This window comes from Centropristis striata, chromosome 24, assembly GCF_030273125.1.
Source record: "Centropristis striata isolate RG_2023a ecotype Rhode Island chromosome 24, C.striata_1.0, whole genome shotgun sequence".
NCBI classification, from domain to species: domain Eukaryota; kingdom Metazoa; phylum Chordata; class Actinopteri; order Perciformes; family Serranidae; genus Centropristis; species Centropristis striata.
Genome location: NC_081540.1, coordinates 16,479,853 through 16,551,941, shown reverse-complemented (window position 1 = coordinate 16,551,941; position 72,089 = coordinate 16,479,853). Strand labels below are relative to the sequence as shown.

The following is a 72,089-nucleotide window of genomic DNA, read 5'->3' as shown; positions in this document are numbered from 1 at the left end:
TTTCTCTTCTTTTCTTCTTTAACATATAGCACTCCTGTAGCGATGACAGTTGGCTCTTAAAGTTATGTACTTACTTGGTTCCTGTGGTCTAAGGCTAGTACCTTCAGGTTGAATGCACTTATTGTAAGTCGCTTTGGACAAAAGTGTCAGCTAAATTACATGTAATGTAATATAATGTGTTGGGATTCTACCACAAGTGAATTTTGGGTTCATTTGTGGACTTTAACATTTGTGGACTAAATGGAACATTTTCTTGAGTCAACTCAACAAAATGGCAGAACCTCCATTTTGTCCCCTCTCAAGAACTTCAGTTCCCAGAATGCACTGCATTTACGACACCTACCAGGTGTCGTGTCATTGGTCAAGGCACCCTTGACACCACAGGAGGTCCACTGGCCTGCTATAAAGCAGACAGTTCTCCCTTCCTCCTCTCTCTCTCTCTCTCTCTCTCTCTCTCTCCACCGCTCCTGCTTGGGGAAGCAGATCCAGAGGCCTGGATCCACCAGCCCTACCCCCTCAGCCCCCACAGAGTCCTGCTGAGGTGAGACCTCTTCTCTTCTGAGACTTCAAGCTTCAAGAATCTCCTTTCCATAAGGAATTCTGAACAACTGCAACTCTGACCTTCTCTGCACACCAAAGTTGCATTAATGAACACAAAGTTCATTGCAATTGTCAGAGAAAGCTCCAACTCAACAACAAGGACAACCAGCAACTTAATTTACAAGACGGCAAATTATTGAACTCAACTTCCTCCTTCCACTCCTCTACTAAAAGGGATCTCCCCCCCTTTTTCAACTGGACTCGTGAGTAATGTAACTGGGCTTAGTTAAGCAATCAGCAAGGACTTTAGCAGAAAGGATTTGACCTGTGATTAATGATTTGGTTTATATGTGTGTTTTAAGTATATTTATGTGATATTCATGTTACAATCAAAGTTGTATGTTAATCTTGCTTTATACAGACAGTCAGTCTTATGTGCAACTAACTATACTAACCTTTGACCTGCTCACACACTGATTAAATTAACTGGAGCTAAGCACAGCTCACCCTGCCACATGACCAGGGCCTGACCGTCACCTGGCTCACAGCTGGAGTTTTACGACTCATTGTTTGAGGAGTGGCAACCCCCCTCACACACACACACACACACACGTTTCCCCCTCTTTTGTAATGTAGTTCTCTATTTTATGCAATGTGTGCTTTTATTTGCTTTACTTAGCAACTTAATAAATACCTTTTGATTATGAATGCTGTCTATTTAATGTTGTACATTATGAACGATATGCTGACCTCTGCTGTGACAAGAATTCACAATTCCTTCAACCACTATTAAATATTAATATGGTAATTTGATTATAATTATATTCATAATTAATAATCAGTGTTCCAAATTGATAGTTTAATAACTTTATGAGACTGATTTAGGTGAATTGGCTATATTTTTCTGTTTTACAGATGGTGCCCCTACGAGCTGACTTAGAGTAAATCAAGTCATATCATTTCTTATAATTAATAATTATTTATGATAATTATTAATAATTCTTATAGCCATCTAACCACACTTTTGAACTGTGAGATCCACACCAGTGTTGCTCAGGTTCATCCCTGCATATTTGGTATCCTTATGGAAGGGATAGCATTTATGATAACGCCCTTTTTGTAATATATTTGACGCCCTGTGCAAGGTCATCATTTATTCATAAAAGAGCCATCCTTAATTTCCAACATTTTTGGTGATCCTTGATGAAGGCAATTGGTGTCTGTAACTAGATGCCCCAACATAGTTGACGCCCCGTTGCGTAATTACAACAAATGAGTCTGGATATGTGACTAAGTGACAAAGTGCACAGCCTACGTAAGTTAACGTTAAATATATTGAGTCGGTACATGTCTGTATCTGCTTTTGTCCTTTTAAAAACATTTCTTTTAGGTTTGACCAGCCAGCAGGCCGATTTTTTTTTTTTTCTGTAGTGACTCAATTTTAAGGATATCATAGAAAACTAGAAGATCTGATGAATCCATTGGTACTGTTCTAAACCCTTATACACCTTAATATGTTTAATTAACTAATTGAGTAATTTCTATCAGAGATTTAGAACCAAAACTTGACATAGTGGTGAGCTGCATCTCATGAGCTCATCCCCAGCTTTCAGATGGTGTATACCACTTCTATGTGGAATCTATTATTGAACTGCTATCTCCACTTCCTAGGACCCCTAATTCTCAATAAAAAGGTACAAAATGATAAGGGGTTAAGTTTGATTAACTCTATGGAGTCTAGGGCTATTTTGTCCATTTGAATTCCTTTTCATCCTGCCTGTATACACCACTTAAAAAATGTTTAAATGTCATGTTGTTGTTGTTTTTTCAGCACAACCTCACCTATATGATCTAATAATAATTGATTTTTTATTCCGACTGGATCAACATTTTAAACCAAAAAGAAACAAAGAAAAACCAACATAAATATGATCTTGTGATTGTGTGTGATCCTGTCATCCAACTCTGGTTTTTATTCTAGTGGGACTTGTTTAGCGTTACAATTTTGGTCATTTTGTGTCCTTTTTTATTCATTTTGTGTCTTTTTTTTATTCATTTTGTGTCTTTTTTAGTCCTTTAGTCCAAAATAAAATGTGATTTTGAATCTTTTTTTTTTACTTTCAAAACACTATCATGCTCAATAAAGAATTTTAAATGTTGCAAATATCACATAAGAGGTTTACATTCAGTTCTATAATTTTATACAAAATATATTTGAGCTTGTCTCCAGTTACAAACTGAAACTGGCCTCATGGAGTTTACAGCCAGAACTTTAGAGGTAAATTTACAGTAGGGCTCCACGGTGCTTTGTTTTTTAGTCTGGGTGTAATGAAGAAGACATGCTTTGGTGCTTTTCGTGACTCCCGAGGGTTAAGAAAGACATTTTTGTGTGAAAGCTACAGAAAATAAAAATTGTACATTTGTAGCGAAACAGGTGATAATTGTGTCAGAAATCTTGCAGAGTCACCTGCAGATAAATACAATAAGTGTACTTCTCAACCTCCTGTGGAGATGACACATGTCACAGTGAGATAATACGAACCTGGTCTCACAGGAATCTGTGAAATAGCCACGGATTCGCTTAACTCAAAATCTGTGGAATAGCCACGGAAAAACTAAAATTTCTGTGAATCTGACACGGATTTCGCTACAATGCAAGTTAATGACAGTCATATCCCGTGGCTATTCCATGGATATTTTTTCCTATTGGTTTGTTTCAAGTCACGTGACTTTTAAGGTCCTGGCAGTCAGAACAAAAAACATGGCGGACAGTTCTCCCATTTTTAGTGAAAAAATCAATATTTTGACTTAGTTTCTGCATAAAAATGGATTTTGATCACATTTCTAGCGAGAAATATGTTTTATTTTCTAAATATTCACTCAGTGAATGTACATAATCACTTTCTATGTTGGAATAGCCACGGGATATGACTGTCATTAACTTGCATTGTAGCGAAATCCGTGACAGTTTCACAGAAATTTGAGTGATTCCGTGGATATTCCACGGATTTTGAGTTAGGCAAATCCGTGGCTATTTCACGGATTCCTGTGAGACCATGTTGGATAATACCTTGTAGATGTCGTGTACGTTGGTGAGTCGGTCGAACTTGGAGTACATGGAGTTGAGCATGTGAACAATATCGATGGGCTCACATGCCGCACAGATGTTTGTGAAGGTTACCACATCACTGAACAAAATAGTGCACTCCTCGAACTCCCCTGCAACAGACAAGGCACAGTGAGAGAGCAGCAGGCAGACAGGTGTAGACAGACAGGAGGACAGACACACTGACCTGCCTTTACGCTCTTCCCGTCTTTAAGCTGATTGGCTATGTGGCGTGGCAGCATGGCATACAGCAGCGTCTCAGTCTTCTCTTTTTCAGCCTCAAGGTGCCGTGACAGGATTCTTAATTCCTCCTACCGACAGACACACACGGTAACTTATATTTACCTTCTTTTGAAAAGCGTAACTGCTGTAGCAATCTCAGATTTTTATATCGTCACTGTGCAGAATCTTTTTTTTCTTTCAAAATACAACTCTATTTAAGTGCAGTGGAAAAAAAAGGGTTTCCATACCGTGCAAGAGAAACAATTGCATGTGGTAACCTACTTTTTACTTCTCAAAACATTGAAAAAAAAACCCTTCAAGTGAAATCCTGTCCCACTTACTCAGCACACATTGCAGTGAACTAGTTTATACCAAAGAAGTAGTCCCAGTCCTAGTGTTGTGTTCTGTGTCAGTCAATATAACCAAAGAGGAAAATTAGTCTAACTAGACGAAAGAAAGAAGGCAGAGGCAGATGGTCTGAGCTTTTTTGTTAAAAGGTTAAATTGTAAAGTCGTAATTCGTGTCATCAAATGTGATTTTTTTCATATAAATAATGGAAAACTTCTAACATCCATTTTCCATCAAAAGATCTGAACGAATCCAGGAAGTTTTCTGTGAATCATGTATCAATTAGTCATTATAAATTAATGACACCATCTGTTTCATTTTCATTTTAGACATCCTAGACAAGAATCAAGGTTGTACATAGTTACATTATTACCGATGTATTACGTTCGGCAACTAAAAAATGTTCGTGCTTGGAATTGGAGGTGGCTCATTCAAAATATTCTAACAATATACAGTTACAATTTTACCACAGTATTTAAGTACATAAAGTAAAGAAGTATGTAAACACTACAGTATTTAAATACTTGAAGTATACAAGAATGTAAATACTACAGTATTTAAGTATACAAATATGTAAGTAATGTAGTATTTTAGTACATAAAGTATTGTAAAATGTAAGAACTACAGTATTTAAGTACATACATTATACAAGTATGTATGCATAATAAGTACATAAAAGTATAGTAGTATGTAAGTACAACACTATTTAAAGATGCAACATATAGAAATATGTAATTATTACAGTATTTAAACACATAGAGTATAGTAGTATGTAAGTACTGCAATATTTAAGTGCATACAGTATACACGTTTGTAAGTACTGCAGTATTTAAGTACATAAAGTATAGTAGACTGTAAGTACTACAGCATTTAATTACATATGGTATAGCAGTATGTATAAGTATAGTATGTAAGTACACACAGCCATTCTGTATTATGGCAGTTGTAGGATTAAGGGACTTCATTATTATTCAAAATATACCATACCTGTGTTCTAACAGGCAGGTAGATGTGTACATGTGCATGGAACAAACAAAAGAATGTTTTCATTTTGCATTTGACACTTTAGTCCTTTTTCTTGCCTTTAGGTTATAAAGGCTATTGTTTATTGTGATTGTGCAGTAAACCTATCCTCTGACATGAAACCTGCCACTTTATGGACAACCATACCTGTCAGAATTAGATTACTGAAATTCCCCGAGGCGCACACTATTGAAGATTCAACAAGTGTGAAGTCTCCTTCATAGAGGAATAAGTAATAAGGTTCCATGTCTGGTAATTAATGGCTCTGCTAATATAAGTGGTGGCGTACCGAGGCTCCATCACACAATCTGCATTGAACATCATCGGATCAATATGAAGCCAGATATAAGGGCATTTGTGGGGGCATTCAGAATTGGCCTGTTGCAGCGTTGGAGGTCAATGGTCAAACTCTATTGTCCCCAGTATCATGAAACATGACTGTTAGATAGATTAAAGTCTAAGCTTTACAATAATATATGACTTTAAGATATTGGGTGTAAGTTAGGGTTAGGAAAGGGTTAGTGGTAAAAAAAACAAAAACTTTTTGGTATAGGATGCATAGGTGCAATTGAGAATGTGGAGGCCCAAACTTAAACAAGCAGTGTTGCCAACTTAGCTACTTTGTTGCTAGATTTAGTGAATTTTCAGATCCCCTATCGATTATTTTTCAAAAAAGCAACTAAAAACAAATCTAGCGACTTTTTCTGGTGTTGTTGGAGACTTTTGGAGACTTGTTGTTACTCTTCTTAACGAGCCGCGGGGACTACCGGTGGCCCCTCCCTCGTCCCAAAGCACTCACGATGCAGTCTTCCTGCAGGAGTCTCTCCCAGCTGCAGTCACAGAGCTGGAGGGGATGTTAACCCCTTAGCGTCCAGTCTGCAAATCGCGCATGCACTAATTCGCCGCTGGCTGGTTTACAGTCAGTGTCTCTTTTGGGTCACTTTTGCTGGTCCCGAGGCTGGATTAAGGAGGAGGGTTGGAATTGTGACACAGTGCACTTTTAGTTCTAAACATGTTTAGGGTGCTTTTACTCACTTTTGGTCTTCCCCACAACGTTATTCCTCTCTCCTAGAGTTTCTATTACAAGGCAATTATGCAAATTAGGTGATGACGTCATTTAGCGACTTCTAGCAACTTCTAGAACAGCCAATAGCTACTTTCCTTAGTGAGGAGTTGGCAACACTGTAAACAAGCTTCAAGAAGTAGAGAGCTGCTGGAACAGTAGCTACCACATGCTGCCCCTTCCGATAGAGGTCAGAGAGTCTATACACTGACATTTGATGAATACACCAGCGTGAGTGGAGGTGCTTTTCTCTTTTCTTTAATGATGCCACCATGGAGCTCTCAGAAGAGAAATTGATTTCCAGCTCAAAGGTAATGCCACTGCTGAAATAAATGCTGCAGGAAATGGCAAACATGGCAGCTGCAGTGGCAAGGGAAATGGGAAGACATCTCGTAAGGCATCTGAGGGAGAGGCTGCACACCCTGCAGTCACTGAGCATCAAGCCATAGGATTTTTTCGTCCTTAAAAAAAGCAGAGGAAGCAATAAAAAGGCAAGTGTGCTGCCATAATTAGGTCTGCTCACACCCTGCAGTCACCACAAGAACAACCCTTAACATCACAGGGTGCAGAACTTGCAACTTAGGGTTTATTTCTGGTTTTGAGGTAAATTTGCGTTAATTACTACACTCATTAGCAAGGATTTTACTGTCTCTGGCTTTTGCCCTATTCCTTAACTTAACTAAGATTATGTATCATATTATATGATTCTGTGATTTGTCCTATTCATCCACTGCCCTAAAAATTCCTCACGGAGGCATTCAGAATTTGCCACCACTATGGCTCCTCAGCAATCAGTTCTTAAGTTAGCATTTTAGCTCCCTGGGGTCTCTAAATGAGACTACAGTGGTTGTCAAGGACATTAAACGTCATCAGGCCAGACACGGACGGGAACTCTCTAAAACACGACTAGATGCTGTAAGGCGGACGCCTTACAGCATCTAGTCGTGTTTTTTTAGAGCTCTTGTAGATTGTAGATAAGGATAATCAACAATTCATTAGACTACGGTTTTGCTAGCTTCTCGGCTGACATTGTAGAATTCTCAAAACTGCTGGTTAGCTTGTCAGGGAGCGTCTGAAGCTAACATAGTGATGTTCAAGTCATGCAACCATGGTGTAGTTTCCTATAGGGGTCATCCCTATGTTCCCCTGGTCCTATGTTCCCTGGGTTAGGGTTAGGGTTAGGCCTATTTGCCATGGAATTTGGCAGTAAAAGTAACAGACCGGGGAACATAGGGCCCTTTTTGGGAAAAGAGTGGAAAAAGGGTCCTATGTTCCCCAGTCTCATACAAAGAGGGAAACATAGGACCCGGGGAACATAGACATGCTCCCTTCCTATAGCATAACGTTAGCTTATCAAAAATGTGCACTTATGACTGGTATTTATGAAGTAACGGTTACTTGCATGGTGAAAAACTCAAAATACTTAGAGTTTATAGTGAAGATTACTTTATTTAGAGTTAATCTCACTCACAACAATAAGAAGCCAACACGCCTCACTCCCACTGCGCATTCAAAGAAGAAGAAGAAGAAGAAGAAGAAGTGTGCATGCGCAGTAGCAATATTCAGTCTAACGCTCAGCAAACAATGCACCAGTCTAGCACGGGGCACTGAGGGCAGCGTGCTGACTGTGCTGACTCGACTTTTGCGCTGCCTTGTTTTTTCTTTTGAAGAAAATTAATATGGTAAGTTAAAGTAAGTTTGTCTGTTAATGTTTTAATTACTGCTACAACTGTTAGCCTTCGCTAGCTAACGCATTAATTAGCTAGCTAACGAAGGAAACAAGCATAACGTTAGCCTGTTCAGGCCATGGCAGAGATGTGGTATTTGAGTGAAGTGACTTGACTCGAGTCAGACAGAGTCTGCAGAGTGAGGAATTGTAATTTGGTTGTTTAACAGTTATAAAACATTAGACTTGACTTTGACTTCTACATGTCATTGCTGATATTTTTTCCGTGGCTGGATAATTTCATTCGTCTATTATTAATTTAACGCCGGTAAATTGCACTCCCACCACTCATACTACATATCCCGCAATGCACTGCAACCGCCGAACCGCGCTGCTCCTTTCTTTATTGACACACTAATCAGTGGTGCAGTGTTGACAACTAATCGTCTTTGTCGCTATATTTAGCGACTTTTCAGACCCTCTAGCAATTTTTTTTTCCCCAAAAAAAGCGACAAATCTAGTGACTTTTTCTGGAGTTATTGAGACTCCGACGTGACTAGCAATTAAATTGAAAGGACAAAAAAAAATGCAATACATACAATAAAACAGCTGTTTAAAAATCCTCCTCCTGTAAAACAGTTTTGGTTGAGCATTTAAATGTGATGGCTGCATTTGGCGCTGAATTCTTATGCATTAGTATTTCTTAAGCAGCATGTCATTTTTTTTTACTTTAATCTTTGTAAATGTGTGTTAATAAGAATTCAAGTTGCAATTAAAACATAGCTAGGTGTATCAATATTTGTCTGTGGTTTGATTTAGAGGCACCTCCGTTCATTTTTTGGTCTTAAATTCATTGAAAAGTTAGAGGAAAAGTAAAAGCGAACCGGCAGCTCAAGGGGAGAAATGTATCGTCATTTTTATTCTTTTTCTCCATTTTTTAGATATTGATATAGTTTGAAATATTGATATATCGCGCAGCACTAATACAATGTACAGTATCAACGTAGCCTACCCTTCCAAGAGGTCCTTGGAAGCTCCCTGCAACTCTAGTTTTCTGTTTGACAGACAGTGACATTATTCATGTGCTTATTTAGCCTGTCTATGGTTTTGGACAACAGTTTCAAATGTTAACATCTTTAATTGATTTTGATTAAAAACAATTTTAATTGAAATGTTACCTATGTATTTAATACATAGGTACTGCTATGCAATGAAAACATAAGCCATAGACATGGACATATAGGTCATACTTGTTACAATTTTCTTTCTTTGATGCAATGTTTTTTGCAACATATTGAAATATTTGTTGCAAAAAAGGTCCAGCACTTTAAAATGGTTGTCATCCAACTTATTATATTTCTATGACTTGACTTGTGACTTGCTTGACCTAAGCTATGACTTGACTTGACTTGACTCTCACAAAAATGACTTGAGACTTGCACATGTGTGGCTTACTACGACCTCTGGCTTTTCTCTTGATCTGAAGATGTCCTGAGTTGAAGGGGACTCAAATATAAACAGATTATTTGACACACATGGAGTTTAAATTTAAGAGTTTCATGTGTTCATTGTCAGAGCTCCATAATCCTTGATAGGTAACTGTTAATATACATTTTTGGAGTTTCCTCAAGTACATAAAATACAGTTTTTTCAAGGTGCAATTTTACTGCCAAAATTATTTCTAAATCATGACCTCCACCTCTGATATTAAAAATAGAAATCTTAAGACATCCTTTTAGCCTGAATTTAAATGAAGGTGCCTCCATTATTTGTTGATTTATATGCCATAATGCTATGTTAATTTTTGTGCCCTTGCTCACCTTTGCTTTTTGTCTTTGTTGCAGTGTCTTTCTATCATGTGCAGCTCATTGGTTGTAGAAATGTGCTATAAATTACATGACCACCTCTAAGGTCTAATGAAATTAAAATGTTACATTTCACATTTTCATATTTTCCATCCGCTCCCATTCTAAGCTACTGTGCCAGTGTGAGGACAGAGAGAAATACTGCATAATAGGAGCAATAAAAAAAAGATAATTCTTTTGACCAAAATTATACTTGTACTTTATTATTAAAAACATGTTCCTATAATTCCTATATAAAGCATGCACATATTAAGGAATGTGTCGGTAATCTACAAACCATGATAACAGTGGAACTTGTTGTAACTACAATATTCTTTGTCCTTTTTTAGAACAAGTGCTCGGAGCTACTCAAGCTGTTTTGTCAACGTGGGCCCAGTCCACTGGAGGTGAGATGCCAGTAGCTTATATTCTAGGACATTTAATCTTTTGGGGTGTACTTTTATTTGGTTTTGCCGGTGGTTACTGCAGGTATCCATTGTTTGGAAAACGCAGGAAGCTTTTTCCCTGTGGAGCTCCAGCAGTGCCAAGAGGGCTAAAAACCTATACTATTACTTTAATGAGTTATAACCACCAGCAGGAGAACAGTTTTTGACAAAGTGCTTCACCTTAATTAGATTAAATTGAGAGACTATCAATATCTCCTTTGAAAATATTTCTTGCAGATGCATTGGAAGTGTAAGCAGTGCCTCTTTTCTGCAGACAAAAGAGGACAGTTGTTAAAACACTGTCGCCTAAAACATGGATGTTTTACCCGACAACAACCAATACCATGTCTTCATATGGATTGCTTGTGCGTTTTTAAACCTTTTAATGCACTCAAAGTTCATTTATCTGTTTGGCATTCTCAGTCAGAAATTGGACAAGCAAGTAAACCCACAGTTGCGTTTCATTGCCAGTTATGTGAATTTATGGAGCCTTGCACTGAAGATGAGTTTTTCAAACATTTACGCAGCCATTTAAAACTTAAACAAAGAGTTCTATGTCCATATGAAGGCTGCAATTTTCAGAGCAGTGTATATGCAACATTTAATGCACATAAAAGTAGAGTACACAGTGGGAGCGCTACATCACAGTTTAAAACTGGAATAATGTCAAGCATTGAAGGTCCAGATCAGCTGACTGAAGTAGAGGAAGAAAACCCTTTACAGGATGACAATGAGGATGAGTTTGTTGATAATGTACAGGACTTGGAAATCCAACTGGAACGTAACCTGGCTGCACTTTTTTTGAAAATGCAAGCAATCTTGCACATATCTGAAAGTACTGCACAAGAAGTAATTCAGCAGATCAACCAAATTAATTTACTTTCACAGCCATTACTACAAAGTGCAGTCCAGAGGATTATTGGTCAACATTGTGCTGATGTGGATAATTTCATGGTGAGTGAGATTTTAGGTGTAGTTTCACAAAGTAATGTACTGCTGAAGCACACCAATAAAGGAGGATCCCTTTCAACAGCTGCCAAGAGAGCATCTACTGCGAGAATTTCCAGTTGTAATACCAGTTGAGTTTCTTCTTGACAGAGATAGTCAGTCTGTTGCATATATACCCATACTGAAAATGCTACAGGCTTTGTTAAGTAATAAGGATATTTTGGACAAGGTGCTGTGTGGAGAGATTAATTCATCAGAGGGATACCACTCATTCAAAGATGGCTCTCATTTCAAAGAAAATGTTCTTTTGAATGTGGAAGAATTCAGGATTGCTCTTGGGCTATATATTGACAATTTTGAAGTGGCTAATCCGTTGGGAACATCCAAGAAAAAACACAAACTATGTGCTGTATATTGGGTACTTGCAAATCTTGACTCAAAATATCGATCAGCTCTTCACTGCATTCAACTAGCACTTTTGTGTAAGGTCAACACTGTGACAGAACATGGCTACGCAGAGGTTCTTCGTCCACTCCTTAAGGATCTTGCAACTCTTGAGGAACATGGTGTTTATATTGAACAACTAGCCGAAAGTGTCAGAGGCATTGTATTATATGTAGCAGCAGACAACTTGGGGGCTCACTCTCTGGCAGGATTCCAGGAGAGTTTTGCAGCAGATCAGTTTTGCCGGTTTTGTACAGTACAGGCCAAAAGTTTGGACACACACCTTCTCATTCAATGCGTTTTTCTTTATTTTCATGACTATTTACATTGTAGATTCTCACTGAAGGCATCAAAACTATGAATGAACACATATGGAATTATGTAATTAACAAAAAAAGTGTGAAATAACTGAAAACATGTCTTGTATTTTAGATTCCTCAAAGTAGCCACCCTTTGCTTACTAGAATATAAGACATGTTTTCAGTTATTTCACACTTTTTTGTTAAGTACATAATTCCACATGTGTTCATTAATAGTTTTGATGAATTTACAATGTCAATAGTCATGAAAATAAAGGAAACGCATTGAATAAGAAGGTGTGTCCAAACGTTTGGCCTGTACTGTATGTGTAAGAGAGATGGCATACAGGATAAGGAGGTCCGATCAGGTCTACACCAGCCAAGGACAAGAGAGAAGCATGATTCACATGTGCAAGAGGTTATACGTGACCCTACTACAGCCAGACAACATGGTGTTAAAAGAGTGTGTCCATTAAATGAAAACCTGACACACTTCCATGTGGTGGATGGTTTCCCACCTGACATTCTGCACAACTTTTTGGAGGGTATAATACCAGCAGAACTGTCACTATGTCTAAAAGATTTGATTACCAAGAGGTATGTTTCTTTAGACTCTTTGAATAAGGCTATTCGGCAGTTTCCTTATATGTTTTCTGATAAAGCTGACCAACCACAGATCATTCCAAAGACCTTCATTTCTAAGGGAACTATTGGGGGAAATGGCCATGAAAATTGGTCTCTCTTGAGGCTGCTTCCATTGATGATAGGCCACGATATCCCTGAGGGGGACCAAGCATGGGAGATTCTCATGCTTCTTAAAGATATCCTAGAGTTGGTTATGTCATCAAACTTCACACTTCCACTTCTTGGATTGCAAAATCTCAGAACATAGAGGGTTGCTGTAGGAAACCTTTCCAAACTACAAACTTCGTCCAAAACATCATTTCATTGAACACTACCCTCAAATGATAAAAATATTTGGCCCTCTAGTAGATGTGTGGACAATGCGTTTTGGGGAAGCATACATTTTTCAAAAAAGTGGTGCATGACACTCGCAATTTCAAGAATGTGGCACATACCTTGGCTGTAAGACACCAGAAGATGATGGCCTTTCATTTGGACTCCTCAACATTCTTCAAGCCTCCTCTAGAAATTGATAAAGTGAGGTCAGTTTTGGTCGCATCTTTCCCTGATAATGTTCGGAGTTTGCTACATCAGCGAAATGCCAAGCAAAGTACAGTGCTAGTTGCATCTTCTGCGCATGTTCATGGTGTCAAATACAGCACAGATATGATCATTTCAGTTGGCAGTTGTTCAGGTCTCCCAAAGTTCAGGAAAATAACACACATTGTTGTTATTGTAAGGTAGTTGCTTCAGGTGGTCAGGGGATGGCGCTCTGGCGTCATGTATGGCCTGGAGTAGTTTAGCTTTTTGTCCCTTACGGGAAACCGTGTTTCATTTTCTGTATTTGCCGCGGTCGGCATTCTTATTCAGTGTTTATATGTACTGTTAAAGGTAAGCACTGTAAACGGGGCGCGGCAAATTAATGTCTATTCTGTTAGATTAACGGTTGTTTCTGTATGTTGTTAGACTGTTGTTGTTGTTGTTAGTGTCTGTTGTTTAGCATGAGAATCTGCCTTTAGACTTTCTGTTGTCTGATTCAGTGTTTATATGTACTGTTAAAGGTTGAGCTGCCAGCCGTTGCGAGCAATAAACCAGACGCGGTCCGAGCCGCAAATATAAACACCCGAGTCTGACTGGTCCCTCTTCCGCCCTACACCATCACCCTAAAACACAACGCAGAGTCCCAGAGTGTGGAGAGGCTCATCTCACGCGGGCCGGGTTACATTATCAACACAGAAATCCTGTTTGTCTGCAGGCTTTTGACAGCGTGGTACGTTGAACATTTACGTGCTTATGAATTGTGCCCCAGTGGGGCAGGTTCTCACACGGTCACCCAGTTGTCTGAGCTAAATGATGTTTTCCCCTTATCCTCCTACCAAGTGAAAGGCAACGTGTATGTGACACTTAAGCGTTATATATCATGCTGAATGACATTATGTGGACTATGCACTCAAGTTGTTTTCATTTTTTCCAGGACCATGGAACGCTACAAACTGAGAGTCATCATAACGGAACAGGACATACAGTACTGGGTGTCACTGGATGGAAAACCAGAAACGGTTGAAGAACTGAAGACCAAAATCAAGGAAAAATGCAAGCTGCAGTATGACTTCAGTGTTATGTATGAAGATCCTGACTTTAATAATGCCCTCTGCAACCTTGATGACATGGGAGACTTGCCAGCTACAAGAGCTACTGTAAAGGTCATTCCACTGATGGTGACTGCCGCCACCACCAGCACATCTGATGCCTCGAGTGCCTCTGATGATACAGAGATTCTGTCCCCACGCAGCTCAACTTCATCAATGAGACAAGAGGCATGGCCAGAGTTTTTTGACATTCCAAACTTCTCAGTTGATGTGGAATTTAGACTGAGAAAAGGCTGATCTTGCATGTCTACGAGACAAAACACCCTGGAATCCGCCAAAAGACGTGAAGCATAGTATTCTGGAAAAGCTTGCTGAAACAATTTACAAATTTGATACCTACCCAAGTGTTGAGCGGCTCAAAGCCGTGGCATTTGCACTCATCAGCAAACATCCCTGTTTGAGGAAACCAGGTTCACCAGATGGGTGTTCTGGCTGGAAGAATAGCTTAAAATTCAAGATGGGGAACTAACGTGGTAAATTGAAGCAAGCAGGATGTATACAGGTTGCAATAAATTCTGCGAAAGTAGGTAGACCACAAATGGCCTCCAAAGGCCTCAAAAGACCAAAAAGATATGAAGTGAATTACCTACCTGACATTCCTGAGGGCCAAAGTGAAGATAGCCTGGAGGCTGAGCGAAAACTCCTGGTTGAAGAAATGAAAAAACGGAACCCCAGTGGAGCAGTGATTGCCTCAAAGATGGACCAGACCTTCCCATTGCAAAGATGAGAGATTTTGGAGGCTGGACCACCAGTGAAAACTTTGAAGGAGCCAGCGCTTTTTACGGAGAGACAAGTAAGCAATAAAATTATTATAGTAATTTATTAAAATAGTTTGTTTTGCAGTTCTCCATCCCCTCTGCTCTGTCCGAAAGAGTATTAAGACCACAGAATTTCTCAGGTTTCTGACTTTTTTTCTCTGGATAAAAAAAGATGTAACCCCTTTGTTTTTTTCCTGACTTTTTTTCTCTGAATTCTGACTTTTTTCTGGAACAGATTTTTTTGAACCGTTATTTTTTTTAGTGGCCCTAATACTCTTTCCGTAGTTCTGTCGTTCTGCCTTGTGACTAAATACTAAATGACAGTGTGCCAATTCCTGTTGTATTTAAAATTAAACTATTAACAGTTGTGAATTTTTCCACACTGGCCCAACCCTATTTAGTCACCATGTGTTTTGTTGTGTGTTGCAGGTGTATGCAGAGTTTAATAGGGTAGTCACCAAGAACCTACAGGTGGACTTCTTTGAGGCCCTGGACCGCCACACACCACGATTTGTCGAGATCTTCAAGGCAAAGAAAGGAAGTGTGGGACAGACCCTGGCAGAGTTGGTGCAACAAACTGATGCAGGGGTAGGTCTATGAAAGTTTTCTGCCGTCTTTACTTACATTGTAAGTTGACTTTAAATAGTGATTGCCAGGGGGTAAAAGATGGGAGGACATGGCTAGAGGGGTGCCAGTAGTATTTATGTGTTTTAAATGCATAAACAACATTTTTCAAATACATGTCACAATTCATAAGATAATATTTTTCTCATTAACTGCCATTCATATTTTTTTTCTGATCGAAGGTCCATTGAGGTCCACCAGAAGGGGTGTGACTTGGGCACTCTATTATGCTATTATGTGAACAGTTATAATGAATTTGAGTGGGTGGGGGTTGGGATGTTCCTGATTGGTCAGTTAAAAGTTTCTAACATCACAAGTGCGCCAGAAACACTCATCAGTCGGATCAAGTATTTGTTAATATTTTATTAATCTACAATGCTGATTAACTGTTGCATCTAAGATGTTATGCAGCCACCCATCACTAGCAGGGGCTGCGACCCCCTCCCCAGCTAAACTCGAGTCTCACACACATCTTCACTCTTGGACAGAAATTCAAATGGCTCCCACATTCATGCAGTATTTTTTCAGACTGAGGTGATTAAATTGTTGACACAATTGAAACAGTTTTTCAGGTGTTTTCTTACTTTTAGACTAGTCTAAGACGACTTGTCTAAATTTAAATTTTAGACTAATCAACTAACAAATTAGTCACCAGAAAAATCCTTCGAGGTGCATTCTGATGGTGTGAAGCTAGTTTTTGGTCTTGAAAAACTTCTTCCTGATGGACGTATGGAAAGACTGATATATGCGAGAGCTGGCAATGATGACCACAGCTCTGGTGTCCAACTCGCCTCGACTGATGAACTCAAATGGATTGTCCCAAGAAATACAGTACATTATGATACAATATAAGTACATTTTACAACCCCCGGAGAACTTATGTTGCTACCCGCTGTTAGAGCTGTGGATTGTTTCTTTAAAATTCTCAGTAAAATCAGTCAATTTGTTTGCTTCAGTGTCAAATAATGCAGTGACACTTGTTTCATATAGACTTTCAAAGACATTTTTGTACTGTAGCTTTTGAATGCTGCATTATCTAGAGCTTAATTTGTTCATCATCCACTTCTAGAAACCAGATGTGACAGCAATGCACACCATTGTACTCCGAGGCCTCCCTGTTCTACTTGGTGACGACCCCACTGACTTCTACAACTCCTGCTTCGTAAGTTATGAAACCAGAATATGAAAAAACATGGAAATGGTTAACAAAAGCTGAGGAAGGGGGCTTTGGGTAGGCAGGAAAAATGGGGAGGTCAGGCCAGCTTAATGGGAATACTGGATGGCAGGAGAGGGGGAAAAGACAAGGTGATGGAGATGAGGAGAGGAGAGGTGGAGAGGAGAAGAGAAGGACCTCTCCTTCTCTTCTCCTCTCCAGGTGATAGAGATAAGGAGGCGAGGAGATAAGGACGCGAGGGCTCTGTGTAACCTGATGTGTCCCCCAGCAGTCTAAGCCTATAGCAGTGTAGCTATATAATGGTTCAGGGCTACCTGAACCAGCCGTAACTAAAAGCTCTGTCATAGAGAAACGTTTTAAGCCTGGGCTTAAATGTAGAGAGAGTGTCTGCCTCCCTGACCTATGGAGAGAGTTGGTACCATAGTCACTATACAATAAAGCAGAAATGCCTTAAAAAAAATCTTTAATGTAGCTGGTTTTAAGCTCTTAACATTGTGGCTAAGCTTAGCGCAAATCATGGCAGTGAATATTTTCTTCACTTTTACCAAGTATGCCACTGACTTCTGTCCACTGCCGTTGTTTGCGCTGAGCTAAGCCACAATGTTAAGAGCTGAAAACCAGGTACCGGACATACAGACACAAAAAAGGTATTCATCATGTTGTCTCACTACGATAATGATAGAGGAAGTGTTAACTCTCAAATAATTGGAGTATTCCTTTTAATGCACAAGGCTGGAAGACAGTGTCGGTAGGACACATGAAATGGTGACTATTTCGAATTGACGATTTACAAAATTTCCCTGTTGTAAAGTAATATTTTCGTTTGGTTTCAACACAGGATTGTGACACTGATGAGACCTGGGGACAAGTGTCTGTCGGGCTGCTGACTGTTGTCTGTGAAGATGAGCAACTCATTCCAAATCAGCTCCACCTTCACCCAGTGTCTACTGCCATCATTGTTTAGGGAGGTATTGTAATGGATGATCTCCAGAACCTACCTGAGGCACTTTGCCTTTTGTTTGGACTGTCATACGCATTACATTTAGACTACCCTAAAGCCATGAAAAACACTTTCGGATTCATTCAAAGAGTGATGCTTGGCTTGGGAGAGAACAAACTCCAGCCAAAATTGCAGAGTCTTAAAAATCTCTTGTTGAGTTAGAATATGCATTCGCAAATGTATGAGTGGATTCTGTTGTTTTTTATTGTTCACTAAATTAAGACACTCCACTCAAAGTGTAAGCTCCTAGGTTCATCAGCAAGTTACTAGAGGCTGTAGATGTATGTATATTCATTCACATGTGTGAGATCCATTGCCAGTTATTACCCTCTCAGTTTTTTGAGCTCATTGAATGAAGCCACTTTGCACTTGACGGCATGTTTTTTGTTTCTGTTTTTTTAAATACTTTTTATATAGTGATTTGTAAGTAACATTATTTAGGAATACAAAAGTGCACTTTTCAGCATGTTGGTTCGTTACCAAGGGTGGTACAGTTTTAAAGCTGTGTTTGTGGATGTCATTCAAGGCAATCTTTAAAAAAGTTGATATAAATGGAAGAAAAATAAAAAAGAATTGATTTAACTTTCAACTGTGTTATTACCTTGATGTGTTATGTTTAATTGTGATTCAGATTATTTTAGGAGATTGAAAACCTGTTTTTCAGTCCTGTATGGATATTTGAGCCTCTTAGATCGCTGAAAACTTACTTGCTTTTTTCGAATCAGTTTGCATGGTTTTAGCAAGTAAATCAGATTGCTGTTCAAGTAAATATAACTTAGAAATACTAAGTCAGTCCAACTTAGATAAGTGTGTTATATGGACTAAACACAAAGTAAATTTCACATGCAATGACTTAGTAGATTAAAATAGTAATTCTGAGTAGTCTTTACTAAATCGAGAGTACACTCTACTTGATTGTTTTAGTTGCTTAAACTCATTTGTAAGTGTACTCTACAAAGGAAGCACTAGTTAGTACAACTTAAAATACCTAGTTCCCTTTACTTGTTTTTTAAGTGCAACCAGTTTGCATGCTTTTTTTAAGTAATGATAACTAATTGGATCTTACAGTGCTGAAATAATGCTTCAAACATCATAAAAGTGGTGTTCATTTGTGAAAACAAAAAAAGTAGCAGTCAAGTCAAGAAGAACACAGAACATTTTGTAGAATTTAAATTACCAACATCATTTCCATTGAGCTTCTTATCATCTTGGTCAACTTAGGCTGCAACTTTGACCACGACTTTCATAGAAGACTATAAGAACTTAAAGCTGCTTCCTTACTTTTTTCCTTTCCAGCTGGTTGGTGAGCTCCATCTCAGCTAGACGCTGCTGGTTGAGAAGAACCAAGTCTCTGGTGACATCGTGCTGGGCCAGGTCAGCCAGGTGGAGACCTACATCCTGAAGTTCCTGGAGGCTTCGTAGCTTCGGAGAACACAGGTACAACATACAGCCGAGATGCTCCATCCACAACATCTGACCTACAGGTAAACAGAACACAGGTTAGCATATGGAAAAATTGCAGCTGAGTTGTTGAGTCTATCCTAATTACGGTTCAACTTTGCTGTCTTGTCCACCACAGTCCTGCACCAGGTCAGTCTTCACATTTACCTTTGCCACAGAAAGTCGGCAGCACAACTTTTGAATGTGATCTGCCTCCATCTGGAGCACTTGGCCCTCTAACAAAGTCCTCTCTGTCTCATTTCACTGCTGCTGTTCTTGCTTTTTTCCTTGGTTTTTCTGTAAAATTCAAATGTGTGATTCATTTATAGCGTCCATTTGCAAATGCCTCAATCTTTTATATATCAGCATTGAGTTCCTGGTAACATTCAGAACCATAAATTAGGATGGATTTGATGTTAATGGCATGTTGTGTGAACAACTAAAAAATATCTTTTGTGCAGGAAAATACAGTTATATTGACATAAATTTTAAAAAAGTAGATTTTTTCTGAAAAATTTAATTAAATTGGAATTTATATACACCACTCTTCCAAGTGGCCACTAGTTTCATGAATATTGGGGATTTGGCATCCATAGTGTTTTTACTCTTAATGCCAGAAAGGGGCTAAAAGCTAAAATGCGTAAACTAGAAGAACAAATACAATTGTGTAGTGGAAATTACTACCTCTCTTGAGTGAGAAAGTGAATCAAAGATCACGTCGTTCTTTTTAGTTTTCTTTATAATCAGACATCAGAATACACTGGTACCTAGGTACAGTGGAGGAGAACTTTGTCCAATCTCTGGAGCTTCCGAAAAAAGGGGTCCTTGCTCAGTCTAGTTTTTAACCTTAAAAGGATATAACTTATACTGTTTATATTTTGATTCCAAATGTCTCTAATGTCTAACAAATCCCAGATTCTACAGTACATTATTTCTGGTTTAAACCGGATCTGGAGGTCATACTGAGGCCTTTTAGAAAAGCAGAGACTTTATGATTAAAAGTAACAGAAAATATACCACAATTGCACTGGAAGCGGAAGAGAAAAAAAAGGCATTGGACATTAAAGTACACAAAAACAGTGTGAGGGAAGTGTGTTTATTAAAATGAACAGTGGTACTGTTTATTAGAGCTCACCTCTTAGTTTGAGCGTGGTGTGTTTGTCTGTGTAGCTCTTCAAGACAAATTGACTATTGATGAATTTCCTGATGCTCTCAATGGTAAAAGTCACCTGGAGGACAGAGACAGAAGCTGATCATGTGACAATATTGTGCCAAGGTTATTATATTGAATGAGAACTGACGAAATAACGAAAACTAGAATTGAAAAAACATTTTCGTTAACTGAAATACAAATAAAAACGAGAGTTTAAAAAAAACAAAAACGATAACTAACTGAAACTGTATTGTGTGATTACAAAACAAACTAAAACTAGGCTTGTAAACAGGACTGAACGGGGCCGAGCAGAGTGGAGCCGTCGGGGGAGGCCACGTCGGGCGTGTCGCTGTGGGCTCAGTCCCTATGCGTCCCAACTGGCGTGTCTCCTTCCACGGTGCTCGGGGTAGGTGTAAAACATGTTACTTGCTGTAGCCAGCTGGGGGCGCTATGACTGTGTGTCACTATTGACACGTGGGTGTGTTCCGGGCTGGACCCTAATCACGTGTGTGAAATTTGGGACAGATTGGACAATAAATTGTCAAGTTATCCAGTCTGGTGTTAGATGGCGAGACGCCATTTTTTGCCGGCATGCCACACCCACATAGTGTGACCGCCGATAAAGCTTTCAATAACTTTTGATCCCAAAGGCCTTGTGATGGTACTGACCAAGTTTGAAGTCCATGGGGTAAAATCTGTTGGAGGAGTTTGTTTAAGTATGCGAGCTAGAAATGGCAGAAAACGCTGAATATTGCGATATTCAAACCAAGATGGCACACTTCCTGTTGGGTTTGAGGTATGGCTCCAAGAGGCTTTTTGGTGCGTCTCCACATGATTCATATGTGTACCAAATTTTGTGTCTCTACGTCAAACCTACTGCTCGGGCTAGGCGTAAAACATGTGACTTCCTATTGCCAGTGGGGGGCGCTATGACTGTGTGTCAATATTGACACGTGGGTGTGTTCAGGGCTGGCCCCTCATCATGTGTGAGAAATTTGGGACATATTGGACAATGTATGGTGAAGTTATCCAGTCTGGTGTTAGATGGCGAGATGCCATATTTTGCCGCCATGCCACGCCCACATATTGTGAAGGTCAGTAAAGGCGATTTAAGTTTGGGAATAATAACAATAAGAAAAAACGGACCAATTACAATAGGGTCCTCGCACTTTCGTGTCTGTACGACATTGCTGTGGGGGGGCTTAATTTTCTTGATTTTCGAGGGGGCGCTGTTAAGTCATTTTGCCATGCCCATTCCCGGGACCACTAGAATACGTAAATTTCAGCGGAGATGTATGTATATTCCAAAAATGAGGAGTTTTTGAATATGATAAAGTCCCCAAAAAGGCGATTTAAGTTTGGGAATAATAATAATAAGAAAAAACGGACCAATTACAATAGGGTCCTCGCACTTTCAGTGCCAGTGCTTGGTCCCTAACTGACTAAAATTATAGTGAAAATGTCCTTAGTTTTCGTCTTTGTCAAGTTTTTTCATATGTAAACCTTTTTGGTTGATATGAAACCTATTTCATTTATCTGTTTTATGACTTAATGAACTAATTGGGGCTGAGATGGATCAGACAAAGTAAATAAAGGCAACATTTATTGTGACTTGTTTGAATCTGGCACCCAACAAATACCCCATTACAAAAAAAATAAAACTAACACTAAAACTAATAAAAACTAAACTAAAACTAAGCATTTTCCCAAAAAATAAAAACTAATTAAAACTAGCAAACACACTCTTAAAACGAATTAAAACTAACTGAATTTGAAAACAAAAATTCACAACGACATTAAAACTAAAACTAATGAAAAATCCAAAACTATTGTAACCTTGTTTTGTACTTGGTTTAAAGTTGCAATGCTTCCAGTCAGTTTATTTCCAATCACATATTACCTCCCTTTATACTTGTGTGACTGTGTTTTACCTGTGGGTGTATAATGGTGAAGAATTGATTCAACGCAGCGTCTCGCACCTGAAGACCTGGAAGAAACTTTTGTATGTTTATCCCCGTCTGCCGAACCTTCAGCTGATAGCCCGGAACAGAGGAGACAGGAACACAGGAACACAAAGTATAAGGAGTTTGAGCCAACAAAAAATATTTTCATGATGTGATTTAGAGAAATACTACTCATGGAGCCTTACATCCTCATCAAAGACGATATGGAAGGGAAAAGCATTGCAGAAAGCTTTCTCTTCCACCCACAGCTTGTCAGGGTAACATGGACTGAAGGTGTCATTAATGCCTGAGAAGTAAATCAAACACACACATTTCATCAGTGTTGGAGTGGTTACCCTTTAACCCTTTGATGCACAACAACATGGGTCAAAAATGACCCACATTCATTTACCATGTTATTTTATGCTGGCTGTGTGTTTGAATATCTTTCTTTTTATTTTATTTTATTTTAATACAACAGATAATATAGATTTTCCTTTCATACTTTATGAAGAAAAATAGTTTTTGTATTATTACATCAAGTTTGGGTCAAAAATGACCTTGTGTATTAGAAGCGTAGTGACACAACAACAAAAAAAATGTATTTAAAAAATATGAAATAAAAACAAAAAATTAGGACGTATGATGATCAAAAACAAGTTAATTGAGTAAAACCTGGAATACTGAATGATGGAATTAGTTTATTGCAAAGATATAGAATATAAGAACTTAGTCGGGTCTTTAGACCCATGTTGTGCATCAAAGGGACAGGGGTGGGCAATTAATTTTATCAAAGGGCCACGAAGGTTACAGGGGCCGGACCAAAACTCTGAACTAAATTCTGCTCAATATTGATTATTATGATTATTGATGATTATTATTGATTATTTTATTGATAATTGAATTGCTTTATAAAATGTGGAGGAAATCAAATATAACAGTAAAAACCATAAAATACTCCAATCACTTTTCCATTATTTTAAACACAACTGTAAATTACCTTTAGCAAGGTTCCTATTGGTGTTTTTGTATTATATAGCTTGTTTTTCATGTTTGTAAATTTTCTAGGTTTTTTACAATTTTGTGATGATTTTATTTTGAAAATGTGCCGTATATCACAAATGAGATATAGTCTGGAGACCATCTATACATTTTTCCGTGGAGGAGGCGTGGTTTACGATCATTGAGAGCTGTTTATTGGGCGCTACAAATGTCTATCATAAGCGTCTGTTCGTAGCCCCCATTAGCTTAGCCACTGACGGGGCTAGTTGGTAGATTAGGCTTTTGCCAAATCCTGTTGGAAGCAAGGCTAACACATCCTTTTTGGTGGTGATAAAGGAGTGTAAAGCCAAATGTTGTTCTTCTTTTAAAATAAACTTTGGCTCTAAACTATCTAGAACACTGTCTACAGCTAGATCCAAAGAGAGCTTGGCGTCTGCTGCAGCCATGCTGGATCCGTAAGCAAACTACAAGCTTCCAACTGTCTAATAGTACGCGTCATCGTCTTGCCGTCCCTCTGTGATTGGATACCAAAAGCAGGGCTAAGAATCAGCCATGGACACCATGCCACCTTGCAGTCCAGTGTGAAACGGGTGCTTTAATTTTGAAAGGTAGTGACAAGAAATAACAGGTTTCCCACCTCTTAGCTCTTACGGTGGATTCACAAGGTGACCAAGGAATGTCTTATCTTGTGAACTATCAATTAAAGAGTCGACCGTCATTCAGCGAGGAATGCTACTAAACATACATTCAAACCACAAAAACAATAAAGAGCATGTATGTTTTATTAGCAATATGTGTTTTTGACAAGGTACCCAGGTAACTAAGTGTATTTTGTGGAACACGTTTCTTTGCATGTGGGTATGCATGCAGGCAGATATACGTAAGCCGTCTTCAAAATAAAAGCACTGCGGTTGTATTGATTTATATGCCCAGGTCTGCTTTAAAACATAATGAACTAACATAATGTACAACACACTTGAAGAACTGTTTATCTAACAGCATTTCTGTAGCGCAGGTGGCCATATCACTTTAGTGAGCCCAGGTTTTTAAAAATCAGATAAAATTAGAAAGTTGACCTTTTTCTGAAAGAACGACAGCTCTGATCAGGTCCCAGCCGCTCTTTTTCCCTGCCCGTGACACACGCCGATCCCTCATTGTTGATAATAATGTCTCCTGGGGAAAATCACACAGATGGGCCAAGAATGACAAACACCCGTAATATATGCATATAGAAACAGCACATCTACCCACCCATCTATGAGTGGACTGCTCCTCATCTCTGGTCTTAATAGCTTGGGGTGTCTGTTTGACCAGAAACACAACATGCTCCTTCTTCCCTGTGCGCTCGTCTTCCTCTGATTGATTCAGAACCACCATGGTCACTTTGCTATCAAAAAACTCTCTGGCAACTGCCTCCATGATACCTATAGCAAGGTGTGAAAATGGACAAAAGGAAGGAAAAAGAGTTACAGCTATCGGATAGAACCTAGTGAGAGATCAGTGTGTAGCAAATTATTGAATAGCGGTCTTTGCAAAGTAAGGCACAGGGTTCTTTTAGACCAGGGATGGGCGACTTAAATGCTGGAGGGGGCCACAATTTTTCATCAACACTACCACAGGGCCACATAATATAGGACTGTGCATTTAACCAGATATGATGAAACTGTAATTTTAAATATGTTTACAGTGCAGTAACCATATTTCATGCTCAAAAGGATGTATAACAGTATGAATAGGAATACAAAAGGTTTGAAGCAAATAAAAAATAACCACTTAGTGTGATTTTTTTTTTCAGTGCAAGAACAGCAGACCACCATTAATTGCAAGAAGTAATTTTGTGCATTTTTACACTGCACTTTTAAGATTTCATGCTCAAATATATGTAGTTGGACTGAGGGCCACTTCAAGTGAGGGTGCGGGCTGTATGCTGCCCCTGGGCCTCCAGTTGCCCATCTCTGTTTTAGACACTGTATCTCTTCAGAAGTTGATGTAATCAGTAAAGCAGTCAACCTGTCATTCAATGTCCATACTGTTCTCCTATGTTTCCAGCAACACATTCCAGTCTGTACATTCAAATCAGTCCTTTAGAACCTCAGTAGCCTCTGGTGTCCATTTCCTGACTGTGAGTTTAGTTGTAGGCTGCCTCCACAGCATACAGCAGATCAGGATTAGGATACCATGTCGGGAAGTTGTTGAAAAAACGCTGCAAAGTTAGGTTATTTTGGAGATTTTCAAAGCGGTCATGTAACCTCTGACGTCATGGTATGACACCACAAGTCTCCTCTTTACATACAAACCTACTGATAGGCTGATAACATGCAGTTTAAGGCAAAAACCACATAGTTTTTCTCATGTAGTACGAATTTGCCATTTCCGCTTACTGTATGTGAATATTTGTGCATACTGAGGTCCCTAAACAGGCTTTAAATGACATAAACTGGGTATCAGTGGAAAGCTGAGACTCTTGTGGATTCAATGAGTCCAGTTTTCTTCATGTGGGATGATGTTAGTCATCAGTAGTAGCCAGTTCATTGCAGTGAGGGCATTTCTTGAGTCTGAACCTCAGTGTATAAAATGAGCTGCTGTGACCTCTAGGATAATCACAGCCTCATGAAACTTTACAACCATAAACTAGAGACCTGGAGCATTCAGGAGGATGTGCAGCTTTTCCTATATTAACAATAAGGGGGTTTCTCGGTATTTTGAAGAACAGAAGTGCTCGTCATCCAATCGCTGAAAATACAGAAATCTCAAAAATGACCAAAGTTTTTGAACCCAAAAACCCAAAAAGTTTTTGATCTCAGCATGGATCCTTCTATGTTGTTCCAAAGGTCTTTGTATATTGATTTAATATTCTGGAGGGTTTTCTCTGACCATTTTTATCCATTGTCGATATGAATAAATTTGCATTATTGAGCACCAAATGCTCAAATGCACCAAATGGTATCAACCCAAAAACTGCTGCAACAAGTTATGGGACACAGTTGAACATGGACTGGACTTTAGAAAGTGTCCCCTAATGTTATGACCCTTTATACACCATAATAGGCTTCAATAAATAATTAATTCATTAAGTAATTTTAATTAGATATTTTGACCAGAACAACTTGACACACAGTGCTGAGCTTCATCTCACATTAATCTTCAGGCTCACAGCTTTCAGATTATGTCAACCTCTTCTATGCGGCATTTATTGTTGACCTGCTATCTCCCCCTAAACATCCACTGCCCACAACCACCAAAAAGGTCTTTGAACAGCAAGAGGTGAGTGTGACTGATTTTACCAGGTACAATATGGTAGAGGCCCTTCCTGTCAGAATAGTAATGAAGTAACATCTTTCCATCATCTGTCATCTCCACTCGGAAAGACGGTGCATTCATTTCCTTAAAAACAGGAGGATACAGATTCAGGTTAGCTAAAAGAATCTACTGAAAAGTTGTCTCAGGCAAACATGAAGCTACCTGATAGGACAGAGCCAGGTAACTGTGGAGAGCGTCCAGATTTCCAATGAATTCAACAAGATTTCCACCCAGTGTCCTCAGCATGGTGTCATAGCCTGCTTGCTTACAGAAACCAAAGAAATGTTCTCCAAAAAGCTTCAGAAATACATCAGCAGGGACATCTGAAACATGAAGAGACACAGAGAGAACCACCGTCAGAGTTCTTTAGATGTATGGAAAAAAATAAATAATAATAATAGTAATAATAATAATAATACCTTTAATACCTTTGTTCACAAAGTGCTTTGACAGAACAAGCATGGATAAAACCATTAATGAAGAAGAAATATATATATATATATATATATATATATGTATACACATATACATACATATATATATACACACACATACATATATATGATATGATAAAATAAGTTTGTAGGGAAAAACAACAACAGAATCCACACATACATCATACATATATATATATATATATTTATACACATATATGTATGTATATATGTATATATACATATATATTTTATATTTATATGCGATATATATGTAAAAATATATGTATTTGTAGGAAAAAAACAACAGAATCCACACACACACACACACACACACACATATATATATATATACACACACACAAACACACACATTTTATAATATCATATATATGTGTGTGTGTGTGTGTGTGTGTGTGTGTGTGTGTGATATATATGTAAAAATATATGATATGATATATATGTAAAAATGTGTTTTGAGAAGTGACTTAAAAGAATCCAGGGATCCAGCGAACCTCAGGTCCTCAGGCAGGGCATCTAGACTCGAGAAATGAAAAAAAACCTTTTGTTGTTTGGCCTCCCAGCGGACACTTGTTTGTCCTATTACAGCAAGCTGCTATTTAATTACAGCAGAGTCCCAATAGGAAGTGCAGTGTAGATAATCAGACTCCTGGGAAGTGTATAGTACCCTGTTGGTATGCCCTGAATAAACAATTCTTGTTGTGTTTTACACATCTGTGCCCAGGGGCCCGCTGTTTTACAATCTTTCAATGTTACTGCCAAGTATGATCTATACACGTATCAATAAATGATTTACTATTTATGTTTGAAACTTTTTGCAGCCAATGTTGTGAAAACTTTCCATCCTTTACAAATTAATAGTATTTTCCTTACAATGGTTCTTCAGTAGTGACATCAAAAAAGGGGATTTAAATGAAATAAATGCACATTTAATTATTTTATATGGGATTCAATTAAAAGATAACCTGACACTACAGTCTCATAGTGATATCTCATAGCTATCTATCTACACAATAACTGTACATGCAACATTTTCTGTAGGCTACATTATATTAAAAAACGAAGAATGCATTGATTTTCAGTGGCATTCTATTTTAGGGCGATTATTGTGCATGTAAACACATAAACAACTACTGGGTGTAAGCTGTTAGATTTCATTGGGGACATTGTTAACACTTGAACTACAACCTGCACACATCTCACACCTTAGACATCAACATGCTTTATTTTTGTTATTGTTCAAAATAATATTTACAATAAATATGATATACTTATTTTTAAAAAAGTAACCTAAAATAAGTTTAATATTGAGAATTTTCACTTTTATTCTACATGTCTTGTATAAAACACAGCCAAAATATTTAATGTTCCAGCCCATCTATAGACGAGTGGTATGACATCATCTATAACATTTTTGTAATGGAAAGAATCACTTTCTCTGTGAGGCTTCAAAAAGCCAAATTTGAGGAAATCTGGGAGAAGTGGAGATTGTACATCGCCCCGAAACGTCCTTCTTTTGTTTAATATTATGTAACTTTCATTTTTTAAATGTTTTAATCTGTTTTACTACTTGCTGTAGATCATGGGTCTCAAACTTGCAGCCCACGGGCCAATTGCGGCCCTCGTGACGATATTTTGTGTCCCTCACCTTGGTATGAAAGTTTAATGTTGTTGCATTTACCATGTTGTGTGTGGAAGGTCTCTTTAATTATTGTATTTTGTGTCTTTTTAAAAAAATGTGTGTCTTCATTTGTAATTTTGTGTATTTTTTGGTCATTTTGTGTCTTTTTTTGGTCATTTGTGTCTTTTTTTGGTAATTCTGTGTCTTTTTTGGTAATTTTGTGTCTTTTTTGGTAATTATGTGTCCTTTTTTTGGTAATTCTGTGTCTTTTTTTGGTAATTTTGTGTATTTTTTTGTGTCTTTTTAAAAATAATTTTGTGTCTTTTACCAACTTTGCGTCATTTTAGTAATTTTGTGTATTTTTTAAATCATTTTGTGTCTATTTTGGTGATTCTGTGTCTTTTTTTCTGTTATTTTGTGTCTTTTTTGGTCATTTTGTGTCTTTTTTCAGATAATTTAGTGTTTTTTGGTCATTTTGATACTGCCTCTAGCGGCCCCCAGGTAATTTGAGTTTGAGACCCCTGCAGCAGATGCAAACACCCCCAAGATTTAAAAAAAAAAAAAAAAAAGTGTAGAAGGACAAGCAGCTCTTCCTGTGGGATGGGAATTTCAGAGGGAAGAGCAATTTCACATAAAAAGAAATGAGGTAACTATTATTAGTGGATGGGGGATAAAAAAAAGTGATTCTTACCCATGAGTGAGCAAGCCTCCTGCACCAGGCTGAGGGTCAGGATATCGTCATAAACCATATATGTCATGAATGTATCCTGGACCCCTGGTAGAGAGCTAAACACATATACATTTATACATGAGTATGTGAACATTATCCCACACTGCAAAAAATGAAATCTAAGTAAGATATATCTCTTATATCTTAGATCAAGGGGATACATTCTTATTTTTTGTCTGATAAGATAGTTCTTCTTATTCAGCATCTTTTATGTTCGACTGTTTCACTTGTTTTAAGTGTTTTGGTCCTTAATTATCTAAATATATTACAGCTTGTTACTGAGATTTTATGACCTTTGCTAAGTAAAAACATGCTTGAAACTAGAATATCAAATGTTACAAAGCTGTTTCATCACATCATTTTGTGTCTTTTTCAGTCATTTTGTGTATTTTTTTGTCATTTTGTATCTTTTTTTAGTCATTTTGTTTCATTTTGTGTCTTTTTTTGTCATTTTGTGTCTTTTTTTTGTCATTTTGTGTCTTTTTTTAGTCATTTTGTGTCTTTTTTGTCATTTTGTGTCTTTTTTTAGTCATGTGTCTTTTTTTAGTCATTTTGTGTCTTTTTAAGTCATTTTGTGTCTTTTTTTAGTCATTTTGTGTATTTTTTAGTCATACATATAAAACTGTTATTTCAAAGTAATAATTTGTTATTTCAAGCATAACCAAGAAATCATAACTTTGACATAATTTTACCTCTTCACATACTTAAAACAAGCAGCCAGATGGAATAAATTGTTTTATTATCAATGAAACAATAGAAGTGTGTATTGTTGTGTATTTTGTATGTAATGAACTAGCACATAGGTGTAAATTGGCACTTGATATTTAAACATTTAACATGAAACATTTAACAACAACAATAAACAAAGTCACTTTTTATTAGGTAGAATACACTGGGGGTCATTGAGATTAGATATTTTTACTTGTTTTGGAAAGTCTTGACAAGCCTAATTTTCTTGTTCCATTGGCAGATAATTGCGCTATTTTTAAGCAGAATACACCTCATTTTTGTACTTTTTTCTTGTTTTTGAGAGGTGGCTTTTTGTAGTGCAATTATCATCTTGATCCTGTCCCAGATATAAAATACAGTATATGTGCCAAAACCTGAGTTTGTCCCAGACCTCCTGGCCGAACCTCTCCGTCACCAGAGACTGGAGGCAGCTGTTGATGAACCCGTACTGAAAAGCACACAAACACCATAGTTCTCATTGTTTTGCATCTGTTTCAGTGATATTCTGCAGCTGAATCACGCCTCTTTAGTGTTGCAGCTTGTTAAAAAAACCTCAGTCTTTTGTTAAGGCTCAGAAGTTAATCTGTATAAATCTCATTCAGACTTCCTTGCTACCACAACATCAAGGTTATTATAGTTAACGAAAACTAGAATTGAAAAAACATTTCCGTTAACTGAAATACAAATAAAAACGAGAGTTTGAAAAAAAAAAAAAAAACCATAACTAACTGAAACTGTATTTTGTGGTTAAAAAACTAACTAAAATTATAGTGAAAATGTCGTCTTTGTCAACCTTTTTTCATACGTAAACCTTTTTGGTTGATATGAAAAAGAAAAAAGAATTTCATCTTTCTGGTTTTATGACTTAATAAATTTATTGGGGCTGAGATGGATCAGACAAAGGAAATAAAGACAACATATATTGTGACTTTTTTGAATCTGGCACCCAACAAATACCCCATTACAAAAAAAATAAAACTAAAACTAATAAAAAATAAACTAAAACTAAGCATTTTCCAACAACTAAAAACTAATTAAAACTAGCAAACTCACTCTAAAAACTAACTGAATTTGAAAATAAAAATTCACAACGAAATTAAAACTAAAACTAATGAAAAATCCAAAATTATTATAACTTTGATCCATACTGACAAATATAGCAAAACACTATAGAGAACATTAGAGGAAAAAGATGTTTTTCATGCTGAGATGTAAAACATATCTCAATTTAACTGCAGGTCTAGTAAAAGTGATGAAATAACATTAATAATGAAAAACACATTAAATAAATCCATCTGTTTGCACACTTGAATGAGTGAGTTTGAGCAAACACAACAAAATATTGTAGTGATGTCCAAAGAAGCTTCATGAAGCATTAGCTGTATTTGTTAAATATTGAAAATTACTAATAAAACTAAATAGTGTTATTTGTTTTTGCTTAACTCATAGAATTGTAACTCCTTACTTAAAATTCAGCTTTAATAGCTTCATTTATTTTTAACAAATTAATTCAGAAATAACAGATCAATAAATAAAAAAACATTTCAGATTTTGTATTGTGGTAATTATTTTTTATTTTTCCTGCGTTTACTCAATGTCTGTGTTGTAACATCTACTATAAGTATGTTAAAAAATTGCATTTTGAGAACTGAAATGTAAGTTTTTTTTATGTTCTAGAGTTTATAGCTGCAATATTGTTAATATAGTTAATAACATATAGACACAGATTGACTACACTGTAAAAAATGTCTGTAGATTTTATGGTGTTTTATGGAATTTTTTACAGTTTTTTAATACATTACTCCACTATGAAATACAATGGCACCATGTTTGTACCAAAAATATACTGTTATATATATATATATATATATATATATATATATATACAAGACATCCCTGTAATTTTTGCATTTATTTTTTGTAAAAATACTTTTCTCACTGTGGCGTAAAAATTTTTTTTTATATCACTGTAATAGACACTTAATTACCGTAAATAAAGGAATAGTACAAAACTTAAACTGTAAAAATATATTTAAAAAACTTTTATGTTTAAGTAATGGATAAATACCATGATGTCACAATTGCCCTAAAAATAACAGGATTTTTCTGTCTAAACTACAGTTTGCTGATATTTACATTAAAAATAGAAAACCCACTCACTGTATTTTTCATGGTGAAATTCTGGCAACAGCTGCCAGTATTTTACCGTTAATTATGCCGTTTTTTTTTACAGTGTGTTAAATGTACTAAACACCACATCTCTAACAGAAATATACTGTAATATTTAATGGTAAAATCTTTAATTCATGCAGCATTTATAAAGTATTTTCTTGTCAATTATATGGCAGAACAGCGTTTCTTTTGATGGGAAAACTTTTTATTTTTTATGGTAAAATATGGAATAAAATGGCAATCTTAAAAGTGAAATCAACAGTGCTAATATCATTTTACCTTAATATTAGAAAAAGTTGCACCGCATTTATTACGGTAAAATTCTGGCAACCACAGCTGCCGTTTTTTTCACAGTGTAGTATCCTGGCCGACAAAGTCTAACTGCAGTAACTACGCAAAGGGTAAAACTGAGAAAAAAAAATGTAAAGTTTTTTTTTATGGTTTTTAACTGGCCAGACAAAAGGGTCATTTTTATGCTCAAAAATCACGACGATTTATTTGACCCCAAAAATGTAGTTACTGCACTGTAAAAGGTTCTAATAATAATGCAAAAACAGAGTGCAGTAACTACAATGTTGTTGTCTTCTTTCAGCTTTTATATTTTGTTTTCAGTGAAGAAAACATTTTCAAATTTATTTTGTTATAAGTGTATTTAAAACTGTTTAATAACTCTATTCAAAGATTTCTGTATTTTAGACTTAATATTATAAAGAAATGTTATATTTTAGTTGTGATATAATTTTGATCCCACTTTTTTACTTCATCACCATCTAGATAATAATTTCCCTTTCAAATAAACTTATCATTTCTATTATTTTTATCTTTAAATTAGAACATATATCCAAAGCAGAGCGTGGTAAGTGCAATTACTGCTTGGTTTTGAGTTGGATTTTATGGATTTTATATAATTATTTCTCTGAAATAAAGCAAAATTTAAATCTAAAACTTTGCCACAAGATAAAACAGACATCAAGGAGTTCATTTTTAGTTATAACTCAATTTCGTCCAAAAATGTAGTTACTGCAGTTAGGCTTTGTAGGGCAGAATGGATATCTGATTTTATGCTTCCTGTGCTCAGCGTAGGTTTGCATTTCACATTTGTACCCTCACTCATGGAAATTAACAACAAAGATATGGTTGCATGTCTTTGCCCTGATCAAATTTCTAAACCTACAATCAGAAAGCATTGCATTGCACAATCCACAATTATTGGCAGCGTTCAAATTACAGCAGTGATTTCTGCCATTAGTGATCCCCAACATGGCTTGTTAGACAAAGTCTGTAATCAGGCAAATACTCACCATGTTTGTGTGATGTTATCCTGTCGAGTTCTTCACCCACAATGGTGCAAATGTTGAATGGACTTCCGACTTCCTACTGCTCTCTCTCTCTCTCTCTCTCTCTCTACATCACACGTACACAGATGTCAATAGAGACAATCCCCACCCACTGTTGCCTCTGCACACCTACTTTAATACTGAGAGTTTCTTTTCCTACGCTTAGTAATATGCTATATAACATATAGGGGGGGGGGGGGTAAGTTTGACCCCCTAAAACCCCATCTCCTCCATCGCTACTTGTTGATGTTATATATGTGTTTTTTCATCAGTTTATTACTCTCTAATAACTATGGCATTTTAGGTGGAGGCTTTAAATGAGCCCATCTGGGTTTTCTGCCTCTCCCTGCACTTTACACTATATTTTATCTTTGTCATTTTATGTAATTCTAACTGTGCAAATAAAATAAACCTAAAAATAAACCTAAACCTACTTCTAACAGCTGGTTGTGGAGGCAGAAATATCAGACAGATATCTCTGTCAAACCTGGGAAAATCAAACCAAAAGCTGGATACAACACAGAGAGCATGGGGGCTGTTGCTGTGTCATTACCTCGGCTGAAGCTCAGGGTGGGTTCAAACTGGTGAACAAAATCACATGGTTCCTTCTTCTGTATCTTTGAGCCCAAAACGACAAAAGTTTTGTCCCAACAGCCATCATATCACTGAATAAGAATATGTAGATTCCACTGGCATCACTGTATATTGTCCATGTCATGTTTATGCTGGTCTCAATGTTTTTCTGTGGTGAGAGGTTTGTGGTGAGGTTTGTTATCTGTCATGTGAGGGGTTATACTTGGGTGTCATGTTTGCTGCTGTCTATGTTCTTATATGTTTCTCTGTGATATATGTGGGAATAGGGGTTATCTGTTATTTGTTGTATATCTGGGAAGAGGGGGTATTTGGTACCTGTGTGCTACACAGTGTTGCCACACTGTGCTATGCCTTTTTCTTTTAAATGTATGCTGTCCTGAAAAAAAACCCTGACCTGACTGTGTGAGAATAATTATCTCATTGGGGACAATAAAGAACCTAACTAAAACCAAGCAGCAAACTCCAGCCTGAAAAGTTAAACCAATGTGGAAGTGCGTTGAACTTGCATACATTTGGGGAGACACAACAGGTGAATAGGGTCATTTGTTAAATTATAGATATCTCCAAATAACTGCCACAGTTGTAATTTACATTAAGACAATATTTTTTCGCATTATATTTTTCTGAAATGTTATGTTTAGATATGCAAATGCAGTGTGACCTCATTAATCCATCCATTTTCCTCTGCTTATCCGGGGCCGGGTCGTGGGGGCAGCAGGTTAAGCAGGGCATTCCAGGTAGGGCTGCACAATTAATCAAATTTTAATTGTGATCACAATTTTGGCTGCCACGATTAAATTAACCACATTGTCGGTGATATTTCCATTTTAAAATGCGGCTCTCCTGCATATCTTATCAAGCACTTTCTACACCAGTAGTCCACCAACCACCGGGGGGCAGGGCCATGTTCCTCCCCTGAAAAAAGCCTGGTTGCTGATTGGATAGAACGCGAAGCAGGATGTGACGTAGTACTTGACGCCACAACAACACGCGCCATTTGTAAAAGCCGGTGAAGCAGTGTTGCCAACTTATCAACTTTGTTGCTATATTTAGCGACTTTTCAGACCCCTTAGCGACTTTTTTTTTTTTAAAGTGACTGGCGACAAATCCAGCGACTTTTTCTAGTGTTATTGGAGGCTCGTTAAGAAGAGTAAGAACGAGTCGAAGTGGCACAGTCCTCCTGCAGCAGTCTTTCCCAGCTGCAGAGCCGGAGGGGATGTTAACTCCTCGTCCGCGTCCAGTCTGTAAATTGCAAATAGGTGCTAAGCACCAGACACTGGGTGCACACACTAAAAACTGTTCCTATTGTTTGTTTAAAAGTAGTGCAATAAAAATACAGATGTTTTCCCTAACATGATGAATAATCATGATTAATAATCGTGATTACAATATTGATAAAAAATAATCATGATTATCATTTTGGCCATAATCGTGCAGCCCTAATTCCAGGTGAACCTCTCCCCAGCCACAACGTCTAGCTCGTCCTGGGAGACCCCGAGGCATTCCCAGGCCAGGCAAGAGATATAATCCCTCCATCGTGTTCTGGGTCTTCCCCGGGGCCTCCTACCAGTTGGAAGTGCCGGGAACACCTCTAACGGGAGGCACCCGGGAGGATCCTTAGACACAAAGGAGCAGCGGCTCTACTCCGAGCTCCCTCCAGATGTCTGAGCTCCTCACCCTATCTCTAAGGCTGAGCCCAGCCACCCTACGGAGGAAGCTCATTTCAGCTGCTTGTATCCCTGATCTTGTTCTTTCTGTCACTACCCAAAGCTCATCACCATAGGTGAGGGTTGGAACGTCGATGGACCGGTAAATCGAGAGGTTTGCCTTCCGGTTCAGCTCCTTCTTCACCACGACGGTCCGGTACAACGCCCGCATGGCTGACGCCGCACCAAACCGCCTGTCCATCTCACACTCCGTTCTACCCTCACTCGTGAACAAGACCCCGAGATACTTGAACTCCTTTGCTTGTGCCAGAACCTCTCTCCACCCAGAGGGGGCAGTACCTGTCTCCACCCATAGGGGGCAGTCCACATTTCCCAGTAGAGAACCATGGCCTCAGACTTGGAGGGGCTGACTCTCATCCCAACCGCTTCGGACCTCCTGCAAACCCCCTCAATGACTGCTGGAGGTCCCGCTCTCATGAAGCCAAAAGAACCACATCATCTGCAAAAAGCAGAGATGTAATTCTAAGATCACCAAACCGGATCCCTTCCTCTCCCCGGCTGCACCTTGAGATCATTAAATATGTGCTTATTTGCATCTGAACTATTAAATAATAATAATAAATTTGAACTTTGGATAAGACAAATTTCAGTCATATTTATTTTGTTGATACATAATAATATACATATATATAAAATTTATTTAAAAAAAAGTTTCACTGTATTGTTTTCTGTTGTTTTAGTACTTTATATAATTTAATGTTTAATAATAATCTGTTTACTATTTTTTTTTCTATTGTTTTTGTATTGCCTATGGTGTTTCAATTTAAATTGATGAGATTTATAATGGCATTTCTTAAATTCTTGTTTTTAATTATAGAAAGCAGTTGTTTTTAGCGCTGAGGTGTGGTGGTGGTGTGTGTGTGTGTGTGTGTGTTGGAGGGGGGGGGGGGGGGGGGGTTTGTATTATGTGAAGCTTTGTGTCACTTGTTATTTGTATGAAAAGTGCTGTACAAATCATGTCTGACTTACTCAAAAGTGAAGGCCAGACTTACAGTATCTTTTTTTCGCAATTTTACAGCATTATAATATATGTGTGGGAATATATTAGATCTTTAATAAAAATAAAGAAAATGACTACGCAGAGCCAGTGGATGGGGTCACCACCCACATCAGATACCGGGGAGAAGTACTGAACATAGTTAGAGATGATTGGACTAGTGCCTCCTGCTGGTTGATTAGAGCAGTGCTTCTCAAATGGGGGTATGTGAAGGCACTCCGGGGGGTACATGAGATTTTAAAATATACATTTAAAAAGTAGCATCCATGCAATAATCCTTTGCAAATAACATTTTAATAAATATTTTAGGAAAATATAAGTATAAGTTTATAAAATGAATTGTATATTCAGTAGGCTATTCAATATCATGATCCTAAAAACCCAGAGTCTCCCCCATACCAGGATGGTTGAACCCAACCTGTCATATGCCACCTGGCATCACCTGTCAATCACTTGAAAATTCAAAGATGGAGTCGTGGTTGAAGCGTAGCAGTTATAGTTTTAACTCTATAGAGTCTTGGGCTATTTTGTCCATTTTTTAATCCTTTTCATGTCATTTTGTGTCTTTTTAAAATGTATTTTGTGTCTTTTTTTTTGGTAATTTTGTGTCTTTTTTGGTCGTTTTGTGTCTTTTTTAGTAATTTCGTCCTTTTTTTAAGTAATTTTGTGTCTTTTTTGGTCATTTTGTCATTTTGTGTATTTTTTTAGTCATTTTGTGTCTTTTTTTATTCATTTTGTCTTTTTTTTTGTCTTTTTTAGTCCTTAAGTCCAACATAAAATGTGATTTTAAATATTTTTTTTTACTTTCAAAACACTATCATGCTCAATAAAGAATTTGAAATGTTGCAAATGTGAACAAAGGTGTCAAATATAACATATAAGAGGGTAACATCCAGTTCTATCATTTTATACTAAATATATTTGAGCTTGCCAGTTTTACTTGGTATATCATCATCAAACAGAAACTGCCCTCATGGAGTTTACAGCCAGAACTTTAGAGGTAAATTTACAGTAGGGCTCCACGCTGCTTTGTTTTCTAGTCTGGATGTCATCAAAAAGTCTGGATTTGGAGCTTTTGGAGACTACAGAGGGTTAAATGGTTATATGGTCACTGTTTTACTACATTAGTTTGAATCACTACATTTTAGTGATGAGAAATATTTGCAATAAATTTAGGCATGGATTATTAACATTTGAAATGTTTGAAACAAGGTTAAAATAGTTTTGTTTTTTTAATTAATTTTAGTTTTAATTTCATTGTGATTTTTTGTTTTCAAATTCAGTTAGTTTTAATGAGTTTTTAGAGTGAGTTTGCTAGTTTTAATTAGTTTTTATTTTTTGGAAAATGCTTAGTTTTAGTTTAGTTTTTATTAGATTTAGTGTTAGTTTTAGTTTTTTGTCATGGAGTATTTGTTGGGTGCCAGATTCAATAAGGTCACAATAAATGTTTCCTTTATTTCCTTTGTCTTATCCATCTCAGCCCCAATAAGTTTATTAAGTCATAAAACCAGATAGATGAAATAGATTTCATATCAACCAAAAAGGTTTACGTAGGAAAAAAGTTGACAAAGATGAAAACAAAGGACATTTTCACTATAATTTGTTTTGTAACCACAAAATACAGTTTCAGTTAGTTATCGTTTTTTTAAAAACTCTTGTTTTTGTTTTTATTTCCATTAACACATTTTTTTTCAATGCTAGTTTTCGTAGTTTTGTTAGTTTTCGTTAACTATAACAACCTTGGTTTGAATCACTACATTGTAGTGATGAGAAATATTTGCAATAAATTTTGTCATGGATTATTAACATTTAAAATGTTTGACATAGTTCTTTTGTATGTGTTTATCAGTTCCAAAGTTTCATAAATCAGACACTGATGGCACAGCGCTGTTTTTAAGTCTTTGTTTTTTCAACCAAAAATGCTTTGCCCTGGTTGTGAAAAAATATTTCACAGGGGATACATCAGTGAAAAAAGGTGGAGAACCACTGGATTAGGGTATGGGGATTGTGGGGGGCAGGGACGTTGGGAAGAAGCTCCACAAATACATTTTCTTCTCCCAGTGAGTGAATAGCAGCAGCTGCCACGGGGCGGTGGGCTTCGGTTACACTCGTAAGAAGCTTAAATCACATTCAACACAGGCACTCCAGCAATAAAAAAACATAATGTGGCTTCCTCTAGTACATAACATAAATATAATCTTTATTCTGTTTACACACTTTTAGAGGGTTAGTTCCATAAAATTTAACAGCCTCTTGTATGACAAACATTTCAGAAGGAGGCCAGGCCAAAAATGTAATATTAGGACCAACACAGAACTTACCAGCAACACACAATCATTTACAGATTCATTTAACAGCCCAATGTAGCCAACAACAAATCCACTGCAGAGAACTCTTGACTGAACTAGAGTTGCACTAGAGTATTGTTCAGCTAATATATATCGGGCTGAAATGCTACTATATCATACATACATACAAACATACATACATACATGCCATCCACTTTAAATATGAGTCCTAAAAACCTGGCAAAAATATATTTGCCACTGTGTCGTGAGTGCAGTGACTTTTAAAAGAATGTGTGATTTCTGGGTAGAAAGTCAGTAACAGGCAGCTTCCATACAAAGATACTCTGAGGCCAGACTGGTCTTCATGGTTCTCACTGTCCTGTGTCCAGAGCAAATTGTCCATTTCTTAGTATCCTGTATAAATAAGTCATCAGAGTGGAAATGTTCCATAGTGGGACTAAAAAAAGCCACACAAATGAAGAGTGAATACAGTGAAATGTGTCACTGTTGTGCAAATGTCTATGTAGAGAAGAGGGGGCCAGTAGATGCAGCAGTGAACACTGGACCAGTGTAGAGACCTGGTCCATCAACAGGAACCTAGGAACCAAAAGAAAGCACATTTGGGCATCGAATGAACGTGATATTCCATGATGACTCTATGACAGAAAATTAACACCAAAACGTTATGATGGATCAGACGGCAACCTCCGGGTCTGAGCAGGGAGGCAAACCAGGAAGTGCCTTAAGCTGCAGTCTACAGAAAATTCCAGCAGGGGGTGCTAAGTTTGGCTGCAAAAACATTTTTGTCCATTCATTTCAGTGCAAAATTTGAAAACTTCTCACTTGATTTATTACCTCAGAATTTTTTTTCAGGACAACACTACGGTCTCAATTGCTAGTAAAAAATCTTCTTCAAGACAGTTTGATGTAAATAGTTCTAATAATGGTCCCATTTAGAAGAAAATAGAAGATAAAGAATAGTATGATTTGGAGCGTGGCTACCTTTGATTGACAGGTCACTAACAAGGCTGGCCCTCATCAGGAGAGAAGCAGAACACTGCATATCCACGGCAACGTGTCAATAAAGTTATCTATAACGTTTTATAGATAGAAAAAAGGACGTTTATCGGTTTGGTCTCATAACTTTGACCCTTTCACTGTATTTTCACTTAATGACAGTTTATTTGAACTTTTTGTTCATTAAAAATGTCTTGTTCAGCGTTTGGTTGGACAAACAGACACTCCAAGGAGTCACTGTTCAGTTTTCTGAGGTCAGTTACCTACATTTTGTTTTTGTTTTTTGCTAGCCAAAATGAACATCCCAGTTAATGCTCCAGTTAATGCTAACATGAATTAGCAGTGACTTCTCTCAGTCAGGTTGAGGTGAAGAGAGGCTGTAGTCAGTGATCAGATCCCTCTCACTCCTCCACAGTCCAGATATGGTCTGCTCCCCGTATCAGAAACAAGGTGGCGACACAAGATGGCGACGAGTGTAATGCTGAACTTGATGCTTCCAACGGTCCAAAACCAATGGGTGACATCACGGTGACTACATCCATTATTTATATACAGTCTATGTGATGGATCACACTGCTGTTCCGAACAAGTCATGTCCTGCGATGCTATGATTGGTCAGCGCTGTGCCTTACATCATGTGTTACACTGTCTCGTGACGTCGCATTGGGTCTTCTTGTTACCTTTGGAAGAAGCTAGCAAAACGCAACCTTAGCGTTCGTAAGAAGTCATGTAATTATCAAGATTATCAGAGCTGCCAAGTGTCACGCTTTGAGTGTGACAGTCACGCAATTTAACCCATTCTCACACCACACGCCACACTTTACATTTCTCACGCTTATATTTCCCCATTCAATACTTTGTATTTATTTTTTTCATGATAATAAACTTTCGTCCTAGCGGCTTGCCGTATCTCGAGTAACTCTGATTGACTGACCGAGATAACCAATCCCAGACCATTCCATCAGTCCTTTGTGCCTAAATCTAACCAACCGCAGAAGGCACCACGCAATATAAACCAATCAGAAGCAACGAAAGGCGGGTCTTGGCGTCTCTAACTTTCTTTCACACACAACAGCGCCGACATTTAAAACCCACTCGACGTTGCTTGAAGACAGATGGTAATTAACTACTCAATTTTGTTGACAGTTGACAGTCACTGTTTCTCCTTGAGTTTCCTAGTTAATATGTACTGTTTTAAGGCTGCTATAAGTCTATCACTGTCCTGTATTTGTTGCAGAGCTGTGTAACATTTATTTGCCTCTTCTCTTGACCAGTTCACACTTGAAAAAGAGACTCTAACGTTAGTCTCAATGTGTGTGTGTGTCTGTGTGTGTGTGTGTGTGTGTGTGTGTGTATGTATGTCAGAGTTACAGACTTGTGAATATCAATTTAGACCCCTCTAAAGCAGTGTTTCTCAAAATTCTAAATTTCAAGGTCTATCCTTAACTCTGACAGTGTACAAATGGAACCAAATTAGCTTTATTGGCATGAATGGTATCAACCTTTGTTGCCAAAAGCAGAACATACATACAGACATGCAATTCAATTACAATACAATTAATACAATACATTAAATATTAATACAAACATATTAAATATTTTACATTAAATATATTTCATATTAAATCTCTCTCCTTCGCGCTCTCGCTCTCTCTCTCTTTTGGCAAACATGGCGGAAGGCGGAGCAGACACGCCCATAGACAAATAGACGCAGCATCAGCTGCTGTGACGCGAGAAATTCGGCCGCCGTCTTGGAGTGGTGATCCGCTCCACTCAGTGTAATTAGTTTGACAGGAGCATATAACTGTCAGCGCATTTAATTAATCTTACCTCACTGAATACTACTGATTTTCAAGCGTTTTTTTGTCATACGTGTAGCTATGATAAAGGACACATGTTTTGGCATGTTTTATTATTCATAGTTGGCTTAACAGTAATTGAATATTCTTATATGCTATAAGTGACCAGACGTCCGAGATAAAAAAAAAAAAAAAGACACAAAATAACTAAAAAAAATCACACAAAATGACAGAATAAAACCTAAATTACTTAAAAAGAAAGAAAGAAAATGACAGAAAAAAAGACACAAAATTACTAAAAAAGACACAAAATGACCTTAAAAAGACACAAAATGACCAAAAAAAGACACAAAATAACTATTAAGGACACAAAATGACCAAAAAAGACATAAAATAACGAAAAAAATCACACAAAATGACAGAAAAAAACCTAAATTACTTAAAAAAGACACAAAATGACAGAAAAAAGACATTACTAAAAAAAGACACAACATTACTAAAAAAGACACAGAATTAACAAAAAAGACACAAAATAACTAAAAAGACACAAAATGACAGAAAAAAAGACACAAAATAACTAAAAAAAGACACAAAATGACCTAAAAAAGACACACAAAAAAAAAAGACACAAAATAACTAAAAAGGACACAAAATGACAAAAAACTAAATTACTTAAAAAAGACACAAAATGACAAAAAAGACACAAAATGACAGAAAAAAGACACAAAATAACTAAAAAGGACACAAAATGACCAAAAAAAGACACAAAATAACTAAAAAAGACACAAAATGACCTAAAAAAGTGCCATGGGAAAGAGAGAAAGATGGCCTATATTTTGCATTTTGTTGTCCAAGTAGCTGTTACTTTGTTCAGTGACAATAAAGTTCAATCTAATCATTTCTAATGACTGTTGATTGAGGGTGTGTGGTGGCAGTGGGGCTCAATGGGTGCTCAGCAGCCCTAAAGCTCTGACCCTCGACTCGCCCCTGGCCGCTGGCATGTAGGTGAGGACATCAGTCTTAAGGAATAAATCAACGTTAAAAGGCCAAAGGCATCATGGTGCTAGAGTCTCACTCTTGTCATTTTCAGAAACTTGGCAGCCCTGAGATTATTGTAGTTAACTAAAACAAAATAACGAAAACTAGAATTGAAAAAACATTTTTGTTGAATTAAATAAAAATAAAAATGAGAGTTTTTTAAAAATGATAACTAACTGAAACTGTATTGTGTGGTTACAAAACGAACTAAAATAATAGTGAAAATGTCCTTCGTTTTCGTCTTTGTCAACTTTTTTCATACGTAAACCTTTTTGGTTGATATGAAATCTATTTCATCTATCTGGTTGTTCAGTATAGGGCTGGGCGATATGGACCAAAAGTCATATCCCAATATATTTAGGCTGAATATCGATATATCTATTTTTATCGCAAAGGGAGAGCAAATGTTGAGTCAAAGTCAAATATGACATGTCACAAGCAGTTTTATTAAATCCGTCCGTTTATTTAAGTAAAATATAAATACTGTTTTACAACAGAACCTTTTTTTTTTTTTTTCTTTTTTTAATCAAAGGTCCAATAAGTGCACATTTAAATAAAAAATATCTTAAATAAAAATACCCTATGAAATAAAATAGGCCAATCTTTTTCGAAAATAAACATATTTATATGGGAAAAGAATAACTAACATTACAAAATAATTAAATATGGCAAACCCTAGTAAGGGCAGTATTTATATTTAAAGATTTTTTTTTAAACTATATTGATATATGCGATATGGTCTAATTCCATATCACTTTTAAAAATATATCAATACATCTTTTACAGGGCTTGAAGCAGAAAAAAATACTGTGCCTGAAATTTTTAGGCATGGGGGGGGGGGGTTTGGGTCACCAAAACAAATACTGCATAACTGAAAAACATTCTTGCATTGACATGAAATCGTTAACGAGATCAAAATACAGAATCCTGTCAGAAATTTTGCTCCTTTCGAAATAAAACAATACGCAGTTCATGCAGCCTAAAACTACTTCACATCAACATTAGGTCTTGACCGCGGGCACCAGATCAGCAATCAATCAATCAATCAATCAATCAATCAATCAATCAATCAAAGACGGTCGGAGACATGGACAAGAGTCAGATTGTTGAAGTGGAACAGCATACAATCATTTATGACATAACACATTCGTTCTATAAGGATAGATGGTCAGATCAACAGATCTTCCACGTCGGAGATGCAAAGTAAGCTGTTTGTTGTTGTTGTTTACCTTATAAATGGTAAATGGACCTGCACTTATATAGCGCTTTTCTAGTCGCTTTGCGACCACTCAAATCGCTTTACACTACAGACTGCGCTCATTCACCCTTTCACACACATTCATACTGCTGGCAGAGGCTACCCTAAACGGTCCCACCTGCCACCATTGGGAATTCATTCACACACCGATGAACACAGCATATCGGGAGCAATTTGGGGTTCAGTATCTTGCTCAAGGATACTTCGACATGTTGGCTGCGATGGTCAGGATCGAACCACCAACCCTTCGGTTGGGGGCCAACCAACTCTCCCAACTGAGCCACAGCCGCCCCTTATACACAGTTTATCACGGGATCTCGAGGTCTCCCGTATGTTCAGGATTATCGCGTTTCTCGTTATCTCGCGTGTATACGGCTGTCTCGCTACGCTGCCGTTATGCGCCCGGTGGGAACTTACGCTGGGCAGAGGACGCAGCAAACCCGGTGGAAATCCCCAGTAAGGTTGACGTGTGGGAGAGCGCACGCACGGACCGCATCGCCGACTACCACCGGGAAAGTCTCATGCCACACCCTCTCAAATGTCTGCTCACTCTGCGTGTCTCCACAACAATTTAGCCCCCAGAGCGATTTAGAGACTCTGGAGGTGACTTATGGTTTTCGCCGTCGCTAACTGTGTACAGAAAATTATCATAAACAAAGCAGCATGGCTAATGCACAGCGTCTCGACTGATCATAAACATAGTGATCGTGAATTAACGGTACGCGCTAACTGTGCACAGAGTGTCCGGTGCTTGTTGTAAACAAACAGAGATCGCTAAGTGAACACATCCTGCAGTAGCAGCACATACACACTGTACTGCTACAGAGCTAACTGTAGCTAACTACCGCTAACGGCGGCTCTTTTTAACGAGCCGGCCTCTGGCTCATTAGCGGCTCGTTAAGAAGCGTTAGAAGGAGTCGCTGGATTTGTCTCCAGTCACTTTCTTGAAAAATAGTAATGACGTGGGTCTAAAGCTTGCTCGCCGATGAGTCTTCTTCTTCTTCTCCGGCAGGCTATACGCTATCTACCGTACTGCTGCCCTCCCCGGTCATATCCAGATCTAACTAAGGGTTTTTGGTGGGTTTTTTTGTTTTTGTTTTTTTAAACATGATAAAAACATTTTTTTTTTTTAAAACACCCAAAAAAATCCCGAGCCGGATTTCCGGCACTGTGCCGGAGGTCTTCAAGCCCTGCTTTTATATCGGTATATCGCCCAGCCTTAATTCAGTACCATCATAACTTCAACATTACCTCTCCCAAAGCCTGCAGTGCGACTGTAGCTGCCATTGCCTTGGCATGTTTCTTATTTGGACTGGCTGTCTGGGGTTGGTAGTCCACACCATTTACTGTGACCTGAAAACAACATTAGACAGATGATGAGGGAAGTAAAAAAAAAAAGAAAAGATATTTGCTTTTCTTCACATCTGATGTGATAGAACTCAGATGAAGAGATACAGAAGCTTTTAACGATGTGGACAAACCTCAAAGGTCCGACATGACACTAATGAGAAGTAATAAAAATGACCCACCTTGAAGAGGAAATTCTTGCGGTGGTCAGGACCGCTGTGATGAACCATAACAAAGTCCGGCTGCATTATCCGTCTCTTGTTGCACAACTCGATGAGAGCAGAAACCGGGTGCTTCCCTGTGCACAGATTAAAGGGGAGAATGAGAAGAAGGAGCACACAAACATCCCACAGAGATCATCTGAAGAAACTGAAGAAACTCTAGTTAATAGGATAGTCAGATGCCAGTGTCAGGAACTACCCTCTACAAATTGAGCAACATGAGACGCTAAAGGCTATGATTAACTACTTCCTGTGACTGTGTTTGCTGTGTATCTTTTACCCATTAGATCCTTGGTTACCACCAGTCCTCCTGTCTGCTTCTGTGGCTTCTCTCCTTCAGCTACTAGTCCTGAAACACATTCAAATCATCACTGGCATTAGCATTAGTCCCATTATTGTCATCATTAACATAACAAAATGTCTGTAAAGTACTGTGAACTAGTACTTCACTAGTACATCAGTATTTACAACATCACAGCAGTAAGGGGAAACTTTGTATCATGACCGTATAATCAGTTTCCGGCTGAAGGGGTCGACGTGTTAAAGCAGCGGTTGGGGCCAATTCCGAGGCCATGGTTCTCTGCCGGAAAACCCTCTGGGTTAGAAGTGAGTTACTGCTAGGGCTGCACGATTATGGCCAAAATGATAATCACGATTATTTTGATCAATATTGTAATCACGATTATTAATCACGATTATTCATCATGTTAGGGAAAAAAATCTGTATTTTTTTATTACACTACTTTTAAACAAACAATAGGAACAGTTTTAGTGTGTGCACAGAGTGCTTGTTGTAAACAAACTGAGATTGCTAAGTGAACACCTCCTGCAGCTTCTTAACGAGCCGCGAGGGCCGGTGGCTTGTTAAGAAGAGTAAGAACGAGTCTCCAAAAGTCTCCAATAACACCAGAAAAAGTCGCTGGATTTGTCTCCAGTCGCTTTTGAAAAATAGTCGCTAAGGGGGTCTGAAAAGTCGCTAAATATAGCAACAAAGTCGCTAAGGCAACGGACTGCGCAACACTAGGCAACACTGCTTCACCGGCTTTAACAAATGGCGTGTGTTGTTGTGGCGTCGAGTACTACGTCACACACTGCTTAGTGTTCTATCCAATCAGCAACCAGGCTTTTTTCAGGGGAGAAACACAGCCCTGCCTCCCGGTGGTTGATTGACTACTGGTGTAGAAAGTGCTTGATTAGATATGCAGGAGAGCCGCATTTTAAAATGGAAATATCGCCGACGATTTGGTTAATTTAAGCGTGGTGGCCAAAATCGTGATCACGATTAAAATTTGATTCATTGTGCAGCTCTAGTTACTGCCCCAAGTGAAGGAGTTCAAGAATCTCGGGGTCTGGTTCACGAGTGAGGGTAGAACGGACAGTGAGATCGGGCGGCGTCAGCAGTGATGCAGGCAAGAAGGAGCTGAGCCGGAAGGAGAAGCTCTCGAGCTACCAGTCCATCTATGATCAAACCCTCACCTATCGCCATGAACTTTGGGTAGTGACCGAAAGAATGAGATCATGGATACAAGCAGTCGAAATAAGATTACTCTGTAGCCTTAGAGATAGGGTGAGGAGCTCAGACATCTGCAGGGAGCTTGGAGTAGAGCCGATTCTCGTTCACTTCGAAAGGATCGAGCTGAGGTGGTTCGGTCATCTGGTAAGGATGCCTCCAGGGCGCCTCCCGTTAGAGGTGTTCTGGGCACGTCCAACTGGTAGGAGGCCGCAGAGTTGACCCAGAACACCCTGGAGGGATTATATGTCTCATTTGGCATGGGAATGCCTCAGGTCCCCCAGGATTGTAGCTGGGGAAAGGGACGTCTGGATTGTCTTGCTTGGTCTGCTGGCCCCAGATGAGCAGATGAAAATGGATGGATGGATGGATGGTTTTAATGAGGTCAAGTCCCTTTACAATGTGAATATCCACCACAAACATCAAATTTAAGCAGGTAAAACTATAGCATCAAGTTCAAAGGATGAAAGCTCATTTTGATTGCCAGCACTCCCACCCAGATTGCTTTCCTTGAGCTCCACTTTTCCCTTTTCCCAACAGGCAGTCGGGCAAGTAACAATGAAGCACTGGGACAGAACTGGATGCGCTCTGACAGCCAGGATTCATCGTCTCTTTGAAGAGGTACGTGTCCCCTTACCTGAGACCAGTTTGCCTTCACTATCCTCTCCTTGTAAAGCAATCACTGACAAGGTTCATTATTGAAAATTATATCACTGGGCTAGTGCAGTGTGACTCATACCTTTGCGATCCACCTTAAAGTCAATGATGATTGGCTCCACGGTACCCTCGCGGTTCCTCCCTAGACCCTCTCCCGTCTTCCAGCCCATCTTTCTCATCAGGAACTCCCCAACACCACCTGATACTGGAGCTGCCCTGAGGAACTGGTCCTACCCAAGACACAAAGAGGCACAGTGAGACAGAGTGATGGTAATTCTGATGAGCTCTTAATTACATACATTACATTTAGCATGCTAAAGGTTATGTAGTGCTAAATAGGGGACAAGAGCAAGGAAGGAAGGATGGAAGAAAGGATGGAAGGAAGGAAGGAAGGATGGAAGGAAGAAAGGAAGGAAGGGTGGAATAAATGAAGGAAGGAAGGAAGGAAGGATGGAATAAATGAAGGAAGGAAGGAAGGAAGGATGGAATAAATGAAGGAAGGATAGAAGGAAGGATAGAGGGAAGGAAGAAAGGATGGAAGGAAGGATAGAAGGAAGGATAAAAGGAAGGATGGATGGATGGATGGATGGATGGATGGATGGATGGAAGGAAGGAAGGAAGGAAGGGAGGAGGGAAGGAAGGAATAAAGGAAGGAAGGATGGAAGGAAGAAAGGAAGGATCCAAGAAATGAAGGAAGGAAGGAAGGATAGAAGGAAAGAAGGATGGATGGATGGAAGGATGGATGTGTGCTTCTTACCTTCTTCAGCCATGCTTGTGGCCCGCTGGTAGAAAGCTCCTCGGAGCTGAGGACCTGGGCTCCAGTGGAACCAGTGAAGAGTCCAGGAACAGTGTTGGATTGGGCCCATGCATCCACCTAACAAACCAGGACATTTCCATTAGGCCAGACAGTCAAAGATCCAATAGTGTAATCAGTTACACAGTCCTGTAACACCACCAACAGGTTGATGTTCAGTGAATGCCTCAACAATTATTAGCTTGTCATGGAAATAGGTACAAATACCCATTCTATACTAATGACTTTGGGATCCACCGATATACGTGCCAACAAAAGGTTAAAGTTTTCACTTTAGCAGTGAGATGTTGTAGACCCTTCAGACGCAGGTTATTTCATTCATTATCTAAACATCATTTAATTTTATGAGTGTGTGTTCCAATAAAATCTAATAATATTATGTGTACAATACCTGCTCTTGAGCCCGGCTGAGCATGCAGATGGCACTGACATCATAGGGGTTCTCAGCCAATCGCCTCTGGGCTTTGATTCTCTCAGTTACAGCCTGAGAGATATCCACTGGCTGCAGAGAGAAAAGCGAGAGATTGTTATTAAATACATAAGACATAATGATGTGCTGATATGTTATATCTGAACAATCCATACAAAGAGTGACATACTTTTGGGACTAGGACGAGAAGCATTTTATCAACTTTTCTAAACCAGTAAATGTCTATCTCAGCAGATATTTAGTACAGCTCTAGAATTGTATATATTTTGTGGAAAGAGAGCTGTTTGGAAAACAAAAAACTAAATCATTTTTGTGACTGACCTTGAGTGGGATGCAAATGAAACACTGTCATCCTTGCAGCCTTTTACAATTACAATTCAAAACGTCACTACCAACAATTTTAGAATACATTATGATATAATAACTAAATCTTCCATTGCTCTAACAGTGCACATTTATTTACATGTCCTCCACTCAGTGTGAAGTGATGGAAAAATAAGCTGCATTAATGGAAATAGCTGCTGGCTGATTTTGTTCGACGGTGACAGGCCAAGTCAAACCAGAGAAAAGGTCAAATGTATTTAGTGAAAAATATATATAACTGGAAAATTTCTGAATACATTTTGATGATGTGCCAGAGTTTTACCATACAGCCTCATCCTTCCTGTTACGAGTTACGTTATTACTTTGCCTGGCCTTATCCTGGAGTTTCCAGGGTAACTTGTGTTTTTTTTTACGTAACCTACGCTTTTTACATAACTTACACTTTTCACCCAACGAATGGGTTTTCTACGCAACTTACGATTTTCACATAACTCATGGGTTTTTAACATAACTTATGCTTTTATGGAACGTATGCTTTTTACATCACTTATGGGTTTTTAAACGTAACTTACACTTTTAAGAAACTTATGCTTATGCTGTGTTCAGGGCTGGACTTTTATGAAGCATGAGAAGTTTGGACCAAAGATATAACAATCTCGTGTTGATGAAAAGTCAAGCTTTTAAAAACTTTTGATCCCAAAGGCCTTATAATGGTACTGACCAAGGTTGAAGTCGATCGGGTTAAATGTTGTAAAGTGTGCGACATGGAAACGGCGAAAAATGGACATTCAATTCAAGATGGCCGACTTCCTGTTTATTTCGGGTATGGGCTCTAGAGACTTTTTGGTGCAAGATGTATGTATCAAATTTCCTGACTCTCCAATTATAGGGAGTGCTAGTAAGTCATTTTGCTATTCCCGGGACCACTAGAATACGTACATTTCACAGGAGATTGATGCATGTTCCAAATTTCGCAACTTTTTGAATATGATAAAGCCACCAAAAAGGCCATAATAATAATAATAATAAACGAACCAATTTGTAAATATGGCGAAGTGTTGTTATATTTGTCTGATTTTTTTGTATTCAAAATGTTGATGCAGTAAGTAAAAGAAAGGCATTCGTTTTTCATACATATATAAGAGTATATTCCACTTCTCACCTGTAGCACTGGGTCAGGAAAAACACTGTCATTATCTGGCACAATCGCCGGCTGTTCGACGACCTCTGGTACGTCTGGTGCTGTCGCCGTTTCACCTGATGATGAGGTGGCTGTCGCTATGGGAACAGTGGTCAGGGCTTTTTTGGAGGCAGCTGCAGCTTTGTCTGATGTTTTGTCAACCGGAACCCATTCTCCGTAGGCTCCCAGTGTCTCGCCCTCCTGGACAGAATAACACATTACTTTAGCATAGCATTATTACATCAAATATATCATTTAAAAGATTTGTAATAGGTATATATATGCAACAGTTTATACATGCATTGCTTATTATTTGGAACAGAGTACACTGAAGAAAAATATAAATGCACTTTTGTTTATGCTCCAGTTTTACATGAGCTGAAATCAAAGATCTAAGACTTTTTCTTTGTACACAATAAACTGCACAATTTAGAGTGGCCTTTTACATAGAAGTATATATGATATATTTTTTTTTTTTTTCAGTGAAATAGTTTGACCAAAAGGACAGTTGAGTTGTTCTGTAAATATTTTTGCCTTTGGTTCCCTCTAGTGGGCACTTCGTACTAGTACAGCACTGTAAATACCTCCAGCAGGAAACGTTAAATTAATATATATATATATATATATATATATATATATATATATATATATATATATATATATATAAAATATACATCTGTTCAGACCTTCTTACGATGCTGGCATCCTGAAGACACAGGGAACTCTTTGGCCATGCCTGCGTCACTACGCACTGCTGGACGAACTGTTGTGTTCTAGAGGGAAAAGAGTAAAGAGTTAGTTACTTTCTTCAATCCAATGAGTTGCATAAATTTACATTAAATTATACTGAAGAACGCTGAAAGGCAGGTGTGAGTTAAAATCACACAGCAGGACACCTCAAACAGCATCAGGTGCATGGTATATTTATACATTACACTGGGAAAGTGGTGACATCATTACATGTCTGATTCCAAAAAGGTGGAACACTGAGGAAAACTTAAATAACTACAATTAAATACAATACATTTAATGTTTTACCTCATCAACTTTATGTGGTTTTGTAAACATATGCTCATTTTGAATTTGATACAGGTGATAGTATCATGGTTGGGTATGAAAGGGGCATCAGCTGTTGATAAGTAAGGATGGGGCAAAGAGAGACAAATAATCCAACAGTTTAAAAACATTTCTCAGTGCACAAGTGCAGGAATTGAAGGATTTCACCATCTACAGTCCATATAGTCAGGCAGCCTAGGACCAGATATTAGAAGAGTGGGGACATGCTGGACAAAAGCACCAACATTTTTCCACGTGCTCTCTATCACCATAGGTTTCAATTTTTGGTAGGAGCTACTTCATCAAGACTGCGGATCGGAGATGGCAGAAGATTATTTGATCAAATAGATTAGATAGTTCATTTTAGCCATGTATTAACTTAATTTCCAACTCAGTTCCTAAGCGGTCTGACATATATTAATATAGGTCATATACAGTGCATGTATTCTGAAAAATTGATAACATGAATACATTTAATTAAACTTTATTAGCTTCACTTTTATCGTTTATTACATTTACAACCACAAAGATCTTTGCAATTCCACTGTGCCTTCATGCATGAGCACCTTGCACCACTGCCAAATGTTATACATTTTTCAGAATACATGCACTGTATATGACCTATTATAATAATCATCTAGTGATATTATCAATAGCTTTAAATTATTCTTTGACCCAGAAAATGTATATTTTGACACCAAAATTGACCTATTGAGTGGCTTGGAAGATATATTGGTTCTCATAGATTTTATATGGCTGTCATCTCTGATCCGCAATCTTGATGAATTGAAATTTATGGTGATGGAGAGCACGTGGAAAAAAATTGATGCTTTTGTCCGGCGTGTCCCGTTTATCTAAGCCTCCTGACTAATAGCATAATTAAAGATTTAAATATAAAGGAGAACATTACCACGTCAGAAAGACTTCAGAAAACTGTTGTCAGTAAACACAGTTTGTTATTAAGACTCTACCATGCAAAGAGAAAGCCAGATATAAAGTGTCTTCTCTTAGCTGAGATAGGCTGGCAGAGTAATTAAGTGTGCAGTGGTCGGACGAGCCCCCATTTACAATTGATTTTGCAATCATGGACATTGTGTCCTCCGGGCTGAAGAGGAAAAGGACCCAACTTTTTTGGAATCTGGATTATAAAAGAGCGCAAGTCAAACCTGAAATGGTGAAAATACAGGATATGTGTTTTGCTTGAATTTGCCTTGATTGTGGAATTTAGAAGTGCAAAATTACTGCTGTCAAAACAAATAATCTAGATACTGAGGGTAAAGTTTAGTTGGGTTAATGTTAAACTAGAAAGGGAAAAAATAGGGGGAAGAAGCAGTATTATTTGCGTGACACTGTGAATGTTACGTTGATGCTGAAGCTGATGGCTTTTTGCTCTCGCAGAGCTGATCCTCCAAAAGGTTTCTCATCATCCTCTTCATCGGAAACATGAGGCAGCGCCACCGGCAGCTCTCCTTTACTGTCCACGATCATCTTGCATTTCTACACACACACACACACACACACACACACACACACACGGCAAATAAAGTACAGTACAAAAATAAATTTGAGCCCAATATAAAATCAGGAAATTGTCCAGAAAAAATAATCTAGTTATTCCAAACTGCTTATTTTGGGGATATTTTCTAAATGAGATATGTAAAATAAAGTGATATTTGAAGGAATATCACAATTTTGACTTTTTTTAACGGAAACGTTGGTAACCGATGATCTGTTCGATAATCATGCCCATATTTTACAGTTTCTTTCTACAATAATTGCTGTATTTTGGGCGATTATTTTATAGATTTTAGCAAACTTCATGTTAGTTATGGATGAGATATTTAGAGCTGCAACAACTAATCGATTAATCGAACAATAATCGATTATTAAATGAATCGTCAACTATTTTGATAATCGAATAATTGGTTTGAGCAGTTTTTTAAAGACTAAAGTCCAATTTCAGCTTTTTCAATGTGAATATTTCTGGTTTCTAAATTTCTTAATTGATAATGAAAATAATCAACAAACAATCAGTTGCAGCCCTAGAGATATTGGATGATTATTTTCCCGTTCACTTCCATTACAGAGATAACTGAACAATACATTTGATTTATTTCTATGAGCAGTTGAGTAACACATGATGAGCACGACTCAGTATCCTTACATCAGTAAACTCCTTGATGCTGATGCTGTTGGCCTGCTTCGCCACTTTCCTCTTCACTTCCTCTAAAGCAGCAATATTGGACTGGCTGGAGGCAGAAGGTGGCTTGTTGGTGATGGAAGGCAGTGGGAGCAGTGAAGACATGCCCATGTTAGACAATGCTGCTGTCATGGTGGCTATTAGGAAGTTAGAGACAGGGAGAGAGTACAAGAGGAAAAACAATTACAGTCGATAATTCAAGTCTCAGAAGCTGACCTACAGATCTGAGCTGTATAATTCACCAAAATGTTTGTTCTGCGTTTTCCTGTAATGACACAGTTACCTTTCAGGCTATTTTTTTCTACTAAATTACTAAGATATCAGCGTGTTTCCACTACAGCCCAATACCCGGAATGAGGCGGGTCTCACTCGCCGAAACGCTCTTATTTGAATACGAGCCGTCTGGAGCGGTCTTTTGTCTGGACTTTTTTCGTCCCTGTAGAAGAGCAGGGTCTTTTTCCTCCCCTGAAAAAAGCCTGGTTACTGATTGGATAGAACGCTAAACAGGCTGTGATGTAGTACTCGACACCACAACAACACACGCCATTTGTAAAAGCCGGCGAAGCAGTGTTGCAAACTTAGCGACTTTGTTGCTATATTTAGTGACTTTTCAGACCCCCTTAGCGACTATTTTTCAAGAAAGCGACTGGAGACAAATCCAACTACTTTTTCTGGTGTCATTTGAGACATTCTTACTCTTCTTAACGAGCCGCGGGGGCCGGCGGCTCATTAACCCTCTGGGCCCACTAAGGACATTTTCAGCCATTTCAGAAATTTTTCACTTTATTTTTGGCAATAATTTTGGCTGTGATACTGCAAATGACATGATTTTTGGATGAAGGATTTCTTTCTTGATATATTTTGAAATTCTAATTTAATTTTTTCTAATGGCTCTATAATACACTTTGTACAAGCTTACTACCCTTTCAGGCTGAAAATGTCCACCTCCAAATAAATGCTATAAAAACTTTACAGATTAATATTTTTTATACTTTTTTCTGCATAAACCTCTTAAACAACTTCTGCCCTGCTCAAAACTACCAAACATTCAAAGATTTTGAGAATTTTAACCCTTTAAATGCCAGTTTGATTGCACAATGTCACTGTTTTTCAAAGAAAAAACACAAAAAAATTGAGTTATTTTCCATATAACAAATAATTTTTGGCTGGGGCATTGGTTTTTATCACAGCCTTGGGTAGGTCAAAGATTAAGAACAAAATTGATTTTGATGCATTTTTAGTTTTTGTGTAGTGTCAGATTTAAAATGTAATAACCCCTTTTTGGCCACTTGATAGCAGCCATGTCCACTTATAAATTACGCTTTAAAAATATTACTGAAATATACGTATTTTCCAACATTTTGGGGTTAAATCTTTTGATCAACTTCAGTCCTGATAAAAACTATCAAATATTCAATTATTTTCAGGATTTTAACCCTTAAAATGCCAGTTTGACTACATTATGCTAATATTTCTTATGAAAACAAGATTTGCTGTGTTTTGTTAGATGTGTGTTTGTTTGTGTGTGTGTTTGCTGTTTCATGTGTCTAGACCTCACTGTAAAACTTGTAATGTCTAATAAAGTTACTCCTGTCATACAGAGCCATATATTATCTCTTTCAAGTCAATAAAAACATGGTCCCTCTTCTCTTACTGCACTTCAAAGAGGTCACAGTGGAGAAAACAAAAACGACGGTTTGTAAGTTTCTGCACCTGGCTGGAGTCCTGTCACAAACTGTCTGTAGCTTTTTTTTTTTTTAAGTGCCCATGTTTTTATTGACTTGGAAGAGTGCATTTATGGCTGTATATGACAGTAGTAACTTTTCAAGTTTCACAGTGAGGTCAAGACACACAAAACAGCAAACACACAGACACATCTAACAAAACACAGCAAATCTGCTTCATAAGAAATATTAGCATAATGTAGTCAAACTGGCATTTTAAGGGTTAAAATCCTGATGATTATGCAATATTTGATGGTTTTGATTAGGACTTAAGTTGATCAAAAAGATTTAACCCAAAAAAGTTGAAAAAAATATATATGAGTAATAGTTTTATAGTGTTTTTGGAAGTGGACATGTCTGCCATAAAAGGGTAGTACATTTTTAAATCTGACACTACTAAAGAAAACTATAAATGCATCAAAATCAATTTTGTTGCTAATCTTTGACATATCCAAGACTGTGATAAAAAATAAATGCCCCAATAAATGCCCCAGCCAAAAATGATCTATTAAATGGAAAATTGTTTGTTTTTTCTTTGAAAAACAGTGACATCATGGAATCAAAACTGTCATTTAAAGGGTTAAAATCCTGAAAATAATTGAATATTTGATAGTTTTTATCAGGACTGAAGTTGATTGAAAGATTTAATCCAAAAAAAGTTGGAAAAAATTATATATCAGTAATATTTTTAAAGCGTTATTTAGAAGTGGACATGTCTGCCATCAAGTGGCCAAAAAGGGTTTTTTTCATTTTAAATCTGACACTACACAAAAACTAAAAGTGCATCAAAATCAATTTTGTTCTTAATCTTTGACCTACCCAAGGCTGTGATAAAAACCAATGCCCCAGACAAAAATAATTTATTATATGGAAAATAACTCAATTTTTTGGTGTTTTTTCTTTGAAAAACAGTGACATTGTGCAATCAAACTGGCATTTAAAGGGTTAAAATTCTCAAAATATTTGAATGTTTGGTAGTTTTGAGCAGGGCAGAAGTTGTTTAAGAGGTTTATGCAGAAAAAAGTAGAAAAAAATATTAATCTGTAAAGATTTTATAGCATTTTTTGGAGGTGGACATTTTCAGCCCAAAGGGCCTGAAAGGGTATTACATTTTAAATCTGACACTACACAAAAACTAAAAATGCATCAAAATCAATTTTGTTCTTAATCTCTGACGTATCCAAGGCTGTGATAAAAACCAATGCTCCAGCCAAAATAAATAAATTATATGAAAAATAACTACATTTTTGTGTTTTTTCATATAAAACATCAGTGACATCATGCAATCAAACTGGCATTTAAAGGGTTAAAATCCTCAAAATCTTCGAATGTTTAATAGTTTTGAGCAGGGCATAAGTTGTTTAAGAGGTTTATGCAGAAAACAGTAGAAAAAAATACTAATCTGTAAAGTTTTTATCGCATTTTTTTGGAGGTGGACATTTTCAGCCCAAAGGGCTCGAAAGGGTAGTAAATTAAAGTGGGCCCAGAGGGTTAAGAAAAGTAAGAACGAGTCGAATCGGCACAGTCCTCCTGCAGCAGTCTCTCCCAGCTGCAGAGCCAGAGGGGATGTTAACCCCTTAGCGTCCAGTCTGCAAATTGCTAATAGGGTAACAGTTAGCTCTGTAGCAGTACAGTGTGTATGTGCTGCTGCTGCAGGAGGTGTTCACTTAGCGATCTCTGTTTGTTTACAACAAGCACCGGACACTCTGTGCACAGTTAGCGATGCCGGTTAATTCAAGATCACGATGTTTATGATCAGCGGAGACGCTGCGCATAATTAGCCATGCTGCTTTGTTTATGATCAGCTGCTGCTGCTCTTGTGCACAGTCAGCGACAGCGGCCACAGTTGCGTCTCCCGTGTTTAATCCATCGCGTATGTGACGTCGCGGTCTAAACTGTCGCTAATCGATTACACAACGATCGAAAACCATACGTCACCTCCGGAGTCTCTAAATCCCTCTGCGGGCTAACTTGTAATGGAGACAAGCAGAGTGAGCGGATTTTTGAGAGGGTGTGGCCTGAGACTTTCCTGGCGGCCACTTTTCCCCCTAAAGGAAGCACGGCTATAGCTTTTACTTTGAAAAAACAGCCTTATATTGGCTTGAAACTCCATGCCAGTTTTTGTTCAATAATGATAGGCCAAGTAAAGCTGAATTAAAGTCAAATATATTTAATATAAAATATATAATTAGATGTTTTCCTCATTTGACCTCTTATGTTATGATAGTTTTTTTTCTTTTACTTTCAAAAACACAGTTTTAGCCAAAATAGCTTCCTAAAAAGAGTCCTAAATGGTAAGTACAGCTTTTAAAAGAAACATAATGAATAAACACCTCTCTATAGGGCTGGGCGATATATCGATATATTTTTAAATGTGATATGGAATTAGACCATATTGCATATATCGATATAGTTTTTAAAAAAAATCTTTCTTTATATATAAATGCTGCCCTTACTAGGGTTTGTCATATTTAGTTTTTTAGTAATGTTCGTTATTCTTTTCTCATATGAATATATTTATTTCAGATAAAGATTGGCCTCTTTCATTTCATAGGCAATTTTTATTTAAGATATTTTTTTATTTAAATGTGCACTTTATGGAGCTTTTATTTTAAAAAAGGTACTCCTGTTGTTAAACAGTATTTATGTTCACTTAAATAAACGGTTTCAATAAAACTATTAGTGACATCTCATATTTGACTTTGACTGAACATTTGCCTTCACTTTAAAAATATTGGGATATATATCGTATATCGATATTCAGCCTAAATATATTGGGATATGAATTTTGGTCCATATCGCCCAGCCCTACCTCTCTAACACATTATATCTCAACATTATAACTTTCATGAAGATTAAAAAATACAAATCTGAAACAAAACAGTCCCGTAAAAGTATACCTGCTGTCATACTGGCCATAGCAGCATTCATGGCCATACTGGGCAGAGCCAGGGGGAGCACCGAGGACCTCAGACTGGCAGGGATGGGCATACCTGCTTTGGCACACATGGCAGCAGCATTGGCCTTGGCAATTTCTAACAACTGCTCCTTATCTGAGAAAACACAAAGAATAAAACACACAAATATAGACTTTCTGAAGATATAAATGGACAAGACAACATGACAGAAATGCAGATTCTTCAAAGGTAAGTCAGGTCGGTCAAGGTAAGACTTTTTTTGGGAAAAAAATTGAAATCACAAAAAAGTCATAATATCGAGAAAATAGTCAAAATAACAAGAAAAAAGTTGAAATCAAGAGAAAAAAGTCAAAATAACAAGAAAGACATCAAAGTCACAAGAAAAAAAAATTCAAAATGAAAATAAAGTCAAAATCATGAAAAAAAGTCCAAATGAGAAGAAAAAAAAGGCACGAGAAATAATTAAAAATGCGGGGAAAAAAGTCAAAATCACAAAAGAAAAGTCAAAATCACAAAAGAAAAGTCAAAATAACGAGAAAAAAGTTGAAGTCAAGAGAAAAAAGTCAAAATGACAATAAAAAGTCAAAGTCACAAGAAAAACGCCATAATGAAAAAAAAAGTTGAAGCCGCGAAGAGTAAGTCAAAGTGAAAAAAAAACTCAAAATCATGAAAAAAAGGTCAAAATGACATGAAAAGGTCGAAGTTACGAGAAATAATTCTAAGTAAATCTGGAAATAGTAGTTCCACTGGAAATGGCTTATCAGTATAAGGCGCTACGCCACCAATTGTTGAAATGTAGCCAGAAATATGTAGTTAACGTGAGGCAAGTAGAGTAACACTAAAAGATATATCGATATATTTTTTTTCTTTCTTTATATATAAATGTTACCTTACTTACTAGGGTTTGTCATATTTAGCTCTTTTGTAATTTTCATTATTTTCTCATATAAATATATTTATTTCGGAAAAAGATTAGCATATTTTATTTCATAGGCTATTTATATTAAAGATATTTTACTGATTTAAATGTACACTTTATGGAGCTTTGATTTGAAAAAAAGGTACTCCTGTTACATACAGTATTTATGTTCACTTAAATAAAAAAGTTTTAATAAAACTACTTGTGACATGTCATATTTGGCTTTGACTTTGACTCAACATTTGCTCTCAATTTACGATAAAAATATCAGGATCAGCCCAGCCCTATGTCACACACAAGTGAATATTACTCATGTCCTGAGAAAAGTTGTTGAACTGCAGTTTTTTGCACAGCATCTCGTTCTCATTCTCAGTTTTTCTTTGCATGTGGATGTATTAAAGCAGGTGTTGAGCCACTGATAAGAAAGAAAACACTAGAGTTTGTGTATGACATTCAAACTTCACATAATCTGACCCAGTTCACTGATGCGCTGAGGACTGTTGCTCGAACTGCCAAGTTTCCGAGTGGGGGACCTGTTTTTGCGGAGGATGAGCACGGGGGAGTGGCTGGGCTCTCGTTTCCAGCGGTCCCTCTGGCTGTACGTGGCCCTCCGACGGCCCCGTGACAGCGAGCGCGACCTCCGAGACCTCCTGCCCCCTGACCTGAACAGACAACATGAAATTCCAATTAATTTGTGATAAAGTTACTCCTGGATGTTCGGGGTGATTTTAGGACCCAAATCAATGAATACACTTTGGTAGATCCTTATAAAGAAGATCTAGTCACTGTACCTTGACCGGGATCTCTTTTTCTTTGAAGGACTCCTCGATCTGGATCTCCTGTGGCTCCTGCATGGCGACTTGGATCTTTTCTGCCTCTTTGATGCCTTTGCTTCTTTTTTCTTCTGTGGGGACTTGGATTGTTTCCTCTTCTTCTTTGGTGATTTGACATTCGAGTCAGAGGACTTGGGCTCGTTTGATACTTTAGGCAGAGGGGAGCTGGTCTGAGTGGTCTGGTCAGGTTCTGTAGGTATGGACTGGCTCAGCTGGTTGGACTGGGGCGTAGCAGAACCTGCAGCTTTGGCACCAGAACACAGAACCAAGGTTATTATAGTTAACGAAAATGAAACGAAATACAGAAAACTAGAATTGAAAATACATTTTTGGTTAACTGAAATAAAAATAAAAATGAGTTTTTAAAAAAACAATAACTAACTGAAACTGTATTGTGTGGTTACAAAACTAACTAAAATTATAGTGAAAATGTCCTTCGTTTTCGTCTTTGTCAACTTATTTCCTACATAATCCAGTGTTTCTATTTCTTCACTATTGAGTGTGTGTATTCCTGATTTGTGTGGCTTCCAGGAGAAGCATGAGTGAAATTACATGACACCATGTTGGCTGTAAAGAGAAACTTCTCAGCTTTCAGAAAACATTGGAATTTTCCCGATATCGCAAACCGTTTAGTTATTATGGTAAAAGTGTCGCAAGCGCAACACTCTGTAAACTTTGGATGTTGTGCTTTCACTGTGTGCAAGTGAAAGTCTTCAATTCAGCCATGAGATTAAAAATCACTTTTTTTTGTGGCGGCGCTGAAAATCCAGCAGCAGCAGCAGAATACATGTAGGGGAAACACTGCATAATCCTTTTTGGTTGAAATGTATTTATTTAGCTCCAACTAAATAGCTGCTGGTTAGTGAACATGCAGGAACACATGGTAAATATGTTTAATGAGACTGGGATACACTCCAACCAAAATTCAAAACACCCAGAACTGTAAGAGTTAATAACCTTATTGGGACTAAGATGGATAAACCAAAGGACATAAAGGCAAAATGTATTATGACCTCTTTAAATCTCGCACCAAAGACATAGCTCATTACAAAAAAACTAAAACTAAACTATTATAACCTTGCACAGAACACATTACTTTAATATACAATACAAAAAACAATAGAAAAGATTGATTTGATTTATTTAATAGGGACGATGCAATTTAACAAAGCTATACTTGTATGTGTGTATGGAGAAGGCTGGAATAAGGGACAATAGTCGCTACAGCAACTTACTAACCTTTTTCCTTCAACACACCTTTAGGCTTTCTATCATGAGACTGGACTGTAAACTACATTCAGGATATTAAACTAGTTTGAGAACACCATGTTAATGATAAGTAAAGTGCTTTAAACAGATCCTACCTAGTTTGTGTGCTGAGTCATCTGCTTTCTTCTCTTTGATCTCAGCTGACTCTTCACTCTGGTCAGGGCTCTGCAGCTTTGTCCTTGACTCACTCAGCTCCTCCGCTTTGATGTGACTCCTGCTAGGGCTGGATGCCAGCTGAGGTGGCTGGAGGCCTTTTGGAGGACCTTGGGTGGCCTGTATGGATTCATCCAAAGCTCCTCTCTTCTCTGAAGACCTACCAGCAGCCACATGGGCCAGATCAGGACAGGATAAAGCAACATCACGATGAGAAAAGACCTCTCTATTTATGTGCCATGGAAGCAGGCTGACTGATGCTTTTTCACAGTATTTGTAGCGTTATTATGTAGCTGTCAATGTGAGTCTCATTGGGTAAGGTATCACAATAGTTCTGTATTGGGAGTGAGCGAAAGTCAAAATTCAATAAAGACTGGGAAGCACCTGAAAGCTCAATAGATACACTGACTGGCCACTTTATTAGGTCCACTTGTATAACCTAATTGAGGTGGTGTTTTATTTTGTGTTCTTGTCTTGTTATTTCCCATTTTATTTTGAAATAGTAACTCTCCTCTTGTTTCAGGTCACTTGCCCTTCCCCGTGTGTCATCTGTCTGATTGTCTCCCCTAATTACCGATTGTGTTCACCTGGTGCTCCCTTCCCTCCATGTGTTCCAATAGTCTGTGTTTTCCCTTGTCTTGGTCCAGTGTGTTTGACCCCGTCACCATACCAGCCAGTTATCTCCTTCTTGCCACAGCTTGTCTTGTTTTTGCCCTTTTGGATTCCTCGCAAGAGTGATTTTTCGTTATAATTTATTGTGTAGCGCAGTTCGTAGTTTCATAGTTTTTTGAGTCAGCCGTTTTGTTTTTCCTCCTTTGGAGTGATTTTGTGTTCTTTATTTTTTTCCTCCTTTAGTCCTCATCCAGTTTTTCCATAGTGTTTTAGTAGAATCTTTTATTTTTTCCTATCAGGTTTTGTACCTCCCTTTTGGAGCACTTTTAGTTTGTAGGTGTTATTATTTTATTGTTTTCCCCTTGAAAGTTTTCCCCTTATCTTAAATTAGAATTATTTATTTAGTTATTTAGTGTAGATAACTTTCAGTGTTTTCCTCCTTTGGAGCTACTTTTCTTTGTTAGATTCCTACCCACAGTCAGGAGTTTCATAGCCCTTTTCTTTCACTCTGTGAGGTTTTCCTTTCTGCATTTTTAAATAAAGAGACTTTTAGTTCACCTGCTCTGCATCCGAGTCCTGACTTGAGCCCAGCCTGACACTAATGTGTCAACACACCCGGAAAAACTACAGTCTGATAGTCTTGAAGATGATTTGTTTTACTTTTACAACCATAGAATGAAACGTTGAAACATTTTTCTTAATAAATGACCTGCCTCCTTATTTATATTCTCTACTGACTCCTAATAATTTCAGTAGCTTTAACATTTGGTCATGCGGACAAATTATTATATTTATTAGCATGACAGATTATAAAAACACCATTAAAGACTATTTAATGTGCTTATTCTGTTACTGTTGTAATACATTGCATTACATTGTACTGGTGTACCTAATGAAGTGGTCAGTCGGTATATCACAACTGTATTCTTTGCCAATCAACTAAGTGCATCTATAGATAATATTCCTACATCAGTCAGTACGTTTACACACACAGTTTAATCGAGCTATGCTTAAAAATCGATGTTGGCGTCTAATAGGACTTCTGTCCTTGTCCCAGTTTATATGCAACTGAGAAAATCGAATAACTGACGGGAACATGTCCTCCTCCTCAACACTGGGTGGTGATTTGCGTTGTTTCAGCAGGTTAATATGGCCCCCTTTCCGGCTGACCTCAGTTGGTTGCTACTGACCGGCGACCGGCTAATGTGCGACCGGCTAATGCAAACGACTAATATGCGACTGGCTAATGCAACCAGCTAATGTACAACCGGCTATTGTGCAACCGGCTAATGCGACCGGCTAATGTGCAACTGGCTAATGTGCAACCGGCTAATGTGCAACTGGCTAATATGCTACTGGCTAATGCGACCAGCTAATGCAACCTGCTAATGTGCAACCGGCTAATATGCGACCAGCTAATGCAACCGGCTAATGTGCAACCGGCTAATGTGACCAGCTAATGCAACCGGCTAATGTGACTGGCTAATGCAACCTGCTAATGCAATCGGCTAATGCAACCGGCTAATGTGCGACCGGCTAATGTGACCGGCAAATGCAAACGGCTAATGCAACCGGCTGATGTGCGACCGGCTAATGTGACCGGCAAATGCAAACGGCTAATGCAACCGGCTAATGTGCAACCAGCTTTGTTCCGGGGTCATAAGCCAGCGTGGACGATGGAGCATACATTGTCTTGTCATCATCATCTTGCCGGTGAAAATCCTATTCCAATCACATTATCTGGGTATCCTAATCAGAGTTGGAGAACTCCGACATCAACACCTTTACAAGCACTTCAGTTGTCCAGTTATAGTCAAATTAAGGCAATAAATCGTTTTTTTCAAGTGTACTGTACGTACTGAGTAACAAAGAAACTGGACAATGGTGCATATGTGTAGCCATGTAGCCATAAAAGACGTTAAAATGCAAGGTTAAGTTATTTCTCTCAAGAATGAACCAATCACTGATGGTCTACCTGGAGCGGCTCCTGTGGCGGGATCGACTCCTAGATCTGGGGTGGTGGTGAGCAGACCGAGAGTTGGTCTTGACTGAACAGGAATGTGAGTGTGAATAGGAATGGGAGCGTGATCGGGAGCGAGAACTCCTCCTGCCGTGTCTTTCTTCTCCTCCTCTTGCTTTATTGGAGCTGTCCTGTTAGGAAGCAAGCAGGGAAGAAAATACAGATTTTATTCATTATTCATTTATTCATTATTCGTTTTTTTTTTATTTATTAGTCTCTGATGTCATTAATGCATGTGTGGCATCATTTCATTAGGGTTAAAAATGTTCAAATGCCATGTTGTTGTTTTTTTTCAGCACAACCTCACCTATATGACCTAATAATAATTGAAAACATAGAAAAACTAACATAGATGGGATCTTGTGATTGTGTGTGATACTGTCATCCAACTCTAGTTTTTCTTTAGTGTAACTGTATTTTATGTGTGTGTTGTGTGTTTAGCGTAACAATTTTGGTCATTCTGTGTATTTTTTAGTCATTTTGTGTCTTTGTAAGTCATTTTGTGTCTTTTTTGGTAATTTTGTGTCTTTTTGGTCATTTTGTGTCTTTTGTTGTGTCTTTTTTTTGTAGTCATTGTGTGTCTTTTTTCGGTCATTTTATGAATTTGTTAGTCATTTTGTGTCTTTGTAAGTCATTTTATGTTTTTTTTGGTCATTTTGTGCCTTTTTATGTCTTTTTTATTTATTTTTTGTGTCTTTTGTTGTGTCTTTTTTAATTATTTTGTCTCTTTTTTGGTCATTTTGTGTATTTTTTTAGTCATTTTGTGTCTTATTTTGGTCATTTTGTGTCTTTTTTAGTCCTTTAGTCCAACATACAATGTGATTTTGAATCTGTTTTTACTTTCAAAACACTATCATGCTAATAAAGAATTTGTAATGTTGCACATGTGAACAAAGGTGGCAAATATAACACATAAGAGGGTTACATCCAGTTCTATCATTTTATACAAAATATATTTGAGCTTGTCTCCAGTTTTACTTGGTATATCATCATCAAACTGAAACTGGCCTCATGGAGTTTACAGACAGAACTTTAGAGGTAAATTTACAGTAGGGCTCCACGCTGCTTTGTTTTCTAGTCAGGATGTCATGGAGAAGTCATGCTTTGGCGCTTTTGGAGACTCCAGAGGATTGACTGCATTGTGATTGATATAGGCTAGCGGGCTAATGCTAGTGGGCTAACGCTAGCGGGCTAACGCTAGCTTACAACAAAGTCTAACATTAACATTTTACAGTGTCAATAAGAATGTGTTCGGCATCTGTAGTGATTACGATGAGCAGCACAGATGTGTTGTAGATACATGTGGTCTGCTGTTATTATTTTACTTGCAGAGACAGCGGAGACATACAGACGTTAGCAGTGACGCAATGACGTGACTCTATGACGCACCAGCCTCTAGTCGAAAACCAGCTTTTGTTTTTTCATTATTTTCTAAAATGCATCCAAATTCCTTTAACCGCCAGGAGTCACAGATTACGCCGATGTGCTCAAAAACAACACAGGGTGGAGCCTCGCTGTCATTTCCCTCCAAAGTGCTGGCATAAAACTCCATGAGGCCAGTTTTTGTTTGATGATGATAGGATGAGTAAAAGTGGAGATTTAAGTATAAAATAGATTTAAAGGGCATGTATACGTTTGTTCTTTACCTGTTTGGGGATGATATCAGGCAGCTCCTCTCGCCGCGTTGGCGATAACCGTTGAGCACAATTACCATCCCTCTGCTTCGACACAAACTCTGAGTCAGAATCTGATGAGTTCTCTTCACCTTTTTTCTTTTTCTTCTTCTTCTTCCTTTTTCCTGACGAATGCCGCTTGTGGCATCTGGACTTGCTCTCGTTCTCCTCACCTGGACACACAGTTCAGCAGCTCTGTGCCAGTACAGCATGTTTTGTACAACAGAAATTACTGTATACCTAGAGATGAGGTAATGTGCCGTGAAAAGTATTTGCCCCTCCTTGATTTCTTCTATTTTTGCACATTTGTCATACCTATTGGTTAAAATTGGATAAGTATTTGACATGGCTGTGGAGAGACAAATATGCAAAGTAGAAGAAATCAGGGAGGGGGAAATACTTTTTCACGGCACTGTATAGATAATAGGATAATATGATTTCAAAGTCTATGGTGATGTAGCAAGGCTCATTGTTTTAATAAGTTGCACATTGCCCACAACAACATAACTGACTGGAAACAATCTGGCCAAGTTTTAAAAAAAGTCTCCTGAAGAGAATTCTCCCTGAGGCTACAATGATATACAACATTCTTCATAATATAATATTTTCAGTACATTTTGATGTGACTTTTAATACACAAGTATTCCAAGGTACTGCTACTTTCTAAAGTGTTTTTACACCACAACACATTTCAGTATAAATGTAATTAAAATATAAGAGACAGACTTACCTTGTTCCTTATTCGCCTCTGTTGGTGTTCCTCTCCTGTAAAGCAAACAGAAAATGTGAATTAGGCACATTTGAAAAGTGGGTATCAATAGTAACAGAAAGCCACATGTAAGGTTAAATATCTTGTATAATAGCAGCATTAGGACATGTGTTTGATACATTAGAGCCTGATCAGTGTATATGTTGACCAATGAGAAACAAGAGCCTGACCTGACCATGGGGGAAAAAAGGACACTAACATGTGACAGGAGAATGTTGGTAGCGGCTCAGAAAGTACCTGCCTCGGGTAGGTACTTTCTGAGCCATTACTTAGCCGCTATTGACTAGTCGACGCTGACTGGATACGGTTGCGGCACCGATTTGGTGCAAGCGTGATTCATTTGTAGACCGGTGCAGACTGGACGCTGAGGGGTTAACATCTCCTGCTCTGACTGCAGCTGGGAGAGACTGCTGCAGGAGGAGGACTGGACCGCTTGTGAGTGCTTTGGGATGTTGCCTGCTACTCGTTAAGAAGAGTAGGAACCAGTCTCCGAAAGTCTCCAATAACACAGTCTAAATATAGAGACAAAGAGCACCTAGAGGGGTCTGAATAGTCTAAATATAGAGACAAAGAGTCGCTAGAGGGGTCTGAATAGTCTAAATATAGAGACAAAGAGTACCTAGAGGGGTCTGAATAGTCTAAATATAGAGACAAAGAGTCACTAGAGGGATCTGAATAGTCTAAATATAGAGACAAAGAGTCACTAGAGGGGTCTGAATAGTCTAAATATAGAGACAAAGAGTACCTAGAGGGGTCTGAATAGTCTAAATATAGAGACAAAGAGTACCTAGAGGGGTCTGAATAGTCTAAATATAGAGACAAAGAGTACCTAGAGGGGTCTGAATAGTCTAAATATAGAGACAAAGAGTACCCTGAGGGGTCTAAATAGTTGCTTAATATGGCGACAAAGCCGCTAAGTTGGCGACACTGCTTGCCGTGTCGGTCTGTTGTCACATTAACTCTGTGTGTTAGCCGCTACAAAAGTACCTGTATGGAAACAGAGGCCAAGGGGAACTAACGAGTGGGCGGAGCCAAAGCACTTTCAAACAAGTACTCAGTGGAAGCACGATAAAATAGTCCCTCCAGTGTGTTGTGGGTCTTCCCATGTCCAGAACACCTCTAATGGTAGGTGCATCCTTACCAGATGCCTGAACAACTTCAACTGGCCTCTTTCGATGCGAAGGACCAGCGACTCTACTTCAACCTTTTTCTTTCTCTTGGTTTCTGAGCTCCTCACCCTATCTCTAAGGCTGAGCCCAGCCACCCTACGGAGGAAACTAATTTCAGCTGTTTGCATATAGAACCTCATTCTTTCAGTCACTACCCAAAGCTCATGACCAGATGAGGGTTGAAACGTAAATCGAGAGCTTTGCCTTCCGGCTCAGCTTCTTCTTTACCATGACGGTCTGGTACAACACCTGCATCTCTGGAGGCTGCACCAAACCGCCTGTCCATTTCTATTCTACCCTCACTTGTAGAGGTGTGAATCACTGGAGGCCCAATATTACGATTTTATCCCAATACTTGAGTGACGATTTTAAGCATTGTGTGATATGGTGAGTATTGCGATACAATATATTGCGATTTAACTGCATTTTGTGTCCAAAAAATAAATGTTTTTCAAGAAATGTTTTGTCAGCCATGTATGTAAATAGGAGACTTGTGGGATCCCAGAGAGCCTACTTTCATTGAGATAGCATGACGTCAGAGGTCACATGACCGTTTTGGAAATCACCATGAAACGTAGAAAAATAGCCGTATTATTTCAACAACTTCCCAACACAATATCCTAACCCATGGTGCCTACAGATTTCTGAGATCTTTAGTTTCATATACCAGAATCTCCAGTATATTCCTAAGAGTAAGCCCGATACGGCCTCTAGAACAGCGAGTCATTGGAACGCTAAATACCGATACTTGGCGGCCATGAATCGATATAATATTGCCATGCAAAATATCACAATACTATGCTCTATTGATTTTTCCCCACCTCTAGTAACTTGTGACCAAGACCCTGAGATACTTAAGCTTCTCTGCTTGGGGCAGTAACTCCGTCCCCACCCAAAGGGGACAGCCCACCGTTTACCTGGGTTGATGTTTGTTTCCTCGCTCCAGCTCAGCTCCAGACTCTGAACTGCTCTCCTTCTCCTTCTCCCGGTTCCTCTTCTTCTTTTTACTTTTGTGTTTTTTGTGCTTTTTATGCTTCTTTTGTGAACCACTGCTCCTTAAGTCGTCCGGCTTCCGGTCTCTCTCTGAAGTGGCTTTTTCTACTCCAACAACATCAGCTCCATCACCAACTCCTTCAACAGCACTGATGGACACACAGACAGAAAAAAAGATATTACTCTTCGCTAGCATTTGTTATTTTAACAACCCAACAGAATTTGTGGTAGGAAGATGTAGGGCTGGGCGATATATCGATATAAAAAATATATCAATATATTTTAAATGTGATATGGAATTAGACCATATGGCATATATCGATATAGTTCAAAATGTTTTTCTTTTTATATATATAAATGCTGCCCTTACTAGGGTTTATCATTATTCGTTCTTTTGTAATGTTCGTTATTATTTTCTCAAATAAATATATTTATTTCAGAAAAAGATTAGCCAATTTTATTTCACAGGCTATTTTAAATTAAGATTTTTTTTTATTTAAATGTGCACTTTATGAAGTGTTGATTTTAAAAAAAAAGGTACTCTGATTGTTATACAGTATTTAATAAACAGTTTCAATAAAACTACTTGTGACATGTTATATTTGACTTTGACTGAACATTTGCTCTCACTTTGCAATAAAAATATTAGGATATATATCGTATATCGATATTCAGCCTAAATATATCGGGATATGACTTTTGGTCCATATCGCCCAGCCCTTGGAAGACGTGGAAAATGTATCCCGTTTGAACTCGGAAGTAGTGACAATCTACACTATGAGGTGGAAAATATATATAAAATAAAGAAGGACATTTGATGGTTTGTCATATGTAGTTATTTTGTAATGTTCGTTATTCTTTTCTCATATAAATATATTTATTTCTGAAAAAGGTTGGCCTATTTTATTCCACAGGTTATTTTTTATTTAAGATGGGTTTTTTTTTATTGTGCATTTTGATTTTTTTATTAAAAAAAGGTTTCTTCTGTTACACAGTATTTATGTTCACTTAAATAAACGGTTATAATAAAACTACTTGTGACATGTCATATTTGACTTTGACTGAACATTTGCTCTCACTTTGTGATAAAAAATATCAGGATATATATATCGTATATCGATATTCAGCCTAAATATATCGGGATATGACTTTTGGTCCATGTCGCCCAGCCCTATGTTATCCCAATAAATCAGCTGAGTAAACATCAATAAAATACATTTTTCTTTCAAAACAACCAGCATATATTAGAGACTGTTTCTCACAGCAATATACACCAATTTAATCCTGATTTTTAAGTGTATTGCTCAGGAACAAGAGAGCAGATCCCCCTAACATCAGAGATCGTTGATCATTTCTTCCTCAGACAGACTTTCTGCAGCACCATGTATATTAGCTCACACTAAACTGTCTCTATCACATAATTTCTGGCTGTTGCCACAGTAAACAAAAAGCACCACTTCACCTCTTCATATCCGACCCCCAGCCCTAACAGTGACCTCCTTACTAGTTGTATTTGTGCATCTAAAGGTAGAAACATGCAGCTAAACATTAGCTCCTCTCTCAGTGTGTCTCCAGAGCGGCAGCCGGCCGTTAGCTGTAACATCTCACCTATTATCCGCTAGCTAGCTGATTGTACAGAGCTAATGATTGTCGCTAAAACGAAAGCAAAACACAGCATCAACATACGCTTTGTCTTCATTCTGGTCTTCAATTTCTCTGATTTTATTCAATATAAAATCTTGGAAAATTTGCTCTATGTTGGCCGCCATGTTTTAAGGTGCGCCACATTACCACTCCGGGTAGGAACTGATTCTTCCTCCGTCATGTTCCGGGTGTCAGTGTCAGTCATGTGTTGAGAAATGCATTGAGGAAACCTTTAAAATTAAGTTATCTGACTCCAACACAAAATCCTCACCTATTTCTCTGCGCTGATCCTTTTATAACTCATACTAAAGTACAGTATCTTATGGTTACTGTCTCGGATCACTGACTCTCGGACTGTAAATAAAACTTTTTTTGAAAGTAATTTCGTTCATTTAACTAATGCTGCGCTGTAGCCCTCTCTACCCGTTGTGTTCACTGCTTATCCCACAGTCCTTTGTCTCTATGCAGTCAGATGATGCAGAAAATCAGACTGCAAAACTCAGTTTTATTTTATTTGTACGGTTGTTTCTCTCACCGAACAACTAAATGAAGTTTGTAGTGCTCTCTGGACATTTTCCCACAGTCTCTTATGGGACTCTAATTGGCCTCCTTTAAAATCAGGTAGCATACATTAAAACTTCACTATATTAATTATCAGTATGTTTACATCAATACGTCACTGCATTAATAACCAGTATGGCATTTACTTGCATATAAAATAATGTGGAGAAATTAGTTAAGTTAGAAATAGCATTGTGTAGTGCAATACAGTAATACAATTAATCTAACATTACATTTTTTTTAAAATACAGTAACCAGCCACACAGTTAAAAAAAGAGTCCACAAATCTTAAATGTAGCTGCAATGTGTATATTCAGCAACGAAGCTCAGCAGCTAGAGAATTAGTCATATTGTTCGGCTTATTAGTTTCTGCATCACGCCAATGTACAACATAAATTGCTAAACTTGACGAAAATAAACAATGAACACAGGGTTTGAACATAATTTTGTCTTTAACTAGTCAATAACGAATAATCACTACTTACATAGATCCAGTTTTGCTACACATGCGGCGATCTCCTTAATTGTCCGTCTTCTCTGTTTGTGCAGAGCAGGTACTCTGAATGTATTACTCACCTATTTCCACCAGGGGTCAATGCTGGGCTTTCCAACATTGCTCTTATTTATTATTGACAACTAAGACTCTGTGTTTTAGTTAAAAAATGTGAAAAGTGATTGTAAATATGACAAATATATAATACGTTGTAAGCACACA

General features: G+C 37.9%; 2 protein-coding genes across 2 annotated transcripts in view; both read right to left on the bottom strand.

Moving 5' to 3' along the window:
• gucy1b2 (guanylate cyclase 1, soluble, beta 2) overlaps positions 1-29,733 on the bottom strand; it is a 37,175-nt gene extending 7,442 nt beyond the window's left edge. The window contains exons 1-11 of the mRNA XM_059328016.1: positions 29,384-29,733; positions 26,779-26,939; positions 26,601-26,700; positions 24,568-24,740; positions 24,393-24,489; positions 22,521-22,621; positions 22,303-22,404; positions 20,354-20,447; positions 19,060-19,256; positions 3,834-3,957; positions 3,611-3,759 (exon numbers count right to left, since the gene is read on the bottom strand). Of these exons, the coding sequence (XP_059183999.1) occupies positions 3,611-3,759; positions 3,834-3,957; positions 19,060-19,256; positions 20,354-20,447; positions 22,303-22,404; positions 22,521-22,621; positions 24,393-24,489; positions 24,568-24,740; positions 26,601-26,700; positions 26,779-26,939; positions 29,384-29,627 (1,542 nt within the window). The 5' untranslated portion in view covers positions 29,628-29,733. The remainder of the gene's footprint in view (positions 1-3,610; positions 3,760-3,833; positions 3,958-19,059; positions 19,257-20,353; positions 20,448-22,302; positions 22,405-22,520; positions 22,622-24,392; positions 24,490-24,567; positions 24,741-26,600; positions 26,701-26,778; positions 26,940-29,383) is intronic.
• A 9,424-nt stretch (positions 29,734-39,157) lies between these two features.
• LOC131962901 (protein SON) lies at positions 39,158-70,984 on the bottom strand. The gene is made up of 20 exons (XM_059328002.1): positions 70,856-70,984; positions 69,094-69,318; positions 66,969-67,003; positions 66,212-66,411; positions 64,521-64,696; positions 61,876-62,093; positions 60,470-60,755; positions 60,153-60,340; positions 58,742-58,894; positions 54,082-54,254; positions 53,280-53,414; positions 51,548-51,634; positions 50,844-51,062; positions 49,319-49,429; positions 48,871-48,987; positions 48,196-48,343; positions 46,227-46,295; positions 45,908-46,023; positions 45,630-45,731; positions 39,158-39,863 (listed from the first exon to the last, which is right to left on the bottom strand). The coding sequence occupies exons 1-20, from the start codon at positions 70,936-70,938 to the stop codon at positions 39,786-39,788; spliced, it is 2,919 nt and encodes a 972-aa protein (XP_059183985.1). The 5' UTR covers positions 70,939-70,984; the 3' UTR covers positions 39,158-39,785.
• Between the last annotated feature and the right edge of the window lie 1,105 nt (positions 70,985-72,089).

Coding starts and splice junctions, on each gene's coding strand:
- LOC131962901 (XM_059328002.1), bottom strand. CDS start 70,938: ATGGCGGCCAACATAGAGCAAATTTTCCAAGATTTTATATTGAATAAA. Junction 62,094..64,520: donor CGCCACAGGAGCCGCTCCAG/GTAGACCATCAG, acceptor GGCTGCTGGTAG/GTCTTCAGAGAAGAGAGGAG. Junction 48,988..49,318: donor TCAGCCGGGCTCAAGAGCAG/GTATTGTACACA, acceptor CTGGTTTGTTAG/GTGGATGCATGGGCCCAATC.